This window comes from Dasypus novemcinctus, chromosome 29 (assembly GCF_030445035.2).
Source record: "Dasypus novemcinctus isolate mDasNov1 chromosome 29, mDasNov1.1.hap2, whole genome shotgun sequence".
NCBI lineage: Eukaryota > Metazoa > Chordata > Mammalia > Cingulata > Dasypodidae > Dasypus > Dasypus novemcinctus.
Genome location: NC_080701.1, coordinates 17,004,970 through 17,077,058, shown reverse-complemented (window position 1 = coordinate 17,077,058; position 72,089 = coordinate 17,004,970). Strand labels below are relative to the sequence as shown.

Genomic DNA, 72,089 nt, shown 5'->3' with positions numbered 1-72,089 from the left:
CCAGGGGGGCAGGTAGAATTGGTGATGAGGAGAGAGAAGATATGTCATAGTCTATGAGAAAAAGAAAGAAGAGAGAGTCCTGGGCAGCATTAGGGATCATTTACATATATAGGTGGGAAAGTGCCTTCATTTACCCATTCTAGGCATATCTCCTGAGCACTGACTACAGTCTAGATCCTGTATCACCCTGAAGATATAATGGCGAGCAAAATTAAGATGCAAGTTGTCCTCACGGAGTTTGTATCATAGTAGAAAGGACAAATAATATATCAGTAAATAACCAATAAACAGCTAAGTAACATTTTATGAACTAATAAATGTTATGCAGAAAATAAAGCAGGATAATGAGATAAAGTCTCTGGGGGATTGAGTGAAGATGATTGCAGATGGGGGTTCAGGGACAATGTCTCTAACATGGTTTTTTTTTTTTTTTTTTTCATTAAAGGATAGATCTGAATGAGCAGACACCTAAGGTAAGTTAACTACTAGCTGAAGAGTGTGAATTTAAGGGAAATAGCAAAGCATATAATGAGGGTAGTTATTAAAAAGAACTTGTCCCTGGCTCTACACAATCCTATTCCCAACTTGTCTCCAAACTTGCGATGTCCAGATCATTTCCAATATGACTGTCTTTAAAGGAGTCCTGACTCAGTGGGAAATGTACAATTTTAAATCCAGAAGAGGAAAGCACGGTGGTAAGGAAAACATAACATGACACAGAAGCTGTGTTAATTTTCCTCCTCCTCTTAGGGCATTGGGCCTCTTTCTGTTCGATTTCCTAACAGCTGGCAGGCTTTTGTTCTTTTACTCTTTAACTGTTTCTCTAGCACGAAGAGCTCCATTTGGCATCCAGGGCATATGATTGTGATAAGCAATGTCCCCATGACATTTCATTAAGCTGGCTGGTCTTTCTACATTTGCCATCAGTCTACTGGAGCCTTGTTAGAAGCATTTAATTGCATTATTGTTGAGGCTGTAGATGTACATTAAGAATCCCTTCTCACGTTAATTTCATTTTCATTTCTCCCAAGGTCTTCCTGCTGATTAGAATTTCAACACAGGCTTTCTCCTTCTACTTTCCCTACTTTATTTTGTCCCACTTCTTCCTTCCCTGTGATTTGGGGCAATGCTTTCGGCTGTAATAGGCCTTGCTTTTTTTGCTGATGTGATTTGTGGTTGCCTGACTGTCAAGAATCTTTATATTCTCATGGGAGTGTTGAGGTTGAGAAACCAAGGTGATAGCCATTATATAACTTTCTCAGAGCATTGATTTATCTCATCCTCTTTCATTGATTGAATAGACTTTTTGGCGATAGCATTTCAACATCAAAACAAAACAGTGGTTCTCTAAGTGTGCTTTTTCTATCTTTTAATTGATAGTTTTGGGATTTCATGTCCACAAAAAAATAAGAATAGCTGAATGCTTTAGGGTAAAGAAGATGAACTGATTATCAGTGTTTCTTTTGGGATTGATTATGTCTATGCTACTTCTAACAGCTGACTCGTTTTTTTTTTTTTCAGTACTTTACATGCAGGTGATATAGTTATTTACACGTTACAGATAAGTGGACTAAAGTATGGAGAAATTAAATAACTTGTTCAAGATGCTCAGTTATGGAATGGTAGAAAAGGATTCAACCCCATGTCTTCTGATTTTAAAGTTCAGAATCTTAAAGCAGCATATTTCCAAGGAAGGTCAGCTTTCTGCAGTCACTTCTCATTCATCACCATACTTATGGTCTATAAAGTTGCTGTGAATGCTGAAATTGTAGACACTGAGCCATTGCTTCTAGGAGAAATAGAGGGTTAAGTTCCTTTAAGACTCTTGCTGCAATAAAAACTCAGATTTTTCACCACTTTGCCTGTGTCTGCAACTGTGAAAGTGTCACTAGTATTGATTTGGGGGTTACAGATAGATTTTAGCAAGTAGGCGAATTCACAAATACGGAGTTCACAAATAGTGAGGATTGACTGTATTTTGCAGGAAGGGGTGCTCTTTCATCTGAAGTACATATGTCTCTCATCTCCTTTAGAAGACATTCCTTTGTGTTTTCTCATCTAGACACATAATTTCTTCATCTTAACTCAAAGAATTACAAAGAGACTTGTAGCAGTTTGATATTATTTATGAATACAAAAAAGCAAGATTGTTTATAAATTGGTCTGCTCTTCTGGGTGTGATCCCCTTTGATTGAATCAGATTCAGCTGAGATGTCTTTGATTAAATAATGTTAAGATTAGGGCTTTGATTCGACCATGTCAGTAACGTGTAACGCAAGTTAAGTCCCCACGCCCTTGGTGGGTTATATAAATGGGCACTCCCTCAAGAAGACACACAGAAGAAGATACAGAAAGAGAGAGAGCTCCATAGACACAGCAGAGAAGAGTACTTTGATCCTGCAGCATTGGGAAGAGAGATGAGCCATTTGCCTGATAGTTTGCAGCCTGCAGCTGAGAAAGCCCAGAAAGAAACAAGCCTTATGCCAGCCTGTAGCTAAGAAAGAGGAAGCCTGAACCCTCACAGAGACGGGCGACCATCTTGCTTCAACATGAGGCAACTGACTTTGGTGAGAAACCAACTTTGAGTTGGACTCTTTAGGGCCTTGTAAATAAGCTTTTACCCCAAATAAATATCCTTTATAAAACCCAACAGATTTCTGGTACTTTGTAGCAGCAACTCTGGCTGACTCTAAAACCGAACTTCTAATTTGAATTAGGCACAATTTCAGAGTATATCCAAACTGCCCTACTGCCAGCATTCTTGTTTCCATGTTGAGCATCTTGCCTGGGATTCCAGAATTGCCTAATTGTACTGCTTTCAGCCACACCCCTGCTACCTTTCACCAGCTCCCAACAAACTTTCTTAAACACAGTTCTGATGAGGCTACTCCTACTTCCACCCACTGCTGACTACCCTTCGTTAAAGGACATAGTTCATATTGCTTAGTAAACAAGAATTACAATCTTGGCCCAATCTACCACGACAACCCATCTCCTGACAATTCCTACCCCACTTTATATCATGCCCATGCTTAGTCACACCAGTCCACTCATTTCTCTTAAACACCCATGCGATCATTCATGCAGTTTCTGTCCCCAGGAATGCTTTATTTCTGTCTAGCAAAATCATGTGTGTCCTTTGAAACTCAGCTCATGAGGCATCTCTCCTGTGATGTATTTTGTGAGCTTTTCTGTGTTTTAGGCAGAACTAATGACTACAGGCTCTCCTGTCTGTTCATAACATTTTGTACATATAGTCAGTGAAGCAATTACCATCTTTTTATTGTTTACATTTCCACTTCTCACAACAGCAGGAATCATGTCTTCTGCACACAGTAGGTGCTCAAAATTTCTGACACATGAATAAATGTTTGAATAAACCCTATGTACCGCTGTACTACAAACTGGATAGACTAATCCAGCTGGCAACCTTTGTATAGAACACAATGGTAGCAATTACTGAGCTTGTGGTCTCACTAGATTGGGCTCATGCCTTTCTTTTAAAAAAATACTCTCTAGCTTTGATCTCAGAGTGATTACCAATGCCTTTTCTTCCCCCCAGGGTAAGGAAAATAACACATAATAAATTGTGGCAGAGTTCTTTGGGAAGGAAAGAACAGATGTCTTGACTCAGTGGTACAATGCCAATTGGGGAACCTTCTGTACCAAGGATTGCTAATACTCCGTCCTCATTTTCTTGCATCATCCTTGCTCTTCTTACAGCCTAGAGATTTTTCCCCCTTCCACTAAATGAGCCAGTTTCTCTCCCTTTCATTGCCTTTCTGAGCTTCGTGCCTACCTTTCCCCCACCACCACTGCTGTTTTGGCATTGGCCCCATCTCACTCTTTTCCTCTGTTGCAATTTAAATAACTTCCTGAGGTTTTACTAGGTTATTCTTCCAGAAGGTGGACCGGTGCCTGGGGGTATTGTGGAATACAAGCACCAAAAAGCACAGGCTAGTTATTGTCTATGGAAAGTAGTCACTGCACCACACACAGAGCACACTGAGTGGGAGAAAAGGAGAGGAAATTTTGATTATGTAGCTTGCATATTTTATTTAACTGCTCTTTCTACCTGTGTAAGTACAATATGTCAAGCAGCTTTAAAGGGAATGGATATTGTCCATCTCTGCACAGAAGGACTACATGTCAGCTTGAGCTCCTAGGATGGAGCATTCAGCTAGCCGAGTAGAAGCTGCACAGTGGGCCGCGCGTGGTTCCCTACATCTATAACCCTCAGGTCCCTGTGTAGAGCAGCCACACTCTTCACTAAATCTGCAAGTCAAAACAGTCAATGTCTGAAAAGCCTGAGCTGGAAAAAAAAAAAAAAGTCTTTATTGCACTGTGCAGATTCAAGGTAAAAATTTAGAATTAGTTAAGAGGGGATTCTCGGGGATGAGCCTCCCTGACACGGAGATATTATTAGCAAGTGCCAACTAGCACTGCGTCTGGAGAAAGACCTTGACCAAAAGTGGAAAATGGTAAATACGAATGAGGTTTTACAACTAAAAGACTTCAAAGTGAAGTTCATTCCAGAGGTTACACTTGTTCAAGTCTCAGCAGGATCTCACTGACTCCCACAGTAAACAGAGTCTCAATAGCGGAGCTCCTGAGGGCTCTAGAGACATCCAGACACTATAAGCAGGGCAGACAGCTCAGGAATTTGGCACCCTGTCAGTGGGCCTTACTTTGGAATTTATGCTTCCCAGTGTAACAGAGTTAGACTCATTTATATGTTCTCTATAACTGGCTCTTCTTCCCCTTTTACTTGAACCTATAATTAGCGCTATACTTGATAAATATACAAATCTTTGAATCATCCATGTGCCAGTTAAGCTCTGAATTTCAGCAGAGTTGCAGTACCTACTCACCAGTGCATTGGAGTCACACAGGACAATTAACAAGGAGATGATAATGACAATGACCATCCCAAGGAACAGAGTGTGTCTGCAGCTGCAAGCAAGATGGCTCCATCCATTGGTCAAATGGGATCAAAGCCCCTCTCAATTAGAAGCAGAGTGGGCATCACCATCCTCAAATCCTCAAGATTGGAAAATGAACAATGGACTAAAGTAGACATTATTATTCTACTGTAGACATTATTATTTTAGCAATGGAAGAACTCTTATCATTAATATAAAGGCAGTGGTCACCAGAGGTTCTGAGGGATGGGAGAGGGAAGAATAGGTGTAATATGGGTGCATTTTCAGGACACTGGAGTTGTCCTGCATGGCATTGCAGTGATGGATAGACGCTATTGTATATTTTGCCATAACCTACAAAATTGTGCAGGACAGAGTATAAACTTTAACATAAACTGTAATCCATAGTTAGTAGCAATGTTTCAATATGTGTTTATCAATTGTAACAAATGTACCACACTAAAGAGGGATGTTGCTGATGTGGGAAAGTGTAGGAGGGGGAAGAATGTGGGGCATATTTTTAATGTAACATTTATGTAATCTAAAGCTTCTTTAAAAATAAAAAAATATTAATTTAAAAAACTGTGATTTCTAGGCTCCCCTATCTCCCCTTTTCTGCCCCTCTTCCTATGCTCAAATATCCCATTTCCTCTTAGTCCTAAAATTTTCTAGACTTGATCACCAATGGTGCCACTGGGTCCTTGATGCCCTACCATGATTTAGCAAATAACACCCAGAAAGCCTGCTCAGAAGTCCCTGGATTCTAAAATTATTCAGTCTCTCTGAATATATTCCATGCAAACTCCTACTCCCTCTTTGGGACATATTATCTAGCGGTTTGGGTAAAACATTATTTTGAATTATAAAATTTGAAGATCCATATTCTGATTCAATGTATAAACCCTTCCAGGTGAATTACCATTTTTACCCAAGATTTTATTACTGAAAACAAAGATCTATCCAGAAGATATGGAAGAAATCCTTCCTGGTACCTGATGAAATTGCTTGTGTGAGCTGCTATTGATACATTAGATAAAGATATGTTAGTCCTAGCTTTTCAAAAAAGAATGGGTGGGAATCATCCATCTTCCATTTTGTTCACTTTGTCCACCAACCCTGCCTCAAACAAGCAAACAAACAAACAAATAAAATGGTATCTGCTTAACACAAGAAGCTGCTGATCTCTTATAAATCCTCCAAAGAAATATATTATCAGTGATATTATTAGACTTCTACTTTCTCCAAGGAAATGGGACCAAATCTCTGCACATTTGAATGTATATTCTTCTAGCCTGATCTAAATGGATTAAAATGCCAATACAATCCTTCTGGCATCAGTTTATGTGTCCTCTTACTTCAAAAAGTCTTGTTTTAGTAAATGAATATCTTGATGTTAATTGCTCTCCTTATCAATTACTGTATTTGAATTTAACTAGGGCCATCTGGCAATAAATCACAGTAATCCAAATCAAGACCTGCGTGGCACAAATTTCTGGCTTTGAGTTTTGGTCTTTCACATTTCGTCAAATATCCACACAAAGTGACACCCATTCTGCTGACATAAAAGGACAGAATGAGCCCCTGCCAAAAACATGAAAGAAGACCTGGCCCTGACAAATTCTTTATACTGCTGGTTCTTTCTAAGGCAAATGAAAATTGGAAAATGATCCTTCCTTACTGTAAGTCAGAGCCTCTGGTAACACGCTCCAGCTCTGCCACAGATAATTTAAACAACCATTGATGGTCATTTAAAGTCAACATGTGCTGACTCCTCTGCTCACTGTCTCATGTACAGAACAATCTAAATAATCAAAGAGAGTGTTTTCTGGTTCCTCAGTGCCTCAGAATATGTTACTATTTATTGCTTGATCCAAGTTATAGAAGCACCAAATTTCTAGGTCAAAAGAAACTTTATGGGCCAGTATCCCAGATCATATTGCATCTGCCAGAGACATCTTTTATACAAACTCCTACTAAGGGTCCCTCTGACCTCTGCCTTCCATGACTGTCAGAGGCAGCCCTTTGAGTCTCGACAGGGTAGAAGCCAGCCTGGCACTAATTCACCCCCCCACTGAGGCACTAATAATCAAGTGTGTAGATCAGTGCACCCTCCTTGCTTTTCAGAGAACCCATGACCCTTACTCTCTTTACTCTCCTAGCACAGTTGTAAGGACAGGGAGAAACTGCTAAAGAGAATCCATCTGTTGAGCTCATGGAGGGCAGATGTGGTGAAAGATGTAGTTGGCCATACCCTAAGAGTGAAGATCTACATTATGTATCTCCTCCAATTATGGGCACATAATCTTGTTACCTTTGAGGAGGAAGGGAAACTGATAATTTGCTCAGTGTCTATTACCTACCAGGTCATGTGTTAGGAGTTTTTACTGAATGTTTTACATCGTCTTGCTTCTTTTACTCCACATAAAAAATGTGCAGTGGATATGCAGAGACCCATTTTAATAGATGATAAGTCTCTAATAGTATATGCTGGCAAGTGGCAGCATGTGAAGTGAATCCAGGGCTGTCTGATTCCAAGTCCATGCTTTTTCTGTCACCTGATGTTTGCTGTGCCTGAGATTAAATGTGATGCTTGTAAACTACTGCTGTCATTTTCTTCTGTAAGATGCAAAACTACCAGTAAAGAGAAAACTATTTTAGAAGGCAGAACCAGCCCAGGTAACAGGGGATGGGGGGGACGAAAAAAAGTCAATCATTAGAGTGAGCATCAAAAAAGAGGAATTTGTTCTGAAATCTGCAGGATCCCAAGGCGTCTGGGTTGGGAAGCTGAGCCCCTTCAAGCCAGAGGGCCAGGTGAAGCCAAGGCGGAGAAGGGAGTGTTATCTATAGCCTTTATGCCAGCACTTTCAGTTTAGAATTTAGCAAGCCCCAAGCTATAGTACTCCTAACGCTATTCAGTGCAATTCCATGTGGCTTTATGTTTACCTTGGGTATCTTTGTATCTTTATACAATTTTAATTAATCCATTATGATCTATGGTGAGAGACATGCCAAGTAGCTGAATTACCGTTCTCCATTCCCGGCCATGGCTGTTGGCCGTTAAATAGTCTATCTTCTAATTATGGTGCAATCCTCATCTAGCCTAATGTTATGCCTTCTTCAATTGAGAGCACCACAGCAGCATGCACTTGCTCTTTTAATAGCACAGCTGTTTTCTTGGACCAGACCCAATGATGTGTGTGCTAAAGAGTAGAGAGGAGTCTTCAATCCTCAGCTTAGAAGTTCTGTTATAGCTGCAGTAGTCAAGATATTCTGCTTCCCCCCACAGCCCTTACAGCTGTAGGATTCTGATTCTAGTACGGGGTTGTCTCCTTTCAGCCAACGATGAACTCCACACATATAAAACTCTCTCGGGATCTCTTTGGGGAACAAACAACTGGAGCTAGAGAGCAGGCGGCTGCTTATATGACACAGACACTGTGGTAAAATGTTTCTATTCTTACTTGATGGCCATGAAGAGAGAGACCAGATGGCATCCACCCTGACTTCTTTGTCATTATCTCTTCCATTTGCCTCACTATCATTTTAGCCTGTCTTAAGTTTCATTTTAACCAGAGTTGCTCTGAGGAAATAAATACCAAATGATGAACCCCTGGGGGCTGAACAAGCAGGGATGGATGGCACTAAGGGTATATAAAGGACCAATAGCCATACAATAACTGAGACGTGCTAGGATTGTGCCAAACCACAAATCCCACCATACATGAAGGTGGTTGGTGAAGAAATTTTGCTGCAAAGCTTAAGAGACAGACCAAATGCCAATTGACATCAGTATCTCTCAAGAGTCTCTCATGATTTCATTAACGTTATTCAGAATTTCAAAATGTGTCCTACCTGTCAAAGACCAATCAGAGAAATATTATCCACTTGTTCAGATTCAAACCCAATCTTCCCTAAGGTTTTAACAGCCTCCTCCCAATCTCATCACTACCCACACCCAACTACTGAGGACTATTTCCCTAAGAAGTTTGTTTGCTGAAGGGTTCATTCTCTTTTACAGGCGGAGCTCCTTCCTCATTTTCTGTTTATTTCCATCACTTTCATAATATATAAGCATTGCAATATGCAGCTTAAGAATATATATGTACAGTCTTGTAAATGAAAGTTCATCATGGGTTATGTGATTGGACTGAATCTATCTGAGAGGAAATTGTCCCATGGTGAAAAAATGGACTGAGTGAAGTAAGTTAAAAATGTGAGTAGGGAGAAAACTAATTCGCATAGTGAATATAAGAAACAGCAAGTCGATTTTAAGACAGCTAGGATGAGTGGGCAGGACATAACCAGGTTTTAAAAATATTGTGTAACCTGCAGAACAGTTTAGAATTTAACTTACAAAATAAAGATATGCCATGGAAACCTTGGAACAGAAGTGTGACATGATCTGTTGTGTATGATATAGAAATCATATTGATGGCAGAAAGGAGGATCATGCTTAGAAGGAAGTAAAAGACAGTGCTACACTGAGGAACCCTTGGTCCAGCAAAGTGATGATGAAGGGCTGCTTTGCAATAGTAGCCATGCAGATGCAGAGGAGAAGATGAAATTTGACATTAGAGATAAACTTGACGTGATTTAGAACATGGGTGGTTGTGAAAGGTAAGAGAGCTTCAGCAATCCAGAATGTTTCTAAAGGCTCATGACTTAGATGATTGGTTCCAAGTTGAAAAGATAGCAAATCATAAAGGAAGAACTGTTTTAAGATAATATGAGGTATGAGAGGAAGAAAATTTCAATAGGTATAGCAGGACTGCATTGCATAACAACACTGGTTTTTTGAATAATACTACATATGCAAGAGTCTTGTAGGAAATTCTGATAAAAAAAATTGAATAAATGCTGCAGAGAAGAATGCAGGATGAGGACTCAAAGTTTCATGGATAAGAATTAATGAGATGGCTCTTAGTTAATTTTGCTGAAGTGTATGGATAGAAGCCTAGTTGTAGACTATAGACACCTGCTGAAGAAAGAATATGAGATGAGGCAAGGAAGAGTGACAAGAGAATGAAGAGGTAGCATGGAGGAGCAAACAGTTTTGAGGGTTCAGTTCCCACCTGGTTTTGGAGCAGAGATTTCCATACACAGATGTCCAGGCAAAAAGCCCTCTGTATTCTCATTGGCAAAGGAAGTTGCAGAGGAGGATGAAGCAGAGGGTCACTAGGAATAAAAGTCAGGTATTTTGGGGCACCAGGTAAGAAGATGGTTTGAATATAATAAGTGCTAGTCTTCAAGTTCTGCCCTTTGTCACTAATTCACCCATCTAAAGGTAGTGTGTATGTCAAGGTTCTAGTCTTTCTTGTAAAGATGTGACTGGCTGAGTGTACTGCTGTGGTTAATAAGTCTACAAAAGGAGGGATAGTAAACAAAATTAGAGTAAGGGCTTCCTTTCCAAAATCTAGCAGAAATCATATCCACCCATCTATTCAGTAGATGGATATAGGAACTTATTTAACTGGAAACAATTAAAATGAAAAGTGGATGTCTCTAATATCAATAAAATATTTGGAATGATACAAGTGTTTTTAATGGGAATACAGGTGGAAGGATTTATATCCAATGGATGTAAGTGTGCAAAGGTGGTGTGTGTGTGTTTGTATGTGTTGACATGCATATTTTTTCCTGGTTCTGTTTACTGAGAGGTCCAAAGAGCAAAGACATCCCAGTGCTAATAAGCACAGCAACAACAAGGTCTTGATTTCTGAATACCATTCTTCAAGTAAAGAAATCAAGTGTTGTTAGAAAAAGTACTATTCTTGGCTTAGACAAAGGGAGTCTAAGAAGAGACTGCAATAGTTTATGTAACCCAAAAGAAAGGAAATGCTAAAACAATTAAGGAGACATGTCAAACATGTCAAAGGGATACAGAAGCCAACTTGAAGGGGCTCTTAATGATCATATCTGAGACAATTCGAGCAATAAAATGATGATAGTTTATAATCCATATTATAAATAAGAATCCATATGTTCATAAAAATATATGTTTGAATAAATAAACAGGTTGGAGATCATGGAAAATTTTTCCTTTCAATAGAAACTGAATGCAAAAGGAATGACAGAAATTAAAAATTATTGTTTGTGAACATCACAATAAAAATTGTTTCAAGAAATAAAATAGATGCTAAAATTAGTTAGTAAAGGTATAATGAGAAATAGAATATTTACATACTCTCAGAGTATCTCCCCACAAAATATTTGTTGAATACAAAGTGAAAAAAAGGCAATTTTACTAGATGTTTTTACACCTTCCTCCAGATGATCAAAATGAATTTCACTTTAAATCAGTCAGATCAACATCATGTGTTTTCTGATATGACATAGTAAAAAGGATACAACACATCTGCAATATTCTTGCAAAAATGTATAACTAAATTTAATCATGAAAAAACATTAGGCAAATCTAAACTGAAAAACATTTTACACAATAACTAGTCCATTTTCTTTGAACCTTTTAAGGCCATGAAAGACAAAGGAAGCCTGGAGAATTCTGAAAGATGGAAAGAAACTAAGGAAACGACAACTAAAAGCAATGTAGGCTACAGGAATACATCTGGGCCTGAAAAGGGACATCATTGGAACAACTGGCAAAATTAAAGTGAGGTTATCAGATTTGTTAGTAATCTTGTACCAGCACTAATTTCTTTATTTTGATCATTTTACTATGATTATGGAAGATATTAACACTAGTGGATTCTGATAAAGGGTATACAAGAATTCATTGCACTAGTTTTGACCCTTTGAGTAAGACTAAAATTATTCCAAAATGAAAAAAGTAAAATATAAAGAATAAAATGTTTTATTTAAATATATTCTCCTTTTGCATCATGTGTTTAGTCTTCATTTCTCACCTGATATTATTTTTCTATTCTATTTATTTCCCAAGTTAAATCAATTCTCAATTTATTTCTTATATTTTTCCATTACCATCTTTAATTTTAATTTTTTTTTAACTGAAGTATTTTTTTCATATCCCAAAACACTTGCTTAATGATATGTATTGAGTTTGAAGTGCTGTGTTATGGTTTTCTTTTGCATCTTGACTATTTGGGAGAAGCATTCATCAACTTAATGTTTTGAGTCATGTTTTTTTTCTTCTTATAATACTTTTGTGGGCAGTTTTAATGTTTTGAAGTGTAGTAAAAGGCAGTTTGATTGATGAATAGCGTTTGGGAGATAGAAAGTGCTATTATAATCTTTTGGTTTTCTTTGGTCTCATAGGATCTGAAAATTTTTACTTTTGCTTATTTATCCCTTTCTCACATAGTGTCCAAAGAGAGGCTCCATTTTGTCCCATGCTTTTTCTCACAAACATTGCTTTCCCAGGGTCACTACTACTTGATCCTATTACCTTGTATTTCTCTTCCTTACAGTCACTGCTCTGATCAACCAAGGCCCTTTCCAGATACATTATCTCTTGCATGCATTTTTTTCCGGACATGACAAGTCTAGACAAAAGCTTACAATGGAACTCTCCTGGAAATTATTTTTGGGTATTTATTTTTATAAGTAATTTGAAATTTGAAGTGTTCTGTCTTCTACTTGTACTTAAGGTATGAGATTTTGTACTATTTGTTGTTCTTATTCATTTATTTACTTTGTTGGGGCAGAACAGACATTTTGGAGTGAGGTGACCACCATTGCCTCAACTATGAAACAGTTAATTTTAAACTTGTCTTCTCTTTCTAATATTATATAATTTTCAAACTATTATTTTCTCACAAGCATAAAAGCTATAAATTTCCCTCTACGCCTTGCTTCAGCTTTCTTCTATACATTTTTATATATTTTTACTCTTTATTGTAGTAATATATATATATACAATTCAAAATTTCCCATTTTAACCACTTTCAAGTATATAAGTTTCACTATAATTCAGCTTGAAATACTTTCTAAATTTCTTATAATCTTTTTGTCCATCCATGGGCTACTTAAAAGTGTATTATTTAGTTTCAATATACGTGGGAGATTTTCTAATATCTTAGTTCTCTTAATTTCTAAATTATTGTCACTCAAGTCTGTAAAGATATTCTGTAAGTCATCAATAACTTTGAAATTTATTGAGACATTTTATGAGCTAGCATATGGTGTATTTTGGATCCATATGAACTTGTAAAAACTGTGAGTTCTTTAATTGCTGAATATAGTATTTTATAAGAAAGAGTGAGTTATTTCTATGGATCTGTCTTTAAGTTTATTTTCTCCAATCTGCTGTTAAGAGCATCAGTAGATTTTTAACTTCATATTGTAATTGCAGATATAGGGGCTCCATTTGTTTATACTTTCTATTTTTTTAATAAAATTCTCTGTCAATATTTACCATTACAACTATGTTTCTCTTTACATCCTTGAAAAATATGTATAATAGTTGCATCATGGTCCTTGGCTGTTAAATTTGACGTCTGTTTTGTTTCTATTAATTCTGTTTTCGGAGGGGAGTTCCAATTCCCTGTTTCTTCACAGTGAGGCAGGTTAGTACAGTGAAAGGGGGAAGACGAATGACCTAGCAGACCACATGGATGAGAGGCAGCCTAGCCATGAGCCCGCCAGGAAACCTCCTGAGAAGAAGGCTGCCCGAAAGACCCTGCGAGACCCCAGACACGAGATCCTGTTTGACCCACAAGATCCTGTTGGGTCAAAGGAAAGCTCTGGATATCCTCAAAAGTCCTCACCATTGGCTACTGAGAACTGACAGGTGGGACAACCAATCAGAGCAGCAAACATCTGGCACTCCGCCCAACATTTTGAATGGGGAGAAGAAAAACTTTAAAAAGACCTGACCTGGGGCTCCACGTGCAAAACTCACCCTGCAGTATGCCTATGGTCCATGCCTCCGACCCTATACTTGACTCGTTTTCTTCCTTTTTAATAAACTCTTTACTCTCTTGCCTACCCTATGGTGTGTCCTTAAATTCTTTTATACGACATAAGCCAAGAATCTAGAAGCCCAGAAACCAGAGCCATCTGCTAACAACAGGTATATTAATTTTGAATTCTATGTGGACATCGTGAACGATGTCTTAAAGGGTGATTTGTGATTCTGCTGTCTTCTATCATAGGGTTATACATTTCCTTTTAGTGTGTAGTTAAATTACTAGTAATTCTTTGTGTGTAGGAATCGGCTTCATTTTATCCCTAGTCCTAGGTTATGGCCCTTATTCTGGGATGTATTTTTTATTCCCTAGGCATCACTATTCTGGTGCCCCTACGAAATGTCTCAGGTGGTTAGCGAGGTCTCTTAGATCTCTGGGCCAGAATTCTAAATTCACCAAGCCCTGTGCTCCATCTCACATTTTATCTCTGAGCCCTGCAGCAGCTGATTTCCAACAGGCCTCAAAGACTTTCCCTGCTTATGAAAGCCCAGCCATTGGCCAAGAACCTAAGGTGATTCTTCATGCAGACTCCAAAGCGGTGCCTTCCCAATCTGATACAGGCTCTGCAAATTCTAGCCACATCACCTCCAAGTGCAGAACTTAGAATTCTGCCTCCTCAGCTCAGGGAAACTACCATTCTTCATTGCCTCCACCCTTCAGGCTCCTTGATAGTGCACATGCCCCAGGGCAGAAAACTTGAAAAAAGCAGGGCTCGGCTCTGCACCGCCTGCAGTGCCTTTCAGGGAAACAGCTGCCTCATGAACTCTATTAGGAGGCATTCATTTAGTCTAGGACCCGGCTTTTCTAAGAGAATTTGGGTAAGTAATATCTTCTCCACATAATTACATATTTATCAAATGGGGGACAAATAGTCAAATGCTTTCTTATGGTGGAGATAAGAACAAGTGACATATTGCCACTCTGCTTTATCAAGAAATGTTTCATGGTAATATGCATAACGATAAAATATTGCCAAAATACATTGCTCTGCTTGGGTGGAATAGCACTTATTGTTCTATTTTTAAAGATGAAGAAACAGAATAGCTCCACATTATATTATAACATATTGACTGGCAAATAACAAAGTCTGAGCATTGAAACCATCCGCCTCTCTAACTCCAAAGTAAGTTATTTTTAATGTATCACAGTCAACTTAATAAGTCCTCAGTAGCTACTTATTTATATAAGAGGCTCAATTTACACCCAAGAATAGCTCAGATATTGAAAATATTTAAATTTAAAACACATTAAAGAATCTGAATATATAGGGAAATGGTATAAAATCTGTGCTTGGGAAGGTTTTCTAAGCTTAACATCAAAGGCTGCAATCATAAAGGAAAAGATCAATAGACTTCACTATATTTTTCTAATTAAAAAGGATCTTTTGTCAAGAATAGTTAAAACTTTGGATAAGAAACGATAAGCAAAAGGAAAACATGTTTGTAATATATATTAAGGTGCTACATAGAATTATTAAAAGATAATACCAGTAATAGAAAAATGGGCTACAATTTAAAGGGGAAATTCATAAAAACAGAAATATGTCTAGTCTATTTAAAAAAAGCAAACTCACCAGTGTTCAAGGAAATGAGCATTGATGCAAAAATAACTTATACTTTAAAATTAAGAGTTTGACAAAGATGAAGATATACTATAAGATTTTGTGTTTCCAAAAATATTGAGAAATGAGTAGTCTTTTATATTGCAGTTAAGGTTGTAAAATTACAATTTGTAAAACTTAACACAAGCTTTAAAAATGTGCAATCTTAGTTTCTTAGAAATTCCATTTCTAGAAATTAGCCCTATGTAAATTATTGTAGATATTCGCAACACTATAAAATAAGGACATGTGGGAAGTGGACTTGGCCCAGTGGTTAGGGCGTCCGTCTACCACATGGGAGGTCTGTGGTTCAAACCCCGGGCCTCCTTGACCCGTGTGGAGCTGGCCCATGCACAGTGCTGATGCGCGCAAGGAGTGCCCTGCCACGCAGAGGTGTCCCTGCGTAGGGGAGCCCATGTGCAAGGAGTGCACCCTGTAAGGAGAGCCACCCAGCTTGAAAGAAAGTGCAGCCTGCCCAAGAATGGCGCCACACACACGGAGAGCTGACACAACAAGATTACAAAACAAAAAGAAGCACAGATTCCCGGTGCCGCTGATAAGGATAGAAGCGATCACAGAAGAACACACAGCGAATAGACACAGAAAGCAGACAATGGCGGAGGGGGGGGGGGGGGCGGGGGGAGGCAGGGGAGAAGGGGAGAGAAATAAATAAAAATAAATAAATCTTAAAAAAAAATAAGGACTTGTTCTTCACAGTATAAATTACGGTGTCAAAAATTTGGAAGCCACCTAAATAACCAACAATTGGCATGAGTTAAATGTTTTGATATTAGAAAACATTATTAAAAATTATTAAAAATCATGCGGCAATCACAAAAACTCTGAAAGACTTTTACCATATGATGGGAAAAGAGTATTCATTTGGACTATCTTAATTTCTACAGTATCGAATATGTACCACCACTGTAAAAATATTATATGTGTGCACACAACAAACACAGAAATGTGTAAATTGAGATTCAGGCTAGTCATTTGTCTTTTGAAAATTTCTTTTAATCATTTTAGTGTCTGTACTTTACCTCTTAGATCACTTTTAAAACAACTTTTAGGACAGAATCCTTTATTTATTTATTTTTAATCTCTTCTCCCCTAGAGCTTATTGCTGGCATCTGCACTAGTGTCTCTAAGCAAAAGCTCAGTGAGTATGACCAACTATGAAAGAGAGCAGGCTAACTATTCCCGAAAGTGTGGAATATGTTAATGTGTACCTGTGCCAGGGTTTATAAATGATGGGGAGAAGCCCGGAAAAAAGAGGGATCCTTTTCAACTCCCCAAATATGATGCAAGGGGTTGAACTTTTCTGGAAACTTTCACTGCAGTCAGCTCTATGGGGAGACATCCCAAAGGAAGGAACCAACGGGGAAAAAACAGACCGTCCTCTAAAAATCAATCAGCTCGCTTCCAAGACCCAAAAGACACATGGGGACTGTTTGGCAAGGCTCAGTTTAAAGACACTCCACACGCTTCATGCCTGCTGTGCATTGAATAAAGCGGTGGCTGATGCTCTGAAATGCATCCCAGAACCTTGTGTTGGCAGCCACTTGCCAAGTAAATTCGAGAGGGAGCAGCTGCCTTGGAGCAACAACGTGGACGCCACCTCCCTGGATGACAAAGCAAGACCTGGAAGTCATGAATCCGCTTCTGTGAGCAGAAGGTTCCTCAGAAGAGGACGTACGGAGTCAGAAAATATTCACCAGTCGAGAAACGAGATAATTTCTCTCAGAGTTTCCTTTTTAACCCAGCACAATCTTTGGGGGCTGCCTCCATGGGGTCTGTAGATTGCCTGACAATATCTGAATTAGGCACAGAGAGAGTAAAACTCAGATGCTTTATTTTGCTTCTAGGCAAACATATGCCTATTTAAAACTTAGTTTCTTGTATGAATTCTTTTTAACGAATGTTATAAATCTGCTTACATTTAAAGGAGACTTAAGTTCCCAGTTGCTTTGCTTCACACCAGGATTTTGCCTCCTTCTGGGAAAGGGGAGCACTGTGCTTGCAGACTAACAGCCCTCCGCTGCGAAGGTCATTAGGATAAACATTATAACGTGCAGTGTTTTTCTGCATGAGCAATGAGAATTTCGTTTTTGTGCTGCAAATTGCACTCAAACTGCCCAGGTAATAGCTCCATCTCCTTGGCTCAAGTCCCAAAGGGGAAGAGTGTCCCTTCACCCAGAACAATTCCCAACCCCCGGGTGAATTTTGAGAATGGGTTTGCTATTCAGTGAATTATTCCCTTCTCTTGGGTACTTGGGGTGAGCTCTAGGAGGTTCATAAATTTTACCTCTTCTGATGGGCTACTTAATTCTCCAGCCACAGTGTGAGGAGCTGGAGATTTATGGGAAAGAAACTCTACTAGATGCTTTTCTGCAGAGTGGTCAGGGGCTTCATTTAAATTATTATAAGTTTAAAAATAGGGGAAGGAGTACTGTGACTAAAATTGCAAAGTCCTTTCTTCCATAGAAATCCCTGAAGAAATATCCTTGGATTTGTTTTTGTTTTTTTTTCAGGATTCTGAATCATAACTAGGTTTATGGGTAGCATGCTAGTTTGGGGCACATTTGGGGTCTAGGGTTGGCTGTGCATTTTCTAGAGCTTTCTTCCATCTTTCAGATTCAGGAATCTCATTGAAGAATCCCTTGGGCCTGGTGCTCCGTGCCTAAGAAGCTCCTGAGCCCTGGGGAATTTGGAAAAATATGAAAAAAGAAAGAAAACTGACGGCAGGCTCGAGGTGACTCTGACTATTTACTTGACCTGAAATTTAAGCTGTCCTTTTTCCAGCCTAATTGTAAAGGGTATACGAGTGGAGCCCACCTGTCTTTGCATAAACACACAGCCAGATAAACAAAACTGCTCAAGGAGAGGTCGTGACCACAGAGTCCTGCTTGGACAGCAACTATCAAATGAGAGGGGCTCAACATCTGCCAAACCTCTGGCTTGCTGGGAAGATGGCCCCTGCTGCCTTGTAACTGAAATGCATTGGCTCTTTTCATCGAGTTGGCAGGATCGCTGTAGCTTTGTGGCAGCTTGCTCCTTGAGTTTCTGTGAGAACAGCAGAGAGCTAGGCGCAACAAAGAAAACTGCTATGTTTGATTAATGCACAAGATACCGCGCTGTGGTTCTGCCAAAGCCTCATTTCAAGAGTCAGCGTTGTACATTTGCAGGGAGCAAATATTCAGTATGCTCTCCTCTTTGTAACTTGTCATACAAAAGAATCAACAAATTCTATGGCTGTCAGGAAGGCTGTAAGTGAAGATAATTGCTCTCCTTTGCACCTGCCTCAGCCCCTGCCATCATTGTGCAACAGAAAGCTCTAAATATTGTGATTTACTCTCATGGCAGTGTATCTTTTAAAAATGATTCCCTTTCATACTCACCCGAAGGCCTGGAAACTTCAACAGTGGCTAAGAAGTGGTTAAAGCATTGAAACTTAAGACCTTAGCATCATTGACATCATATCATTAACTATGGGTCCCTAAGAAAGATCCCTTGTTGAGGGGTTCACTTTAACATTATTATACTGAGTCAAACATGCTTATTCCTACCTAAGTTTTCTGCAATGGAGGAGCCAGATTGGACAGGTCCATGGAGTCCAGAGGGAGGATGGTGATACCACCACCAAGATCAAGGGAGTCTGGAGGGGGCACAGATGGGCCGCAGTGACCCATTTGGTTTTGTACGTAACATTTATGGATAAGAGAAATTACGTGGATAGTTAAGTTGGACTAGGTTTGGGGACTGCAGAACAGGTATAACCAAAAGACAAAGGGATGATGAATTCTAGAAAATTAAATATATAAGACAAATAGCTGAATATAGGAATTAGTGATTACTGGGCCTGGTTCATAGTTCATTAACCATGCTAAGAACCTTGGGGTTCTCCTCTCTGGCATTTCCTGGTGGATTTCAAGACCCTCCCAGGAGTTGCTGTTAGTATACTACGTTCCAACTCTGATGTTCAATTTATGTTTCTAGTACTACAAGCAACTCAGTAGATCTCTAGTTCCTTCCCAGTCCATACTTTCTAAATAGGAGATCAAATGGCTGTCTCTAGAGGTGAGTTACTCAAATATTTAGTTCCTGTACAGTTTAGTTGCTGATTTGGAACTGAAATATATATTTTTTTTAAATCCAAGGAAGAGGGGTTTTCCCTCTTGAATTTTTTTCTAAATTGGAGTTCTGGGAGTTTTCAATCTAAGTGTGATTGCTAATGAATAAATTTCAGTTATCTCAATTCCAATGTACCACTGAAATTGGCACTCTGCCTAAACAAATAACCATTCAAACCAATATCTCTAAGAAGAAAAAGAGATTTACTTGGTGAAACAAAGTGTGATGTATGTGCCTGGAATAATGGGGGGTCTTCTCTGTTCCAACTAGTTTTCTCACTCTCTTGCACTACACCCCCGTCCACAGTATTTGCTGGGTTCTGGGATCACAGCCTGCTAAGTACAAATTATCTCTTGATTGTGATACAGTGTCTGGTGGTTGATTAACTCCAGGGGGTATTGTGAAGATTGGCCTCTTTGGCCTCTACAGGTGGTAGAAGTTTGGATTCACACGTTCGCTGTGCTTTGTTCTTTGATTGCCTGATGGTAGTCATTAGGGCTTTCACCAAGCTCTCTCCACTAGCTAGAGGTTGGGATAAACTGCTACAATTCCAGCAGTTGAAATTACATTTTACAGAGGTACATGAGATAAATGCCATGTAAGAAACGCATACAGGACAAATGTCATAGGGTCAATATAAACTGAACAGTCATATGGCATGTACCTGCCACTCTCTTGGGATCAGGTACAAGCCAGATTATCTGATTGTAATAGTAAAGTGTAGGAGTGGTGTGTGCATGTGTGTGTGTTCCTAACAAAGGTCATTATACATATACTTTTCTTGCTGGTACAACTGGACAGTTCAGGAAGATTTTATGATGAATATGGAATTGGAATGTCATCTTGTAAAATGAGCAGGAATTATAAAGGTGGAGAAGAGAAGAGAGGAGAGGATAAAAGGAGAAAGTAGTGGAGGGTGAAAGAAATTTTAGGTGCTAGAAAATACAAAGTGTGCTGGAGATCCATAGAGTAAACTAGCCTAGCTGGCCTGGAATAGTCAGTGTGGAGTCTGAGGTTCACTACATGGGCTGGGGTCAGAAAGCAGAGGGCCCTGGATTCTTTTAAAAGTTCACCCTAAGGGGAAAGTTTTTGGACAGAGGACTGACGGAGCTGTGCCAAGAATGGTGGCATGTGATTGATTCAACCCTCTTCACCTGTGATTCAAAATATGTTTTCATCCTTAGAACTAGTTAAAGGTAAAATGTCATCTAAAACTCCAGCCATGGTATTAATGGCTGATGACAGTTCAATGAGTTGCTTCTTGTAGATAGCATAGTTTCTTTCTGCTGGGTATCCTTAGCAACTTAAAGGAATGAGGGAATGTGTGGGAATTAAATGCCATACAAAACCAGTGTGAGTGAAATGCGGGGGACTTAGAGGACCTATGGACAGAGCTCAAATATTATATCCTGCCATAACCTACTGAATGGACTGAGGAAGAGTGTAAACTACAATGTAAACTATAATCCATGCAGTGCAGCAGTACTCCAAAATGTATTCCCCAAATGCAGTGAATGTGCCACAATCAAAGAGGTTGTTGATGTGGGAGGAGTGGGGTATATGGGAAACTCATATTTTTTAATGTAACATTTTGTGTGATCCATGTATCTTTAAAAAACAAAATAGATCCCTATACTACTTAGTGGGTTAAAAGCCCTTTCTCTTGTGTCAGAAAAATGGTTTGTATATAATGTAACTGATTTATAAAATACAACAATATAATATTCTTTCTAGTCTCTTTTTCTAAGTCAATTTCCAGAAGTGAATTATATAGATCTAGTGCCCAATGGAAGGTAAGTAAGTGTATGGGCTAATATGTGCTAAAGAAAAACAATTACATGGATATCTGTGTCTAGAAAATATTAGGTTAAAGAAAAATAAACAGATCCTTAGTATGTTAAAATATTATATACTTTTACAAGGGAAAGTATAATATATAGATTTTTCCCATGCCTATTTAACCACAAAAATCTTCACCAACATCTGACTGGAATAGTGTTTCATAGAAGGTACAATGGGAATAATTGCATGATTCCATTTCTTGGTGTGTGTGTGTCCCCTACATCTTTGTGAGTGTTCTATTCTTTTGTCTAGCCAATCTATTAGAGAAGAAATTATTCTATATATAAGTGGATCCTATTCAGATGCAAAGTCTACCCTTAGGAATTAGCAAATTTTTATTAAATACATGTATCTGCATATTGCCTTGACTCTTTTTTATACCTCCTTCTGATTATTCCCTAATGTGATTTCAGGAAGGTAAGGAAGCTGCTCTTTCTGGAGAGTTGGTCCAGGATAGCACCAGTTTCAGTTCCAAATCATAGAACAAAATCTGAGGAATCACAGCAATAGGAAATGATTTGATTTCATAGTAATAAAATGTTATGGGAACAAAAGCTCACAGTTTTAATAAAATAAGCAAAATTAGAGTGAAAATCAAATGGTCTGAAGTAAGACTTTTTAAACTTTTCTTCAACCCCATAAATTCCTACCTGTAATTCCCATTCCACTTATAAGGTAGGTAGGTAGGTAGGTCAATAGGTAGGTAGGTAGGTAGATAGATAGATAGATAGATAGATAGATAGATAGATAGATAGATAGATAGATAGATATAGATGGATGATAGATTTCTTTTTGTACCAAAAAAGAATTCCATAATTACACAGTACAGAGGGAAACTCAGAGCTAAAAAAAAAGAAAAGAAAAAAAAAAAACATGCTACATCTGGTAAAAAGAGGAAACAGAAAAGAACACTTGATGATGTATAAACTGACCAACTATAGACTCTAATGAATATTGCAAGCTAAACAGCCCTTTACATACTTCCCTTTAGTTTCAGAATTGAAATCAGGCTGAACAGGGTGCTGTGGAAACGAGCCTGCTCCTGTGGATATGGTTCTTGCATCTGGATTTACCTCTTCATCTGGAGCAAGAACGAACAAACCAACCAACCACTTGATCACCATCCTCTGAGTAAGATCATTTGTGTTTTTTGGTTCTTTTTTTGTAGAATGGATCAAGAGTGCTGCCACTTCGTCCCTCCTTCCACTGCTACTTAACTGTAGATGCTTCACTCTCTCTATGACGAGCACCCATCCTCACCGCTCCAACCAAAGCCACTGGAAAATTGAAGAAGAATCTCTTTTTGGGGGGATGGGGGTGTTTATTCTAATTTGTGGAAGTATCTTGCAGAAACATATCCAGCATAGTGTGATTTTAGAAACTCTCTATTCTCCACCTCTTCCCTCCCAAATCGTACCCCTTGCCTACTTGCTGAAAAGCTAAATCATATCATTGACAGTCGATCCCTTCGATTTTATTTTATTTTTATCCCTACTAAAGCCTAATTATATTAAAAGCTAGAGGAGTTGAAAGGAATACTGCACAGTGAATGGGTGACACGTTCCAGCCCTGGCTGGACCACTATTTAACTGTGTAATCTGAAATACGTCACTTTCCTTTTCCAAATCTCAATAATTTCTCACCTGCTAAAAAAAAAAAAAGATTAGTTTTTTTGATTCCCAGTCTTGCAATTCTGAAGAAGATATTATATTTTAAGCTATTTGTAGCCACTTATGTTTTACTGTATAATAAATTTCAGGTTCTTTCTTTAGAGCAGATTTGGTGAAGCAGGAAGAATTACAATGTTGCATGCTTGATGGCACAATGGTGAATAAGGTATAAGTGACACAATTGGGAGAATTGGTGCACTAAACAAATTTACAGCATATTTATATTTAGTGCTGGTTGTGCACCTTATAGAATAATTAATATTTTAAAGTTCAGTTTAGTCTAAGTTTGATTGCAATGTCTTAGTCCTTTATGAAACTTGCCAATCTCACTGTACTTGGGGTCATGCATTGAGGTGGAAGTGGAAGGAATTTATTGTCAAAACTCAAATTTTAAATATCATATCATTGCTTTTGAAATGTTCTCTCAAGCCACTTAAAGAGAACATGCCAAGAAAAGTCGCATTTTATCTCTTTCCCCAAAAGAATTTCTTGGACATATGACTTTCTGTAATATTTCAGTTCTTTGTTTCTATATCTCTGACTATTATGGAACATTAAGATGATATAGCTCAAGCCCAAACCAATAAAAGTATCCTTTCCACAGTATTCCTGAAAGCGGGTCATTCCATGCTTGGTAGAAAACTCTTACTATATAATTGCTTCAGAGTCCTTGGAGTTAGCTCATTATTTTGCCAGATGGTCTATTCTAATTTGGGGTACATTTTAGCTACTAATTCTTCTTCTCATTGAATTGAGATTTGCTGCCCTATATTTTTTCAACATGTTTGTACATCTCACCTGCTATAACAAAATAATTATAAAACTGTCTCCTATTTCTGTCACTGTTCTCCCAATATGTAAAGTCATCTATCATATCTAACCTAAATTTTCTTTTCTAGACCTGCTCGGTCCAATATGGGAACCATATGCAGCTGTGATGGTCAGTTATAGGTGTCAATTTAGCTAGACTATAGTCTCCAGTTAGATAATCAAACATTAATCTAGGTATTGCTGTGAAGGTATTTTGTAGATGTGATTAACACCTGAAATCAGTTGACTTTCTTTAAGGAAATTATCCATGATAATATGAGTGGGCCTCACCCAATCAGTTGAAGGAATTTAGAATAGAACAGAGGTTTCACTGAAAATTGCACCTCTAGCTTCTTCCTGAGAGTTTCCAGCCAGACTTTCAATAGTGGATTAAGTGATAATCCCCAAATGATATGCCCATGCCCTAATCCCAAGAACCCTTATGTCTTAGTTTACTAAAGGCTGCCAATGCAATATTCCAGAAATGGGTTGGCTTTTACAATAGGAATTCATTAGAGTAAAAGCTTACAGTTCTGATGCTTTGAAAATGTCCAGATCAAGGCATCATCAGAGATGCTGTCTCACCAAATGTGGGCTGCTGGCGGTCCTGGACTCCTGCCATGTGGCAAACCACAATGGTGACACTGCTGGTCTCTGCCTTCTCCTCCAGACTCACTTTCTCCCTGAGCTCAGCTGTGGATTATCTAGTACCAGGCAGTACACAATGCCAATCCACTAGTCCACTCCTCTCTCCCCTCTCCTCTGGGTCTCATTGCTAGTTCTGCTTCAGATTGTTCTGTCTCTGCCTTTTCTCCCTCACAGGTGCCTCTCTGAGCTCCTGGTTTCCTCCTCTCCATCCTACAGCCTTTTTCTCTGCATCTGTAGCTCTTTATCCTTCTGTTTATAAGGGACTCCATTTAGAGGATTGAGACTCTCCCTGGGCTATGCCCTATGGGAGCAATCTAATAAAATGCCCTCAAATAATCTAATCAAAAGTTCACAATAGGTTCAATTTAAGAATGTAATTTTCTGGAGTCCACGTAAAAGAATCAAAACCAACATACCAGGAATGTGACTTTATTTGGAAAGTAGGACTTTACAGATGTAATTAAGGGAAGGTTCTTGAGATGAAATCATTCTCGGTTACTTGGGTGGGTCCAAAATCCAATCACCAATGCCTTTATAAGAGACAAAAGAGGAGAAACTCAGAGACAGGGGGAGGCAGACCATGCCAAGACAGAGGCACAAATTGGAGCAATACTGTCACAAACCAAGGAATGCCAGGAGCCACCCAAAGCTGGAGGAGATGAGCAAGGATCCTCCTGTAGAGAACTTGGAGGAAGTACAGCCTTGCCAATGCGTTGATTTTAAAATTCTAGTCTTCAGAACAGTGAGAAAAATGCATTTCTGTTGTTTTAAGACACTAACTTTGTGGTAATTTCTTGGGGAAACCTTAGGAAACTCTGTAATATAATTATTATATATAATATTATAGTATATTATATTATCAATATAATCTATCTATCCTTCTGTTTCTGTTCCTCCAGTGGAAACTTGACCAATACAGTGGTTAATTAAATGAATTAAAATTAATAAATTCAGTCACCACATTTCAGGTGCTCAGCAGCTACATGCGGCCATTGACTTCTATACTGGGCAGCACAGCAGTGAACTTTCCACCATGGCAGAAAGAAAGTGCTTTCTAGACCAAGCTTTTTCAGTTCTCTCAATTTCACATGCTGGCTTCATAGCTCACCACATTACTTTCCAGACTCACTAATATTTTAACATCCCTCTTAAAATGTTATACAGACAATTGGACATTATACTTCAAATGAAATCTGACTGTCTCAGGATATAGGAGAATTACTATCCCTTAAACTAGGTATCATTGAAAGACTTACCAGAGCTATCTAAATCTGAACAGACAGAACTTCATAGCTCCCTTCCCTACCCTCTGTGGAAAATTTTGTTCCACATTCCCCTCTTACTTCCCACTAAGTAATTTTATTTTAATCTAATTAGTGCAAAGCAGATGGAGGAGAGAGAACCTAAAGTGAGTAGCTGAATGGTTAAATATTTGCATTGAAAAGATCAAGATTTATTCATAAAAAATTAAAAATTATGATAACAGCAGTAGTAAGAAATGAAAGAGAATTAAGAGGTACATTGAGGAGGGTGAAGTAGAAAATAGAGGAGAGTAAGGTGAGGGGGAAGGAAGACACCCTTTTAAGCAGCTGAAGCCTCTAAGAAGGTTGGGAAGGGAGATGTAGGAAGGAAAGATGGTTTGAAGAGTGTTGTTTGCTTCAATAAATGAATCTCCTTTAATGTTAACCTAGATGTATGTAAGGAACGGACTTTACATCACTCTTAATTGTTCAGCTAATTTTTCATTTCTAAAATTTGCTTTTTAATGAAATATTGCCCCGTGCCTGAATTATAGAGGTCCAGAATTTATTAAGATATATTATATGCCTATTAATTTAGCCATCGATTTTAGTTAAATTTATTACAATTGCATCTCTGTTGGTTCATATTGAGTTTATAGTCAATAAGAACAGCTAAATGCTTTCAACATGAAATGTTATTAAGTCTGGTCACCCCCTCCTTTATTTACATGAATTATTGTTAATCTTAATATAGAAATTCACATTTATTTCTGTTAAGTTTGCCAATGTGGATTTTGTCCCATAGTCCTAATGTGTCAAGAAATTTTTATTATTTTCCCTGATAGCCTATATTTTGACTCTTTCTTTTCAATTAAAAGGTCTTTAGCTTGAAGTGACAGCTACCTGAATTAAATTCACTTAAACAAGGAAAATTATTGGTTTGTACCTCATGAAGGCAAAGGTAGAGTGAGCTTCAAAGGCCATTGACTCTGGGGTTTATCATTGTCATCGATGTTTCAGGTTCATCCTTTCTCTCCAATGTGCTGTCCACAGTTCACCATGAAGTATTATGTCTTCATGGTCACACAGCAGCTGCCAGGCACAATTAGAGCTACTGCTTCTATTTTAAGAGGACAAGAATAGCTTTCCATGGCTCTTGCTTAGTAACTAAGGACTTTTCTAGAAGCTTCCAGCAAACCTCTCCTCATGTCTCTTTACCAGATGACCATATTGATCCATGGATCAGGGACTTATTTTTGAACAATCACTGGCAAAAGAATAAAATATTCCTTGGACTGGTCACACCCGTGCCTGGAGGTAAAAGCAGAATCAGCTTCTTTGCATAAAATTGGGCTTATGTTGGGAAGAAAGAAGAAATGAATTGATGCTTATCAGTGATCAACAACTTCTATCACAATAGCCCTTTTGGTTTATATGATCTTGTATGATTTTGAATTTTGTTATTATCCAATTTTCTAATAAAAATGTTATAAGGTGATATCTAGGGACATTTCCAGAAATCGCTTTTCAATAGCCTAAGTGTTTAATTTAAAAATCACTTATAAATAGTTAATTCATTGGAATCCAGCATTTCTAAAGTGCAAGTTGTAAGGTGTGAGGTATGTTCTAATTTCTTGCTAATAAGAAAAGCTGAAATAGTTTTTGAGCGCCCTCTATGTGCCAAAGACCTTTCTAAGTACTGGAGATGTACAGTGAACACAATAGGCTAAAATTCCTCATGGAGCTTATCTTCCAATGGGAGAAACAGTCAATAAAATAATTAAGGTTTTTAGCAGGTCAGCTTATAACCAATATGGACAAAGAAAGGAAGCAAAAAGAGCAGGAGGGTGTGGTGGGTGGTTGCGATTTAAATAGAGTGGTTAGTGCAAAGGAAATGAGAAGGAAGCAACAACCTGAAGAGCCAAGGGAATAAGATATGAAGAAATATGAGCAAAGACGTTGCAGTCGGAAAGAACAATGAGGCAGAGGGAAGAGTCTGGAGAGAGGAGGCGTGAGTGGCTGGAGTCAGGGGAGAAGCGTGGAGGAGGAAGTCAGAGGGAGGGCAGACTGGGCAGGTAGCAGTCATGTCCGACTATGATAATATGAGTTCTTTCAATAACTTAGGCTTTTATTATGACAGATATGAGAAGCATTGGAGAGTTTCAAGCTGTGAAGTGAAATTAAATTATGACTTTAAGATAATTTTCTGGCTACTGTGTTTGAAAGTAAGTTTTGGCGGCAAACTTGGCCCAGTGGTTAAGGCGTCTGTCTACCACATAGGAGGTCCGCGGTTCAAACCCCGGGCCTTCTTGACCCGTGTGGAGCTGGCCCATGCGCAGTGCTGATGCGCGCAAGGAGTGCCCTGCCACGCAGGGGTGTCCCCCACGTAGGGGAGCCTCATGTGCAAGGAGTGCGCCCCCGAAGGAGAGCCGCCCAGCGCGAAAGAAAGTGTAGCCTGCCCAGGAATGGCACCACACACACGGAGAGCTGACACAACAAGATGACGCAACAAAAAGAAACACAGATTCCCGTGCCCTTGACAACAACAGAAGCGGACAAAGAATACACAGCAAATAGATACAGAGAACAGATAACTGGGGTGGGGGGGGGGAGAAAGAAAGAAATCTTAAAAAAAAAAAAAAAGAAAGTAAGTTTTAAGGCATTGAAGGCAAATGCTGGATATCACTTTTAAAGATACTTAGATTACATAAAGATACTTAGATTGCATGAAAAAATACAGGGGATTCCCACATGCCCCACTCTCCCCATCTCCCACCCTTTCCCACATTAACAACATCCCTCATCAGTGTGGTCCTTTCATTGCAATTGATGAACACATTTTGGAGTGTTGCCACACAGCATGGATTACAGTTTAATCACTTTGAAGACCATTTTGGAAAATCCAGGTGAGAAGTACTGTGGTTTGAAAGAGGGTGGTGATAGTAATGCCAGATTCTGGATCCATTTTGGAGGTGGTAATCACAGGATTTGCTCACTGATTCTGTGTTGAGTGTTAGGAAAAAGAGAAACCAGAGTTAAAAAATATTTTGGGCCCAGAACCTAGAATGATGAAGATGCTATTTGTCAAAATGAGAAAGACTGCATGCTGGGGGAAGTTCCAAAGTGTGGTTCTAGTACATTAAGCTTGAGATATTTATCAGACATCAAAATGGAAGTACCTACAATTTCAGGCCATTTTCAAGTCTGTAATTCAAAGGAGAGATCCATAGAGATACAAATTTGGGAGTCAACAGCATATAGATTGGATACAGGCACCAACTTTAGACAGAAAAGGGAAGTGGCCCAAACCTTGAGACCTGGAGGACTCATTTTTCAGAAGTTAGGGAAATGAAGAGGAATTGGCCAATGAGTATGAGGAGTCAATGGCATAAAAGGAAAACCAGAAGAAAGTGGTGTATTGGAAGCCAACTGAAGAAAGTTTTCCCAGGAGAAAGGAATGTTTAAGCTTGTGAAATAGTGCTAATAGGTCGGATTGTGGCTTGGTGCTCTGGTTAAAAGCAGGTTGTGCAGGATTTAGGGGCTGAAAGTATAAACTGGAGTATGTTTATGAGGAGAACGGAGGAGGAGAAAGTATAGGTAGTGAGTTTAGACAATTCATGTGGACAGTTTCACTAGAAGGGAAGCAGAGAAAAGGGGCAGTAACTGAAGGAGATGGGCAGAACAGAGTGCTGTGGTTGTCTTTCAAGATGAGAGAAAGAAAACGTGCTGTATACTAATGAAAAAGATGCAGAGGAGAGAATAAAAGATGAGGCAGTGGGGGAAGAATTATGGGCATTTTGTTGAGGTTCTTTAGTTAAAGAGATGGAATGGCATCTAGTGCACAGTTGTTCTAAATATGAAAAGCTAGCAAATGAGCCATCTAGAGACATCACAGTGAGATTATGAAACAGTAGCAGGTAAATGGCTTTGTCTTTGATGTATAGGGGCCATTCATAGATCAATAGTCATGAGAGGTTTTAATGGCATATTTTATCCCGTCGAAAAGTTAGTTTCATTCAAAAATATATTAACTTTAAAAATTGCACAAGATTGTACCATATTATGCATTCAGTAAAACATGTTTACATTATGTTAAAATTAATTTTTATTTTGGAGTTAAGAATGGCCTAATTTAAAAGAGATAAAGGGATGTTGGGTTCATTTTAAAAAGAAGAAGCCCCAATCAGGCTTCTGAGACTAGAGGATGTATTAGTGTAGTTAACACTTACAGTAGACTCGGTGTTTCTACTGCTGCATAACACATCACCATACACTTAAAGGCTTACAAAAATACAAATGTATTATATCACAGTTCGGCAGGTCAGGGGTCTTGATACAGGTTAGCTGTTGTCATCTACTTAGGGTCTCATCAGAATAAAAAGAAGGTGTCAGCTAGAGCTGCCATTCTGACATGAGGTTCAGGGTCCTGACAAATTAATTTCTTGGAAAATGTAGAACTGATGCCCCCATTTTCTTGCTAGCTATCAGCTGTGGACTCTTCTCAGCTACTTCCAAGCCAGTGGGAGCACATTTTTCTGATGCTTCACCTCCTTTAACAGCTTGCCTGGTTATGTCAAGCTCACCAAGGACTATTTCCTTTTTGATGAACTCAAGTCAGCTGCTGAGTAGTCTAGTCAGAGCAGTGATAGCCGTCATATTGAGTTTCTGCCCACACTCAAGTGGACGGGATTACAAGGGTATGTACCCTGTGGATGGGGATTGGGGGCTGTGGGGGCCCATCTTAAAATCTTGCCTACCAAAGAAAGTTTCTAAATGGAAACTGGTGAACTGCCCTCATCATTCTTGTTTTTGTTTGTTTGTTTACTTTGTTTGGAAAGGGGAATGAAGATAAAATGTTGAGAACAGTATTACATGTTGGACAAGTCCACAGTTATAGACAAGTATTGGAGAGAGAATTGGCTAATGATGGTCTGCATCAGTGTGAAAGAAGCAAATGCTCTTTTGTAAGCATCATTCTATTTTCAATCAAAATGCTGCAATGAGATGCAGTCGATACCATATTTCATTTTAATACTTGTGTTTTGGGGGTTTGGGCTTTCACACACCTACACCATTGGAGATTTAATAAGGTTTACATTTATATAGGTAATGTGCCAACATCTCTGAGACATGGGACAGAAGGACTGGTGCACAGAGTGGTATACAGGGAAAGAATCAGGCCACTGGTATCCAGAGAGTAAATCAGGAAATAAGAACCTAGCTAAAAGGTTGAGAGGTCTATCCAGAACATAGAGAAGATCTCAGGTCAGAAAGACGGTGGAAGTAAATGCCGTTATTTTCCATTGTGGGCTCAGAGAAGGCCAAGAGTTTGACATGTTATCTAACTGCACAACAACTACCACCACAAGAACAAAAATACTCCATGCATCTTAAAGCTGATCATACCTCAAGGTGGGTAAAATATTTCCTACCTGGACTCTAAAACAGTAAGACCTGTTCAATCATAGAATTACAAGAGAGCAAAAAAATGTTCAGGCCATGGAGACTGGGTCGTGCACATACATTTGTGAGAGCCAATTGTTGAATTTTCAGGAATTTTGCAAGTTGATTTTTAAACACAGTCATAATTAAAATTTAAGATATATAAACTTAAAATTAACATGTCAAAAGCGAAGTTAATAAATACTGGAGAAATCACTTCTTAATTATTTTACTGTTAGTAAATATTAGTAATAGTGCTTTTGAATGTATTTATGCCTATCCTATCTGTACAGTGGAAATACTATATTAAGGTGTATATCTCTTCTCAACTCTGTGTTCAGTAAGGTCACACTGGTGGCTTAAGTCTGGCCATGGAGTGTTTATGCCACAGAATCATCAAATGCAAATCAGGGAATGATTTAGTGCTGAAGTTGAAAGAGGTTTCGATTTGATTAATATAATTTATACATGATTGTGAAATAGTTTAACAGTACATCACAGAACAGATTTAATGACAATAAATTTATTAGGAAAGAGCTAGCAGATTGGGAGGCAACTTTGTTAAATCATGGTTGAATTGCCACTGTAGATTGAATTCAAATACAGAAATCTGGCAGTTATCAGCAAAAGCATTCTGTGGGAATCAATAGGCTGGATGGAATTTACAATAAATGGTATTTTGTATTTTTATTATTATTTGTAAATTGTAAGTTATACATCCATTATATTTGTAAAACTGATGATAAAATTTCTTTGTCCCTATCTTTCTCTCTCTCTCTCTCTTTCTATTTATATCTCCCCCACCTAGAGATCAGATTGCTAAACATTTACCAAGCCACCACTGAGCTCTAGTCCAAGTTTGTAACTCAATGTATGTGATAGGGGTGGAATCAGGTCCTGGAGCAGCCACTGGTTTGTGAGACATGAAAAATCATTTAACTTTATGGCTTCAGGTTTCCTTTCTATAAAATGAAGATCACCATTTCTGATGTATCTGCTTCATGGAATTACCTAGGGACATGTAAAACAATGGATGCTCTCTGGAAAATTTTAGTGGACAGAATAGCCTAAGTCCTTGCCCGGGTGGAGCTTATGTATCCATGTAATCAACGTAGACTCAGGGAGGGTGAGAACTGAAGGTCACCTCAGAGATCATCCCATCCAACGCTTCTCACTCTAGCAATAAGAGATGGCCAGACAATTGAACTGCTGAGTTGGTGCATCTGTATCATCATGGAGGTGTGAATATATGCAACATGGCATTTTCCCGTTTTTAACCTTAGTAACTTCCAGAAACAATATAATAATGTAATTAGGGTAAAATAGCATATTCCAGTACATTATGCAACATATAACCAAGAAATAGTAACCCTGTGTGTCATAGGCTGGACCATCCTTTGAGCCAAACGGAACATTTAAGGATTGACTCTTTCTTGAAGGTGTTTTCAAAATCTTTGGCATTAGAAGCATTTAATGTTTAAATTGTAAGAACTACCATGCACCTAAGATTTATTTGATTCAAAGTAAATATCTCTTCCTTAACTCCAATCTGAATACTAAAATCTCTTTCAATATTATGACTAACACAGAATGATTCAGTTTGTCTGATTCATATGATTTCTTCTTTTTTTGCTTTTGCCTTGTAAAAGTCTATACTCCCTTATAATTTTTCAAGTAAGTACTTGTTCTTACACATTCCTCTTAGTAAAAGTCTATATCAACCCGCTTATGTACTTGCATGGCTTTGTACATCTTATGTCCTGAATTTTGCTGCAAATTTTTTCAAACACTTAAGCTATGAGGTTATCCTATCTAAATGAAATACAGACACATGGATCCATACCTCAAAGAGACTGCATTATCTCCTGGTAAGAAGCATCAACTGATGGGTGACTTAAATGTGTGTGGATGTAAATGAAAGAACTGATGACATAAAAGAGCTTCCTACTTTTACATGCTCAATGTCAAGAGTTCTGCAAAGAACTGGCATGAGTTTCTTCTGGGGGCTTCCTTATGTTCAAAACAACATAAGGAAGACTGTTCTAGTAGGTAAAACTCTAGCTGTCTACAACCATAAATTCTCCTAGGTGCTTTTCGAGGTGATTTTCATAAGGTATCCCTGCTTTAACGAAGAATTGCTCCACACTCCCCAACCCAAAAAATTAAAAACTGCATCTAGTGTGATTTCCCACTTAATTTTTTAGCCAATTTGGAACTAAGCATCTAGTCATTGCTGGTAGCTGATTGCACTTCAGGCTTTCTTCTCCTTTAATGATTTCAGGTAATATGGAGGTTGAAGAGAATATGATTAATGACAGAGAATCATTTCAGCACTTCAGAGTTTATTAATCAAGTGTTTGATACACTGGGGCTCTAAATGGGATGCCAAATTGCAGGTGCTCGTGTGCCATTTCTAAATGAATCTTAACACATGTAAATCCACTGTATGTGAAGATGTAATTATAAAATGATGATAGGATGACTCAAGGCCAATTTAAGGCCTGCTCATTGGCTGTCAGAGTTTATTCCTGATTCGCTTAGACGTTACTAACCACTGGGACACAGGAAAAGAGCTACTCCATGCTTGAGTTCCTCTAAAGCTTCTCTTTCTGCTTTTGTTTTTCCCTGTTAACCTAAGTCACTGGGGAAAGCAGACACTTAAACCAACTCAATGCAAAACAAGCAGTGAGAGCAATTGAAAAAAAGTTAGGAGAATGTGAATATGATTAAATTGTTTGTCTTTTTTTTTTTTCAGATAGAACTGGCCTGGCCTTGCTCTTCTTAGTAAGAAAAAGTTAAAATCAGTGACAGTGCCATCATTCATATCCAAAGACTCCCCCAAAAAAGTTCTTCCCTGGGGATTTCTCCATATGTCTCCCAACCAAAATATTTTTAGTTTATTTGATTTGGTAGTGATCAGGGTATATATGCTCAAATCCCTTGTTATTTTATGACCTGAGAAAAAAGTAATTTTGAATTTCTGGTGACTTTCTCAGTTACGGGGAATAAAAAGTCATCTTTTAGGAAAGTGCACGTCTTCATGAGTTTTGCCTCACTTAACCTAGAGTCATTGCTGGCTTTACTTTAGGGGAACCCAGCTTAAAGACTGCTCCAAACTCAAAGCAAAATTCAAGTTTCATTCTTAGACTATCTTAAACCAATATATCTGCCAGGTTTCTGAAGTCAGCAGAATTTTATTCTCTTTTAATTTTGGGGGGAGGGTGCAATTTGTATGCAGAGATTTTTGACCAAAAAAAAAAAAAAAGTAAAATTAAAAATTCTGACCTAAACCTAGACCTGCAGTTTGTAATAAAAATGTCCTATTCCTTCATCTCCTCTGTAAAACTACATCATTAATGTCAACTGACTTTTTTCAAAAAAATTTATTTATTTATTTATTTCTCTCCGCTTCTCTCCCCCATCCCAGTTGTCTGTTCTCTGTGTCTATTTGCTGTGTCTTCTTTGTCCGCTTCTGTTGTTGTCAGCAGCACAGGAATCTATGTTTCTTTTTGTTGCGTCATCTTGTTGTGTCAGCTCTCCATGTGTGCAGCGCCATTCCTGGGCAGGCTGCACTTTCTTTCATGCTGGGCGGCTCTCCTTACGTGGCGCACTCCTTGCGCATGGGGCTCCCCTATGTGGGGGACACTCCTGCGTGGCATGGCACTCCTTGCACACTCAGCACTGCACGTGGCCCAGCTCCACACGGGTCAAGGAGGCCCGGGGTTTGAACCGCTGACCTCCCATGTGGTAGGCGGATGCCCTAACCACTGGGCCAAGTCTGCTTCCCTCAACTGACTTTTATGCCTCAATCATGAATAGCTTTCAAGTTGAAAATTAGATGTCATTGCAGCATGCTATACCTCTAGTTAGGAGAGAACTGGATATTTAGAAAATGCTTGCCTCTTTAACAGTCCATTATGCACTCTGGTCTCCTACTATGTACAGTGATAGGAAAAGTCTCAGGACTTCAGCATACGGACTTTCTGACTCTCAGGGTTCCAGTTCCATACGTAGATTGAGCGGGTCCAAACAGGTAACAACTTATTAAAGCAGAGGAAGAAAATCATTGGAATCAGTTGTTTCTTTCTCATTTAAAAAGAGCTTGCCTAGCTGTTAATGATCTTTCTCTGTAGAAGTCCCATTTTCTTGGGTCACCCAAGAAACGATGTTCTTCTCAAACTGTTATGAAAGGGACTTTCTTGGCAGATGACTGGCAAGAGCTCTTATATCTATGCAAATCTTTAAGCAAGAAAAGAACCAGGCTAATTCCTAAGTATTTGTCTTCTAGTTTCTATTGCATTATCAGACACAAAGGAAGTTGAACTTTTCCCCCCATAGTCTTCTCAATTCCTCACATAAACAGATGCTGATGACTCCATAAGTCCTTTAGAATATGATCTTCACCTTTTGCTATTGATTCCTAACTTCAAAAAACATCTCTACACATAAAAATGTGTGTATTACGTAGATATGTATTTAGATACATTCTGTGTATATATGTACATACATGTACTTATTCATAAGTGTATAAATACACTGCGAAATATGTAAATTAAAAATAAGTTGAAGTGGAAATTGAATAGAATGAGATTGAAGAGACACACATCGAAGTTGTCATTTTCTTCTGTGTATCACAGTGGTCCATCAAGCATGGCCCCCAGGTGACTTTGTTGCCCATGAGGAACACCAGGAAAATAGAACTGCCACAGAGAAAGATCACTTACAGCTAGGCAAGCTCTTTTCAAATTATAAATAAACAACTGCTTTCAGTGATTTTCATTTGCCTTATTAAGTCGTCACCTCTTTGACACTTCAACCTTCATATGGAATGGAAACCCTAAGAATCAATAACCCCATATTGCAGGGCTCAGCAGGATCTCTTGCTCTTACTGTCTGTCATGGAAGACTAGACAGCCCCAACGCGCTTAGCATTGGAAGCAGAGAGCGCCGCGAAAATGGGAGTAAGCCCAGGTCACTGAAAGAGAGACCTTCCTTTTGAGGACTGTCAGGGCTGTTAATTTAGGAATCTTTTGTTCTCTAAATTTCATTTCCTGAGTGGACTTTTCTTCCTAGTGATCTATTCTCACCTTTATTCCTCTCTTGACTAAACCTGCAAAGAAGATAACAAGTCTCTGATCTTGGAAACCAGAATCGTGCTTAGCCTCTGTCCATCTATATCATGAGGCTCAGGACTGTGCTTCCTTTTGGAGGAGTTTAACAATGCAAATGGCTCTTTAATTACTACTGAGCCCTTGGTGATGATGAAAAGGAGGATGTGCAACACGTGCCTGGGTTTTCCTGCTGAAGACTGTGTGTAGCTATTCCCTCAGGTCTGGAAAAATTGATTCTGAATAAAAAAGGGGCCCATGAATATTATTTCTCAGCTCCACAGGAACCATGGAGGTGGTGTCCTGGGATCTGCTATGTCATGGCTGAACTACTCAGTTGGAGGATTATTCAATCTCTTGATTCCTTTTCTCTATTACTTCCTCCCATTTGTCACTTATAGTTAATCCCATCACCAACACATGGCCAGGGGCTGGGAAAGAAAATTCTAATTAGAAAATATGACTGCTTTGCATTTCTTGGGCATGTTTATCCATAGGGTGTCCCAGAATGTGCAAAATTCTGTGCTAAATCATATGCTTAATTTGTCAAATAAAAATACTAAATAATATACATTTTTTAATATTTTAAAAGTCCGATGTATATTTAGTCTTCTTTAATAAAAATATAATGAAAAAAAAATAGTGCCATCCATAGATAAGAACTGAGCAAACCACTTTAACAGAGCTTTAACTTTGTGGGTTCTTCCAAATCAAATTTCAAAGGTTTAACGGAATTATCAGATACATTAGTTTGGTGAAAAGAGTTAAAGACAACACAACTGCTCTAAAGAAGAAAACTAAGGGGATGTGGTTACATAGGTGAGAGGAAGAGGGTAAAGAAAAGAAGAGAAAGAAAGATGCCTGAGCAAGAGGTAAAGAGGCTGAAGGTCTAGAAATGGCCAAGGGGCCTGCGTTTTAATCATAAAACCTTTTAAGGAATTTGCATTATTTGAAGTAAATCCCTCCATTTCACTGAAGTCATCAACAAAATTTGATACAAGTAAATTATCCTACATATTGTATTTTGATATGGAATTTCAGAGAAAGAGTATAAAGGTATTAAACTCACATTCTACTATGGAACTACTATGGCTAGTAATGGAAGAAACTGTAGCACTGATGTGGAGAAAGTGACCACGGTAATTGCTGAGGGCAGGGAGAGGGAAGAAGAGATGTGATGTGGGGGTATTTTCGGGACTTGGAGTTGTCCTAAATGATATTGCAGGGACAGATGCTGGACATTGTATATCCTGCCATAACCCACTGAATGGACAGGGGGAGAGTGTAAACTACAACACAGACTATTATCCATGTGGTGCAGCAGTGCTCCAAAATGTATTCACCAAATGCCATGAATGTGCCACAATGATGAAAGAGGTTGTTGATATGGGAGGAGTGGGGTGAGGGGGGTGGGGGGTATATGGGAACCTCATTTTTTAATGTAACACTAAAAATAAATAAATAAAGAGACCTTAGGGGGGAAAACATTCACATTAGGGAAAGACTGTGTGACAGTTCTCCAACTGAACAATTTCAGAATAAGTAGATCCTCAGAGCCAGGGATGACTCTGAAAATAGAAGTCTCTGAAGTTTTTCAGACTTCTTGGGAAGGATATTACATCTTCCAAAAATTTATGAAATAGGAGCTTGACACAATCTTTTCTATATCATAAAAGGCAAACTGATTCCAACGGATTTCTGGTTTACAAATATTTACCAATATTCATTTAAATCAAGGTGGACAGTATTCTATCTTGTCTCATGTTATCAGAAGAATGGTTTTCAATTCAGGACACTGTATTTTTAAGGCATCTATCCATAAGGCCTCCATATTAGAAAAAAGCAGACCAGTGAAAAGACTTGAAAACCATGTCATCAGAAGGAGAGTTATTGCAAAGATTAGATATTTTTTGCAATGTGCCAGAAGGATGAAAATAAGAAAAGTGGAAGAGATTTCTTTTCATTATGATGACAATTTTCTAGTCATCAAAGCTATCCACAGATGTAAAGAATGAGCCCAAGAGGCGGTGAGATAGTGGTCAATGGAGGTATTTAGACAAGGGTTAAAACAGAGAGTTTTGAGTTTTGCCTGAGTTTATGAGTAGTCTTATCTATCGAAACAAAATTGGCAGGTCAATACATAAAATTCATAAAGTTGAGCTATCTAATAAAGCCAGAGGAATCCCAGAACTCTGTGGGTTTATCCTCTATTTCACTCCATTCTTCCATCACTCTTATGCCCATACCATGGAGGCTCTGAGAGGGCTCTCTAACAAGCACAATTCAAAGACCACCAGATTAGTTTCTCATCAATCTTCTGATCTTCATGGGATTAATAAGTGGTCATGCCCCCTCCCTCTCCACCTTGATTTGCTTCACCAATGGTCTACATGTTGACAGCTTCCTACATCCAGTTGTGTATATTGACATGATCTAAATCTTTTCAAGCAGAATCCATTTACTTTACTCTACTTTACTCACACTTCTCTGGCCTCTTTCTCAAAATGATGTAAGTGATTCAAGTTAAACCTCTAGTATTTTGCTAAAAGGTATTTCAGAAAGATAATTACACCACACCTGTTTAAGTGACTTTAGAGTTTTCCAAGTGGGTTTATAATACCTTAATCATATAATGTACACAATAATTCTCTGAGGTAAAGATTAAGTTGCCCAAACCACTGACACAGAAATCCTGACATGTCATGGAATTCATAAGTCATTATACTACCACCTGAAAGCAGACCTGCATCTATTAATACTATAATACTGTAATATTAACTTCTGGTGAAGACTAAACACAGTCTCTATTCACATCCTTGGGCTGCCTCGCCCTAATTTTAACTGCCATTCTCACCTCTAGAAAGAATGAGGGCTGAATTCTCAAGTCCAGTGTAGGCTCAATCTTGGAACAAACAACTCTAAGCAACAGAAAGCAGAAAACTCATCCTTTTGAGCTGACTGAGCCAATGACATATCCCTAGCTAGGGGTAATTCCTCAAGCCATCTTTCTGTTTCAACATTGGAGATGGGTAGAACAAATGCTGTAGAGTTAACTAGTGTCCACTGAAGAAGACATTTGCTCATGTGAAAAATCACCTTCCTGAATGGGGCAGAGCAGTTTGAAACTCAGAGGTCCAACTGGAGCAAGCAGTTCCACCATTTCCTGATGACTCCTTTCCTGTCTACTGTGAACCCCATGGAAGAGACCTGAATGTATGGTGTGTCTTGCCAGGCATGACGACTTGGTAGAAACCACAATGGGCAGCTTTTTAGAGAGTTGTGTGCATTCTCTGGGGGAAGTCATAGCGGTCAGTTAGTGTGCAAAAGAAACTGAGGAAACTAGAGGATTAGATTTGTGAGAACTCAGAAATTCTTCCCATTCTTCTGTTTTTGAGCCAGAGTGAGGAATTTGAACAGATGGAAGTACACATCAATGCCATGCTGTTTATTCACACGTTCCTCTAAGCTAAGATGTGCATCCTGGGCACGTAGGTGAGTCCAGTTCATTTCTGTTCTTTTTTGATATCCTCATCTGCTGAAGAAGATCGCTGCTGACCTCACCTTCACTTCCATTTTCAGGTATTCAGAAGATTAATGTTTGTAAAAACGTGAGGGAGCTCATGCTGGGAAAACAGCCTTCTTAGAAGAACAGATCGTATTAGCTCTTGGCTGAAGTTTCCTCGTGTTTTCCAGAATTTGTAAAACTATTAAAAAATCCTTTTGCATTAATCTTGGATTCTCAAGCTCCTTATATGCTAGCTGCTCTGGGTGAATAGCATTCTCAATCTGATCTCTCAGTAATCCATAGAGTTGAGAGCTACATAACCCAATCTCAAACACTCAAAACGGCTGGCAGTGGGGGAGGTGTGCTGGTAACTCAACTTTTTTTTTTTTTTTAATTGACTTTGTAATAATATTACATTAAAAATATATATGTGAGGTCCCATTCAACCCCACCCCCCCACCCCCCTCTCCCCCACCCAACAACACTCGTTCCCATCATCATGACACATCCATTGGATTTGGTAAGTACATCTTTGGGCACCTCTGCACCTCATAGACAATGGTTCACATCATGGCCCATACTCTCCTCCATTCCATCCAGTGGGCCCTGTGAGGATTTACAATGTCCGGTGATTACCTCTGAAGCACCATCCAGGGCAGCTCCATGTCCCAAAGACGCCTCCACCTCTCATCTCTTCCTGCCTTTCCCCATACCCATCGTCCACCATGTCCACTTTTCCCAATCCAATGCCACCTCTTCTATGTGGACATTGGATTGGTTGAAGCACTTAGTCTTGTTCACTGACAGAATGCCAGCTCTGGAGTAGTATCTAAATAAACATTTACCAAATATATGGAGAACTAATGAAATGAAAATATACAGGCCACCATAGGGCAGTGTGATATTTCAGAAACAACACTGGATTGGAAGTGGAAATTCTGAATTCCAGTCCTTCTTTTGCCCTTAACTGAAATATGGACTGGTTTGGTCACTTAATGCTCTAATTTCAATCATTTGGGGGCTCTTTTCTTTCTTTCTTTCTTTCTTTCTTTCTTTCTTTCTTTCTTTCTTTCTTTCTTTCTCTTTCTTTCTTTCTTTCTTTCTTTCTCTTTCTTTCTTTCACAAACTGAGATTAGACTAAAAACAAAAACAAAAAAATTATAAATTTAACCATCTATGATTTGTAAATCATTTGCTTCTTTGTCAGTTAGGCTTATAGTGTCTCTTTCCAACGAAGCCTTGTAGGCTGCTGGGTAAAGTCAGGTTTCAGAAAGAATTGTGACATAGCCAAGAAGTGACCAGAATTCACCCTGGAGCTGTTGATATGTGTGGAGCAGCTTAATGAAATGACAGCCCTTGTTTTGTAAAGTGGCTAATGGACTTGACAAGAATCACAGTTTCCATGCAAGGACACTAGCAGTCCAAATAATGAGTCTTTAACTCACTCACCAGGACTGTCATATCCTCGAAATGCATTTGTTGAGAGCTGTATTGGGCCAAATGCTTAATAAATTGAATAATCTTTTCACTAAGTGCATTAGCAGTGCCCAGCTATGATCTTGCTGGATTGCATTAGTTGTGCTTAAGCAATTAGAAATAGGGCAATTGTTCCAAGTAAGTAGGGAGGCATAGAGAAACTAACACTAATTGGTTGCTTTTCTGGACTGGAATGGGGCAACCAACCTAACTGAGATACAAAGCCAATTGCAAAAGCCATTTTAGTGTAACAAATGAAGGTCTGAAAAACCAAACTCTTAATTAAGGGCAGGAGCATTAAAATAAAAGAAAAAACATGGCCATTTACCCTTAGTCCAATGATGCCTATCTCTTGCCTAGTAAATTGGCAATAAAATTTTGGGAAGAAGACCTTTCTAGAACTCTGAAGTATTAATGCAAGTCAAGAGCAGGAAGCATGAAGCCAAGCATTCCAATTGTCAGTGGCTTCCTGACTTGCTGGCTGATTCCCAGCATCAGGGATTACTGACTATGCAAGTTACTACTGACCTAAAGGTCAAGGACTTGAAAGTAAGCAAACATCAAGCAAGGAAGAATTAAATAAAAACTGGAATCAAGGCTCAGAGCAAAAGCTCTGCAATTTTAGGAACCCTGGATATCATTACTAGGCAAGACTACTTCAAGGTACGATATCGAAGTATATGCCTGTATTTATTGCCTATTTCTCTTTTCTTTATGTCCCTATTGTTACTGAACCACATATTGTTCTGCTGTTCTGTATTTCATCTTCTTGGCACCTGCAGATATGACATATTCCCCTGGGAGAAGGGTTACACTCCACAGTATCCTACTAACCTCCCAGACAACTGACTGTTCCTTCAACGTTTACCTGTTCTAACCTGATCATTCAGTTGCTTAAGAAGCAACAGTTGGGTTTGTGGTGGCAAAAGATTAATATCCAGATTTTAGTCTTGCTAGTTTGTGAGAAGTTAATATATTAACTCGACAAGAAATCATGAAGCCTTCATTTAAATAATATCACCTACATACTGAACTCTATAATAAGAGCAAAATTTGAAGCCCACTTTTGTCTGGAATCTTCCTTCTACCAACAATGAGACTGAAGCCCAAGGACCTGGCTATTCTGACCCTTTGGCACAATGTTATTTCCAATAATCCATACTGACACCTTACCAAGCTATAGTGTTAGAATATTAGACTACTGGAATATTAGATTTTTAGACTTCCTGGCAGGCTTGAGGGAAGGACACACATCTTGGTGCCCCTTACATCACTGCCTTTGCCTCTGCTTACCTGTGGGTAAGAACAACTCAGTTGCTAGAAGGAAGAAGGATAAAATATTTTCAACATTTATAAACTGTTACAAGCATAGTCTTCTTAAGGACCTAATATGTCTCAAGTCACACCAGATATTAAGCAATAAAGCAGCATGCTTGAAGGAAGGACCATGTTTTTGGGGATCAGCCAGCTCTGAGTTCAAATGTTGTCCTCACCATTTCCTTGGACCCCAATTTACCCTCCTGCCACCTCAATTTTCTTATCATTAAAGTAGAGCTAACATCAACATTTCAGTGCTATTTTGAGGATTGAAGATATCATATATACCTATGCATATACATATTTTTATATTTGACAAAGATTATATTTGTAAAAAGATTCCGGCATGCAGTAGTAGGTAGTCCAAAGTGCATGTGTTTATTTTTATTATTAAATTATGAAGAATGAGGAAAGTGCTTTCTTAGTTATTATGAAAGGAACTGCTGCTTCAAAGTTATCGAAATTCCAAACACCAAATTGCTCCCAGCAGAAGATGGGAGCTTTTTCCTAGTTCCATCGCACACTTGCACCATGAAAATAACTCAATAACTCTGTGAAAAGTTATCATAGCTGAACCTTCCCAAAAATGATATTGACACTTTGAATGGCACTAGATCCAAATCATATCCTTTCTACTACACACACACACACAAATTCAAAGTTCATTCGTAAGTACTGAGATACATAAACTAGAGGGACACAATGGCCCCCTCTTCCCCGACCACCTGAAAGGGTGACCTTAGTAGACCTCATTCCAGTGGAACCTGCTAGAATGATTCTCCCAGAAGCTGCTCCCCCTTCCTCTCCCAGCTGCATGGCCAGGAGATCGCTTTGCTGCCATTAGCATCTGGATGTTTTCCTGGACAGACCCTCAACAGATGTGGTTTACTTTCCATGTGTGCGAGACCAAAGGCTGTCAGAAAGCCCGTGCTTTCCTTTACTGTTTCTGTACTTTTTTCCCCACGACACACTCAAACAAGGTCCAAGTGAATCTACTGAAGGACCCGTGTAATTGGATGGAACAAAGGAGAAAAACTGTTCTTGCTTTCTGGGAATTGCCAAGTTCTGGGAAAGTTCCTTGCTGGGATGCCCTCTTGAGTGCACTCAGCTTCTCAACCTTGCTCTCTGCCCTAAGCAGCCCACCCCCTGCCCCAAACATTTCCTTCTTTTAAGCTGCGCTGTGACAGTTGATATCCAGCTTTTGGTTGATTATTAAGGCAAGGTAACAAATGGGAGCAGGGGTTGGGGGCGGAATGTCAGGTTTCATGGGTTTTGTCGTAGCTCGTCCCTGACACTTCAAGCCTCAGGAATAGGGCAGAGAAGTCCTTTGTCATTTTACGTGGCACAGTTGAGTCTAGGTTTGACACCGAAATACTGAGTTCAACCCTCCTTTGAGATTTCTTCAGCTGTGTAGGCAAACATATTCTTCCTCGTACTGTTCCATGAAGGAACTACTAAGTAAAATGCAAATGCATGCAAACACCAACACGTGCAATTTCCCAGAATAAATAGTAATTATCAGTGGCAGTGAAGCCTACACCCAGGAAAGGGAAAATAATTTTTTTTTAATTGCCTCAAATGTTTCAAGGTGCCTCTTTCTATGCACAATGGCGTGAACATTTCATATAATTTTTACAGATAATTATTTCCTGCTTCCAAATTTTGCTTTTTTGGGACCCAGATGACTTATTTTTCTTAAAGCTCACTCGCATGGATAAAAATCTGGTGAAAGATTTGAAATTCTTGCTTGATATGATTATATTAAATTGTTTGCCATGGACGTGTCTCAATTTCTGCTGTGGATGGGGGTAGGGAGGATTTATTTTGCCTATAAAAGAACATTTAAAGAACTCAGTTTCCTTCTAGAAATCCACAGTTACATGGCCTTTTCTTCCTGGGTTGACACTCTTCTTATAGCCTCTTCACAAGAAAAATTGCCTTTTCCAGATCTCGTTTAAACTCAACCAGCTGAAGCCTAAACTAAAATACCTTCCCCTTTTATATGTTATTGATGTGCACATTGGAATAAGCTGGAACAAAGAATAAAACAAATAATCTTCGTTGTATAATGAGCTAAGCTTTTAGGCAAAGACTGAAAGGAATAAAGGGATTCCCTGGGTTCTTTAAAATCAGTCCCACAATATTTATCCTGGAGTTCAAATGCCTTCCAAATCCCCTTTGAGTGCTTTTTAATCCCTCCTAACATGGAGGAATTGTACATCTTCCATCGAAATTTGTCTGCTCGTAGCAGTAGATAACCTAAGTACTGAGTCTCAGCTATTAGCTAGGGGACAGGCGTCTGAGCAGGCAGTAAGAAGGGCGTGGAGAACATTTAACCTAATACTTATTCTTTCAAGTGGAAGCACTGATGTCTGCAGTTAACAAGATATATGGCCGTATTGAGCAAAGAGGAGAAAGCTTTCCAATTCACTTAACTGTCTATTTCCACAACATATATAATTGAATTACATATCTGATTAAATCAGAAAGTGGAAAAATCTTTGGGCATACAGCACCCTGTGCTTACTACCTTAACGTAAGCTCGCTTGCTACCTCACTGCCAGCTTTAATATGGCAATTAGTACCGGCAAAACTCTATTTGCTTATAGACCTAATTAGAGATCAAGAGAGTGGCTCACTTTTGATAATTGCATGGCCATGGCCCATCTATCAGCCATTGTTAAATTGTTGTTATATTAATGTAAAGCTTATAATCGCGGCTGTTCTAAATTGAATAAAATGTTCTTGCCAATTCTCTAATGCAATTAATTTACATAAAAGCCTCTGGAACCAAAATTAAAATGATATACATCTTTGCAAAGCTTCAGTTAAAACAAAGCTGACTAATAAGGAACTCGTACATCTTTTCCCCCTGCTTTTTATGTTTACTGGAGTTAATGGCCAAACAATCATTAAAATGTGCCTAAAACTAATTAAAATTGTTATGGTCATACCTCATTTGCTATGTGCTCTAATTTACTATTCAAGGCATTAATATTTTAAACTCCCTGTTCCAGAGTCCAGGGAGATTCTAAGCATTAGAACAAGAGGTCAGCAGTTCCCCTTCCTTGCAGTCATCGACATATAAATCATATTAATCGAGAGACACTTGATATTGACTAAGAAGAAATAATGATTTAGGTAATGTCCGTTTTTCTTCTGCTTCAACTAAATAAACAAAATAAAACACAGTCGCACATCATCAGAAGAGCTGTGCAAAGTTGCAAGCAAGGAAGGCCGTATAATAGATGCTGCATTTATAAGGACTCCAAGATAGAGAAACAAAAGTTTGCTAGACACTGGGTGCCAGCTACCTCAGCATTAAGATAACAGAAGCAGAGGTACTGGTTTGGGTACAGGCCTTCAAAAGGACAACATAAATGTGCAATTAATGTGATCATTTATAGCAGAGCCAGGGTAAAGAATTCGGTTCGCGCATCTGCCATTAAACGTCCTATCAATTATGTACTATGCTTTCTGCTAATTTTATGTTATTAGTCTAGTTATGTTGTTATTCAATTACTAATACTATCATTTGTTTAGAGACTACTCTGAGGCAGTGTCTCTTACATAATTTATCTAATTTCATCTACACAACAATACTATTCTGGTTGCCATTTTAATGTTTGATGAGGCATCAAAGCTCAGTGATAGAACTCACTCAAGGTTACATGCTGTAGATGATAAAGCAGGAAATTAAGCTCATGTATGTCTGTCTCCTTAGCCCATGATCTTTTTGCTAGAGCCTGCTCACTATTCTAAATAATTTTGATCCTTCAGGAGTTGATAGGTAGTGATTTCTTCCTCACTCATCTCCCACAGAGTTGGCCTCCACAGACTTTGTTCTTTCTCTTTATCTCTTACTTCCATGATGCAGACTCTGTAATGGCACCCTGGCTAGACAGAATACCAGTAGAAATCTGCTGGTATAGGACAGCTGCTGGAAACCTGAACCTGTTATGGGCAGGGTATGTGCTAAATCCTCAATTTCCCTTGAGGCAGATTTTACTTCTCAATGTGGCACAGGGAAACACTATTTTATCTAGAAAGATGGAGTGTAAAATGTGCATTTCTCTTGAACCCATTTCTGATTTTTGGCCTTGTGACTTCCACACTAAGTAGCACCATGAACGTGAACAGATCACTCCCTCATGGGGTCTATTATCGTCATCTGAGTGCTGAAGAGGACAATGAAAAAGCAGCCTTCCATATGGGGACCTCATATTTTTTGAATGTAACATTAAAAAAAAAAATAAAGAGAGAAAAAATAAATATACCCAGAAGGATGTGACAAGATAAAAAAAAAAAAAAACATTGTGAGGACATTTAATTTTGTTTTTAGTTTACTGAACATACCTTTTGTGAGCCCTGTCCTTACTATCTAAGTATGACATTAGCAATTTGAATTTGGCAATATAAGAAAATGGTAATAAATCCAAAACAATTGGAATCTGTTCCAAGAATACATTATTGGTTTTATATTTAAAATAAAATATATAATTCTCCACACACACTCAAAAAAAGCATCCTTCCAGCTCCACCTATGGTTTTATTTGGAAGAACTTGTGCCTAAAAATAACTATAACTTGTAGCTCCTAAAGTTGAAAAGATGAGTTATACATGTACTCTGGGATGTGGTTCAACAGAGACTAGGAGTCTGAAAAGTTCCAAACTAATATGTAGTCATATTTTCAGTTTTAAAATATATCTTTAAGACAGAATCGTTTTGTCAAAGAAAACATATCTGTTGTCTGTTTTCTATGTATGTGCCTGTATGTGGTATAGTCATAATAGTTTGAACAAGTATAAAGTAGAAATAATTGTGGAGAGAGGCTATGGATTTGAGGGGGTTATAGATGCTCCATTCTTGACTCCCCACTCTACCTTTACAATAAGAACTTCTGAAACATGCCAGGTTTCTGAGGACTACAGTTTATAAAAAACACTTCAATGGAAATGATACCTATGAAGTTTTAAAAAAAGAGGCATCGAAAGAAATATATTAAGCTACTCTGGAAGCGCTCTGTAAGTTTAGATTACACTAAATGAAAGATATTGAAAAAAAAGATTTTACAAGCGAGGAGAATTAAAAGCAAATGGTATGATACTATAACAAGAGAGCCAAACCTAAAGTGGATCAAGTCAGAAGAAAACATAATTGACTTTATATACAGTACCCAGAGCAGGAGTAAAATGGGAGAATTCACTGCTAATGGAAATGAAGACTTTTCTCAAATGTGATGGGTATAATTCAGGGAAGAAAGAAATTCCAGCTGTCTTAAACCTGTGATAGCAATCAAAATAAACTAAGAACTGCTCTGGCTGAAAAGACTTCAGAAAAATTACAATGCATGCTGTAATTTTTAACAGATGTGAAGGGTACATGTGATTTGGACTTGCAGGGATTTAGTGAAAGATTGAAAGATGTTCCAGGTAAAGAAAGAGGCTACCAAACCAAAGAGGGGAAGAAAAAGAGCAGAATGTGCATCTGGGAGCAGCATATCCTTGATTGTCTTGAGCAAAGGGTGAATAGATGTAGTTCAAAGTACATTTCTTCATTCAACAAATAATTAGTGGACTTGTGTGCCAGCATCTGTTGGTCATATAGGAGTGAACAAAATAGGCAGAAATCCTTTCCATCATGGAACTTACATTCTATTGAGGGAACAGACACCAAGTAAGATAAATTTTTAACAATATATATTATAGTGGAAATTTTTAAACAGAATACTAACACAAAAACCTAGGGGCATTACATATTGGGGTAAGGAGTTGAATAGAAGGCATCCCTGAGGAGGTGAATTCTGAATACAATATTGAGCTAGTTATGGGGATGTGTGAGTGAAAAGCATCCTTATGAGAGAAAAAAAGAGCCTGTGCAAAGGCCCTAAGGTGGAAGCATGTCAGGATCGAAAAGGGTAACGTGGGTGGACAGTGAATTAAGGGGAACTTAGAATGAGCTGAAGATAGCAAGGTAACTGGGACCAGTTGATGGAAAACCTTACAGAAAATAGAAAGTACATTGACTTCTACTCTAAGACAACTAAAAAGCCTTTGGAGGGTTGGAAGAAGTTTTTTTGTTTTTTGTTTTTTACCTGAAGAGGACCTTGATTCAATTTATATTTTTTAATTATTAATCTGTGTTGTGAAAGAATAGGAGGAAGCAGAAGGCAAGAACAGAAACACTAGATCAGTTATGAGGCTAAATCAAAACTCCAAGGAAGAGAAGAAAATAACATGAACCAAGATGGTAGTGGTAGGGGATGGATTTTAATGGATAATATTCTGGTTCTACGTTGTAGATGAAATCACAGGTTTTCATAACAGATTTCATGTGAGGTGTATGAGTATGAGAGAAAGAGAAATGTCAACTACAACATCAAGACTTTAAGCCTTGGCAATTGAAAGAAGGAATAGTATGATGGAAAGGCTGAGGGAGGAATTATTTGTTTCACATTATTTTGGGTTTTGATGGGAAAATATCAGGAGTTTAATTTTGGATGCATTGATTTTATGTGGATATTTAACATTCAAAGAGAGGTGTTAATTATGCAGTTGGATATAATGGCAGAAGTTCAGGGGAGAGGTTTAAACTTGAGATGGAAATACTCAATAGTATTTAAAGCCATGATACTACATGAGATCATTTAAAAGTAAGTGTAGGTGGGGAAGAGGAGAGGGCCAATGACCCAAACCAGGAGCTCTCTAACATTTGGGAGTTGAGGAATTGAAGAGACAACAGTGAAAATAACCTAAGAAAGAGAGGACAAAATAGTCTAAGAAAAATCAGGAGAGTATAAAATCCAAGAAGAGAAACTATTTCATGAAGGAGAAAGTCATCAACTATGGAAAATTCTTTCTGTTAGGCCAAATTAAATGGATATTGAAAAAAATGACGTTAGAATCAAGCAACACAGAAGCTATGACTTTCAGGGGAGCAGACTTGGAGGCATGACCTCAATGGAGTTTGTATAAGAGAGCATGTGAAGAGAAAATTGGAGACAATGAGTATTGATACTTTCAAGGAGGTTTTCTCTATACAGAAGAAATGGGACAGTAGCCGGAGGAGGAAGTGGGGTCCAAATGTATTTTACCGGTCTTTTATATTTTGTAAGGTGAAAGGATAAAAGCATTTAAATGGTGATACTAATCTTCCAATCAAGGTAAAAGAAGTGGATGATAAAACAAATTATGAAGATATTAAATATTGGGCTGATAAATTTGAATTTTGTTTCATAAGCAATGAAGAGCCACTGAAGTCGGAATAATATGTTCAAAATTGAACTTTAGGAAAATTAATATAAAGGCTAATTAAAGAAGAAATAAGACATGAACTTACCACTGTTAAAATGCAGACAAGAGGAATCAGGGCCTAAAACAGGGACAAAGTAGAAGGAATACAAAGAGAGAGGATTTAAATAATATTACAAGAGGAAAATCAATCATATATAACAATAAATTATATGGATTTGGAGTAAAAGAGAATGAGGAATTCAATTGAACTGAAAATTGTACTTAAATGTGATTAAGAAAATAATGGTAGTATTCACTGAGATGGAAAAATTGGAAGGGACTGTCTTGTACTGCAGGACATCTATGTGGAAATTTCTAACAGGTAGTGAAAAATAATCCCACAGTATTGGAAAACTTACAAAAATGCTTGGGTAGCAAAAGATGGTTAATAACCATGAAAGGACAATAAGTTAAATTAAAAATAAAAATACAGTGATTGCTTTGGGGCTCATTTCCCTTTAATGTGATTTGGAAAGCAATGAACAGTTAGCATGAGCAAACAGTTATGCAAGAATCCTTTTCTGTAAGGATAAAAAGGCTCTAATTGGGAACATAGGAGAACTTATATCTTGCCATTTTGATTCTAATAGCTATAGTTTGTGAAGAGTAATTAGCAATACCTGAATTCTTGAGAAATCACAAGTAATAGGTACGCATATTCACAAGCTATCACTACTCAAGTATATGATTCCTAATTGCCTTCATCTCGGCCCTACCATCCTCACCAGGCCTATGCTTCTTGCCTACCTTTAAGACTGTCCTTCCCAGAATTTGGTGTCAGTTCTTACTTTTCTGATATCTGACTTTCCAGCCTGTCTCATACTCTCACCCCGACTTTACACGTAGCCCTTCCTTTGCCCCAAACCTTTGCCCTCCTGCCCCAACTGGTTTTACACTTAGTTTCCCCAGCCCAGTATTGAAAGCTTGCATCTGCACTAACTTGACAGGCAACCTAGAGAAGGCATATTTCAAAAACTCAAGAAAAGTTTCTAATCCAGCTATCAAAAACTTTGATAGCCTCAAGTTCCAAGAAAAGGTGAGTTATGCTCATTATATATCCCTAGGCATGATTAGGTAAAAAGGAAAGGAGATGAAGAAGGAAGAAGACAGAAAAAAAACACAAAAAACATAGGTACAGAGAGAAGCAGAAAGAGTGTAAACTTATCCTAATCTGAACCCTTGTGCTATCACTCATGATATCCCAATCGCCACTCCAAAGGCTGGCACCAACCCACAATTAATTTTTCAATTGTGCATGGCGCAAATGTGAAAAATGTCAGTTTAGTGAATGTTTCGGTAATTCTAAAGTTGTTCAGTTTATAATTCTTTCATTTATTTTGAGAATGTATCTTTCTACTTTTGGTATAAAAATGTTCTATATACAATAAAACAAACTAAATGACACTGTTTATTTCTAATACTCTTCCTGGCAAAATTAAAAATCCATGAGTATGTGTGTGTGTATAAATAGGTTTTGTTTATATATTACTGCTCTGAGAAATCCAAAAATCTGGCAACTACTGTCATAAATTAATTTACTTCTGTACCAACATATCTCAATGGATAAATTCGGGAAAGGCATCTTTGGGCAGCTGAAAGATTAACCCATGAATATAGCCGTAATGGGTATATACTGTGGAGTCATTAATAGCTACCGTTTCCTTTATTTAAGAGGCGGGAAATAAACAGAAGCTAAATATCCTGAATAGGTAAAGAAGAAAGATTGTAAAACATCATAACAGTCATTTCCTCAGCTGCTCCAACACGCCTAAATTTGTGTACTAGCCTAGCCCAAAGTCCTTAACCTCATGGAAGGAGTATCACATGAATTTAGGCAATTGACTGTATTTTTCTTTTCTTATTTCTACGAACATACCTGTTCACATTTATAAGTGCCTTCGTCTTGTTCCAGTTGAACGTAAATGTTTCCTATTGCTGAAACAGTGCAGGCTTCACTGTCCCTTGAGTATAATTCTCCCCATTCTTTCTCCTCTCTCTACTTACTTCTTTAGGCAGGACTTCCAGGGAGCTAAATTGTGTTTGTCTAAGGGTGGCTGACCTCAGTTAACGAATCACAGGGCCTCCTAATGTTCCACTCATTTTCTTCCACTGCCTCTAAATCGTTATTCTGAGCAAATTTCGGTATGTCTTCCCTCTCTTGTAACAGCCTTATCCAAGAAAACGGCAGCTTCCGCATGCAAAGGGCCAGCCCTGCGGTTCAATCACGTGGATCAGCTTCTATTCTAGCTCAATCTCCCTTAGCTATAGAAACACGAATGAAGAAGAAATGCGCCCACGTCTCCTTAACATGCTCACTCTGACCTTTCACATTTTCACAAGAAGTCAACATTTGCAAAGGCAATAGAACAAAAGAAAAAAAGAAAAAGAGGGAGAAGAAAGAAAATATAATCCAGCATTTTCACGCTGCCAGAGAAGTATATTTACTCGGAGCAGTAGCTGACCTTTCTCAGGAAGGATATCTTTAGACAGGTGTGTTGCTGTTAATCATGAATTATCATTCTGCTCCTAGCTTCCGGGCCTGCTCTCCTCACAAAGGCCCTGTCTGTGTAAGAAAGCAAGAGACTCTGAGGTAGTGCAGTTACATAGGGACAGGCCAAATTCTCTTAGAATCATCGCATGTTAGCACTGAAAAAGCATTTAGAGGTCATTCAGGACCATGTATTGCAAATTTATTCATTTCGATAACAAAGATGGCTTGAGAAACTGTGTGTGTGTGTGTACGGTGGTGCAGGTCTGCCACATAATGTGTTAGCTAATGTGAATGGACCAAAGGAAAAACCTGTTTCTGCCCTCAAACAGTTCATCTTCTTGAATGACATATTTACCTGCTCCCCCCATTCTAAGAAAGTCCCTTGTGCCCTACTGAATGCATTATCTCATGTTTGAGCACCTCAGTATAGTATGAGGAAAAGGATTTCCAAATGTTTGAACCTCAAAACCTACTGCAAGCTTCAGATGAGCAGAAGCCATGTCTTATTCATTCATGGGTCCACCACTGGCCGGTCAAGCGCCATCAATAGGGCACTCATATTACTCATTAAATTTGTTTATCGTAAGCATAGACACAACCGTAACTTTATAGGTGGAATTGTGTATGGCAGTGGTGGGTGTGGGGAATATATACACTTACAGAGCATTGGTTTCCTGTTCCCAGTGATTCCATTGTTCATTGATTTGGAGGTTGATGGAAAGGTAAGAGCTGAATAGCTATCCAACCATAAGGAACAGTCTTTTCAAACTTGCTTGATCCTCATCTCGCAACTTTTAGCCAAATGAAAACCTATGGATTTGTGTAGCTTCTCAAGCCATACAGGAATTTGTACAAGGAGCACTTGTACAAATAATAATGTACAAGGAGCACTGTTATTTTCAGCTTAGAGATTAAAATGTTTTTCCCATACTTTCACGGCACTGACATACAAGCAGAGATTCTTAGGCTTCACAACAAAAATCATATATAAATAGGAACTCTTGTATAAAAGTGCCCATGGAATGTTACAGTATAGCAAAAACAACTGGCTGAAAGATCATCAGAGAATTGTCTAGAACCTAAACACGGAAAACTTTCATATACCAGAATTTCATTTAACTTTTAAGACATATTTTTGCATCAAAAAGGGTTTTGTAAAAGCATAGAAAATCATTTTATTTAAAAAACTCAGACAACTACAGCTTAGAGCATTTGTCAGGGTATTCACCACAACTCAAACTGGTTTGCAGGAAACACATATTGGTAATAGAGAAAAAGGAATAACTTACTAAAAATGGACAAATACAAAATACCAAAGTTTTTTTCAGCAGGGAAAAAAAGATCAAATTAGAAACTAAATCCCCAGATGACATTTTAATATTCAGACCTTATATCAGTCCTGTTTGCTTATTGTGTTAGAAATAAAAACAAACAGACAAGTCAGATGGGAACTCTGGGTGGTCAGGTATGAATAGAAGTACTTGAGCTCGGTGTGGTAGAATTTTGCTGTTTTGAGCCATGTCAGACTTATTTATCCTTCTTGATCGATAACATCCCACAATTAATATAGACATAATTCCCCCCATGAAGCCTTCAAGAATAAATACCTTTGATATTTCCATATTCCTGCTTCAGAAATGTTCTTACAACCTAAGTTAGTCCAGCGAAATGGAAATCCCAGTCTTCTTTGCTAAAATATCTTTGCTTCGGGATGCATTGAGGGAGCAGGTTCTCCCAAGGAGTCTATGGCAGCCATATTAAGACTTTCATAGAGGAAGCCAGATGAGATTCCTGGGAGCAGATTTAAAACAGAGAAAACAACAAAAACAGCTAAACATTTTCTGGTCGAATTTGTGGAGAAGTCATATTAAGCTTACCCTAAAACCAGACCTGACTCTGTAGTTTTTAAGTATGTGAGCCCATAAATATTCCTAACTATTACATCAGATGGAGATTTATTTTTTTATTCTTCCTGGTAATGTTACACTGAGCTATCACAGTCCAAAATCTGGCTTTCTTAAGTCCAAAACTCATTTTTATCCTTGTACCTAGAAATGATCAAATTCCTGGAGAATAACTGATGCTAAGTTAACCAAACAATAGAATTTTAAACTAGGATGACAATTAACTATTTTTCAATAAAGAATTGCCAATTCCCTTGGCAAACACGTTTTCACCCTGTACAAACATCTACATAATAATTAAGTTAACTCTAGGTGTGTGCATGGAGACTTGGAACTTGAAACAAAGGTAATCATTTCTATGACATCAATGAAGTATTTTCCAAAGTATTTGTATAGAATATGCCTTCTGGTGGTTACTGTATATTAAAATGACTGTTGAAGTCTAAATGTCTTAAGAAATCACAGTTTATGTAATTTAAAGCGCTTTTACTGCAGGACTTGTCAGAACTTTTATTAAGTTCCCATGCCTTATAAATACCAAGAAGAAGTTACAGGATTATGCAGATTCCACTTTCCTTTCTCTGTGGACCAGTCAAAGGATATATCCAGATAGGGTGATTCTTGTCCTGTCAGTTTCTCCTTTAAAATATAATCTGAGGGAGCGGATGTGGCTCAAGCATTTGCATGCCCACCTGCCAAATGGGAGGTCCTTAGTTCAGTTCCCGGTGCCTCCTAGAGAAGATGAGCAGACAGACAAGGGACCAATGGGGAGGGGGGTTTAAAAAATAAATATTAATAAAATAAATCTTAAAATATATACATACAATCTGAATCTAGTCACTGTCACCAGTTCTGCTACTAATACTATGAACTGGGTTACTGTCATCTTTTACCTGGACTATTACAATATCCTCCCAACTGGCCTCCCTCTTTCTCACCCTTGACCTCTAATCAATATTCTACACAATAGCCAAAGTGATACTTTTTTCAAAACTGAAGTCAGATCATGTTCCTCATCTACACATAACCATCCATAGTTTCCCATGACACATAAAACTTGAAGTTGTACCATGACCTAAAGACCCTGCACAGTCTGTCCTCCACCTCAGTGCCTTCCTCTCCCACCATCTCCTCCTGCTCATTCTATTCCAGCCACACGGGACTCTGGCTGCTCCTCACAAATGCCAGAACATGCTCCTTTAGGGAAGTTACCTTTGTCTGAAGACCTTTTGCCAAGGTGTCTACCTGGTCTCTTCTTTCAATCCATTCAGATCCTCCCTCAGATCTCTCTTTCCTAAAGAGCCCTATCAAAAATAGAATCTGCTATCACTCTCTATGCCCTTAACCTGATCTACTTTTCTCCAAAGCACTTTTCACTATCTGATGGTACGTATTTACTATTTTATTTATTTTCTATCACTTCCACTTAAAGGAAGTTCCTCGAGGGCAGTGACTTTGACGTGGTAAGAGCTATCCAACAGCACCTTTCACAGGATAAGCATAGAATAACTGTCGTTGAATAAATAAAAGGTCAAAATGCCCTCTTCTCAGAACAGCAGGAGAAATTCTGAAAAATTCTTCTTCTAGACGCCATGTTGACCATTCTTTTAGTCTAGTAACAAAATATAATAGCATATTTTTTTCATAATTTATTTTTCCTGAATATGACTATATTCTGTGCATGTTTTCCTTCATGAAACTACTTTTCCCTTAAAGGAATATTTCTTTCACAGGTGAATTTTAGGATGGGTCACTGTTCCAGAAACATAATCTCATTCATTATGTGTCCTTTTTAAAAATATCATTCCCTGAAAATAATTTTAACAAATATTGGTGTTTCTATGCAATAGCTCCATGCAGAGGCTGCACTGATTAACTGAAAACATTCTAAATCTTTTGTGTGCTTCAAATTCATGGGTAGTAGGTACCTTATCTAACACACAGCACTGTAATTAGGAACTGGTGTTTTTATGAGAAGAGCTGAGTCAAGCTCTACTTTGCATCTATTATTTAAACTCCTTAAGTCTTGGGTTTTTCGTTGATATTTTACCAATATAGCAAAAGGATCTTATGGTCTTGTTAGTAAGACTGAATGAAATAATGCATTTAAGTTTAGCACAGTTCTCAATTCATGATAAATGGTGAAAGGTATCATTACTAGTATCACTGTTGAGCCTGAGAATTATGCACCAATATTTAATCAGAGATTCTTGATGAATAAAGTCTATGCTGGTTTAATAGGCTTGTTTATATTCTATGAAGCAAAGCATTGATTCTACCGTAAATGAACTAATATACCCAAATCAACAAGACAAAACTGATAAAACAGACAAAAACTGACTGCACCAACTGTGCTCCCACAGAGTCTACATCCAAAATATGGTCTCAAAGCTAAACTTCTAAGTTGAGCTGATAATCAATTTTAGAGGCACTGAGAATATTCTTAGTTTCGGTTTTCAGTTGTAAAAAGCAAACAAAACAAAAGATGAAAAATAATATTGGAAATGACTCTCTGCCACTGGATAAGTTGTATTTTGCAAAATGTCTTCTCACAAAGATCGCCTTTGGGCAAAGTGGGTGAGAGTTAAAACTGCAGGGACAACAGAGAAAATGTGGCATGGGCATGGGAAGGGTGGCCATGGTGGCTGCTGGGTGCGGGGAATGGGAGGAAGAGATGAGATGGGGAGGCGTTTTCGGGACGTGGAGTTGTCCTGGGTGGTGCTTCACGGTCAATTAGGGGACATTGTAGATCCCCGCAGGGCCCACTGGATGGAACGTGGGAGAGTGTGGGCTATGATGTGGACCATTGACCATGAGATGCAGAGATGCCCAGAGATGTACTTACCAGGTGCAATGGATGTGTCATGATGATGGGAGAGAGTGTTGCTGTGGGGGGAGTGGGGGTGGGGGCGGTGGGGTTGAATGGGACCTCAAATTTTTTGAATGTAATATTTTTTAAAAATAAAAATAAATAAATAAATAAAAAACCAAAACAAAACAAAACAAAAAAAAACTGCAGGGACAGATTACCTAGGTTCAAGTCTGAGTCCAATAGCTCTTCATTGGTGTGATCATAAATAATTTCTTCACCTCTTTGTGTCCTAGTTCCTTCATCTATAAAATAGAAGAAATGATAATATCTATCTCATTAGGGTGTCTTGAAATATAACTAGTTATTCCTTACAAAGCACTCAGTATAAGTCCAGCAATAGCAAACACTCTATAAAGGTTAGCTATTATTAACCTTCACAACAATTATTTTAGATATTTACAGCATGACAGAAGAGGAAACTGACCCTAGAGAGAATACTTTGACCAAAATGACAGTACTAATTTTTGATGGTGCTGAGATTAGAATTCAAACTCCTAAACCAGTAATATTAATTCAGAAATATTCTCTTGTCCATCAACATAAATATATATATGTATTATGGAGAATCGATACTAACGTGCAGGTAATAAATTCCAGAGATGTACTTGTGTGCTATACTCATCATTAAAACACTTAATGAAAAACTTTCATGCTACCTGACAAATAAGCACTGCCCTGAGCCTTAGGGTTCTCTCTTTCAACCACCCCTCCCACCACCACCAATGCCCAGGCTGATCCAGTCTTTTCCTTGGAGCCCCCTGAAGCTCCCACATTTAGCAACTAATGGTGAAATGCCTAGAACAGGGGTCCTCAGGATGCTTCTTGCTGTCTCCTTCATTCTGATGGGTTGGTGCAAATGCAGCTCCTGTTTTTTGTATTTCTAAATATCACTACTAGTCGGGAAGCAGATGTGGCTCAACTAATAGAGTGTCCCCCTACCATATGGAGGGTCCAGGTTTCGATCCCCAGGGCCTTCTGACCCGTGTGGAGCTGGCCCACGTGTAGTGCTGCCGCACATAAGGAGTGCTGTGCCATGCAGGGGTGCCCCCGCGTAGGGGAGCCCCACTAGCAAGGAGTGCACCCCACAAGGAGAGTTGCCCCATGTGAAAAAGCGCAGCACACCCAGGAGTGGCACCAAACACATGGATAGCTGGTGCAGCAAGATGATGCAACAAAAAGGAGAGGCATTTCCTGGTGCCACCTGACAATGCAAGAGGATGCAGAAGAACACACAGCAAATGGACAGAGAGAGCAGACAATGGGGGGACGGGGCGGGGGGGAAGGGAGAGATAAATAAAATAAATCTTTAAAAAAAAATCTTTAAAAAATTAATAAATAAATATCACACTAGTTAATAAAGACCTCACTGGGGCATTTTGCATATCCAAGGAAGTCGTGCTTATTATCTCCAGGATACAATGAAAGATGCTGGACATAAAGATCAGCTCGCTTCATCTAGTCTAGACACTGAGCTGTATTCCCATTACCCAATTTGGAGCATCCCTGTAGGGCATCCCATTATTAATACCTAATTTTTCTATTACAGTACCAGTTATTTTTAAAGATCATCAAATGTATCAATGAATTTGAAATTGACTGAAAAATATTTTTTAAAAAGTACTCTACTGTTCTTTCACTATCATATATATGTTTCAATTTCCTTTTCTGTCAAAGTGTCCAGAAAAGCGTAGCTTGATGGTTGACAATTCAGTAAACAAATGACTGCCTGAAAGCAAAGGGGAGGGCAGGGTGGCTTCACGTCACAAACAGTGTGTTAATGTCACAGCGCTTAGCAGAGGCAGGTGCAGCGTGGGGAGGTACAGAGGTGGGGAGATCCAGCAGAGCACTTCCCTCCTTTCAGAGGCCAAGGCAGAGTTAGCGGTTTTAGAGTTTAATTCAATTGGGCTTGGTTTTGAGAACGGTCTCCTCTCCTCAGAAATCATTATGTGAAATTGTCTGAGTTAAAGTTCTAGGCAAGTCTTGATAGATGGACATAATTTACTCATTCTTTTTTAGTAGAGCATTCTTTATGTAGCCAGATGATTTTTTTTTTCCCTTTTCCGAAGCTCCAAATTTTGTTCTGGTTACTTATGTTCATAATTTTATTTCCCATTTTTACTTGTTCAGCAGTATGAGATCTTTGCCTCACTAAGGAATGGAGTAAAATATAGAAAAACATATTAGAGTAATGTGAAAAAATGCACATTTCTTGTAACTAAGAAATAGGTCACTTAAAATGTAATTCAGTGTGCAATATACTGGGAGCACTTTGGATTTCAGCTGTAATATGTGTACTTGCAGTTCATCTATACTCATTAAAGTTTATTTACCTCTAACTATCATTGCTTTAAAAATAATTATTCTACTTTAAGAGGAAAACATCATAAACATTTTGGAAACTGTCCTTTCTCATGATTTTAAAGGTATTAATGTTGAGTAGTAGTGTTTTAAGGAAGAGTAAGAAAACAGAAAAGAGATTAAAATGATTGGGAAGAGTGGAAAAGAAAAAGTGAATTTACATAAACTACTCACCTAAATATAGCTTTCAACAGCCTTCTCCTGTATTATATTTCTTCATTTGTACATAATAAAATGAATTTGTCTTTGTCTATGCTACAACACTAAAGCCACTAGCTCAAAGTAGAAGTGGTTGGGCTATTTCTATGTACATGTAACTCGTTTGATTAAATTTGTCAAATTAGCTATTTACTCTTGTATCGTATAGACAAAAACTCCATGGTTTTGAAAGATAGATGTGATTTTCATCATATCGTAGTGGTGCGTTAAGTCATTTAGCCAAGGAAAAATGCTAAAACTTATTTTATATACACCCGATTATCAGCCCTTCGCAGCAGAATCTGTTTTCCTCAATCCACATATGCTGTTTACAGTCCTTTGGGGAAATGATTAGTGGAACAAACAGGCTATATAGTGCCGAATGCACAATTCATTATCACCCAAGGCTGTCTTAAAATGACAAATATGAAAACACTAGAATGACCTCTTTAGAAAGAAAGCAGGTATTATTAGGTAACATGGTCAAACAACTAAATACGACACAACAAACTCTAATCGAACAGTTTCATTTCTTCTTAGTCATTTTAAATAAGAGCTAGGGAAGAACAACAGCCAGTGTTTGTAGCTGACACCCTAATATCCACAAATATCATGCTCCTAAATGCATGCTAAGCTTTTTCAGAGGCCAGTGTGTTTGCAAACTCACTTTCTTCCCGACTATGACTTCACAGAAGGGTGTGCAATTTTTTTTTTTTGGTACAGTGGAACTCTAAGTTAAAATTTTTTTTTCCAAAATGGGTCACAGTGTCACCTTTCTCAGATAACTTCTTTTTAAAAAGCAAATCTTATTCTGGAGTAATTCCTCCATATTTCCTTTCCTTCTTGAAAAAGTCGGAGAAAAAGCATGGATCTCTCCATCCACCTCAGCCATATCCATCTGTCTACCCGCTACAATTAATTTTCACACCACGCTGCATGAACCAGAAGGAAAGCCATTAGAACACCACCAAAATTGGAAGCCAAGGCCGCTCCAGCCCACAGCTGAACTTTAATATCAGAGCCTGCCGGCTAGTTGCCCAGGAATGCCACTTGCTCAAAATCCTTCCAGTCCAGCCATGCATGTGGCATTTCATCCTTCTCCCCATGCAGAACCATGCCATCTGCTCTGATGCACAGATATAAAGGGTGACATTTCCCTTTAAATTCCCTTTTTTTAAAATTTACTGGAACGGATACTCAACATGCAAAGAGCAAGAAGAGATTCGAGCTCTACCTAGGTCAGTTTTCTCCAATTTCTTGATATTTATTGTCTACTGGCTCTGCATTCGAGTGGCTGGTGAGTGAGTAATTTATGGGCTGGCATCTTTAGAAATAAGTTTGTAGCTATGTAATAAAAAGCTCTGAGCACTGGCACTCTAATAAACCAAGGGGTAACTGTGGAGTTGAATAAAAAATAATAATAATAAAGGAAGAGGAAAGAGTCATTAAATCTATGATACAGAGGTCTGATGGAGCTCTGTGAAGTCAATAACATCATAAACTTTTATACGGACTTCAGCATGGGAACATGGTATTATCTATGGCAAGTGACGACAGAAGAATTTAGAACTGATGCAGTTCAGATAACAGGAAAAGAGATGGGGAGGCATCACACTTTTGTATTTTCTGGATGGCAATGCATTAAAAATCACTCAGGTACTATGGCGGGGTAAAAGGAAAATACAGGAAATTCTGTTTTTAAAAATGGAGATTGGTCCTTCCTCTGTGTTCACAGGACATCTGTGAAAACCTTAAACAATAGATTTGGAGTCTTTATAAATAATGGAAAAATAAATTACAAGATACATATGTACGGTCACAGCAGCTCTTTGTAAGAATTCCCCAGCCAGAGGAAGCATATTTAGACAGGTGACAGACCTGGTGTTAAAAGTCCGAACAGCTCTGCTATGAGACTTTATATTTGATGTGAAACATAAGATAATTATTTGGCCTAATTATGGACCCTGGTACTGGGATATCTCGACAACTTTAGATTAAAGTAGATGCAATAAGCATGATACTCAACCCTCAATATTATCAGAATTAGCTTTCTTCATTTATAATTACTTGGCCAATTGTTTAAGCATACATAAATTATTTTGCAGTTAACTACTCCTGGAATTGACTAATACATAACAGACTTACGTTTAACAGATTTGTAATTACCTTCCTCCATGTGCTGTGCTCTTTTCCTAACTGTTAATTCCCGCCTTGACTTCATACCTCCAAATCTCCATCCAGCTCACTTACTCAAACTCAAAACTCCCCCTAAGGCTAGTGATGACCCCCCACCCCCCTTGGAAACATTAGCCCAGTCATGTAAGTTCTTATCAACTCCCTCTCTCTTCTCTTCTTCCACTCCCGGCCCTGACAAAATACCTAAACCCTTAAAATGATGCCCTGCTATCTCCACTTCCGGTGTGACTCATCTCATACAAGAATCTGGCCCGCTCACCTTGGCCTTCGCTTAATTTCCCTTATTCTTGCCATCTGTCATGGCCCTCCCACCTTTGCTACTCCTTGCCTGAATACTCTTCCTTTTCCTTTTCAAAACAAGGTGTTGTCATGGTGTTGTGGAGCAGAGAGATTCAATGATTGGGTATGGAAAGCCAGGACTCAGGAATAATTTTGGGAAGGAGAATTTATTAATGACCGGCCGGGCTTGGGAACTTTTCTGTTCAAAAACCCGAGCCCTGAATAGGGTTTTTGGGTTCCTTTTATACAGAGGATATAGGAGTGAGGAATCAAATGGTGCTTTGTTTAAGTACTAGATACGCTTGAATTAACACATATTTCCCACATTCCAGGGAAGCTTGAAATAACATATTTAGTTTACATTCTCCCTGAATATCCAGTCTATAGAACCTATATCACTTAACTGGCTGTCCAGGACTGGAGTGGTTGGCATGGTTACGAAAGGTGGGGCTGCACAGCCCCCACACATAGCCTGTGTCAATGGCACCAGTTACATCTTTCCGGAGCATTCATCACAGTTCCCAATATATATCAAGTCTTTAATTCCTGAAGAAGCATGTTCTTTTGAGCTAGTCTGGAAGCTTCCAAAAGCTGTGAGACACATATTTCCCCCACCATTGATCCCCAGCACTTAGCACTCTGCCTTGTACATATTAAGCACATAGCTAAAAAATGGGTTTCATGAATGAATGAAGAAGCCTCATCTCTGCTCTGGTTCTTTTGGGCTCTTAGTTCTCTACTGGTCTGTAAGTAGAAGGAAAGTTAGAAGACAGACTTGAGGTCAGGACTCACAAAATTAACTATTAATCCATGCATAAAATCCATATCGAACATTTTCCAAAAAGAGATTAACAAGACGGTTATCATCACTGTACTCAAAGAAATGTTATTATGTGGGTGACAGACAAAAACAAGTAAAGGAAAAAAATTGAAGTACACAAAATTATAGACTGCGGTAATTGCTAAAAAGGGAAATAAATAAGGGGTTGAGATAAAGAAGAAGAGGAACGGTCCTAAGGTGGTCAGGAAACTTCTCTGAAAAGAGCAACATGAGATGTCCATGAAGGAAAAGAAGTGAGCTATTCAGTTAATGAAGAGACCATCCTGGGCAGAGAACAGCACATTCAAAATCCATGCTTTAGGAAATGGTCTGGATTGTTCCAGAAACAGAAAACAGCTTAATGAGCCAAGGATAGCATAGCCAGGGAAGAGATTGGAGACAGTGTAGCAGATGTAAGGAGCTCAGATTTCTTTATAAATGCAATGGGCATCATTGAAAGGTTTTAAACAGTCAAGTGCTGTACTCTGATTTACATTCAAATAAGATTACTGTTGTTTTTTGTGTGAAGAATGGATTGCAGGGGCACAGACTTGGCCCAATGAATAGGGCGTCCGCCTACTACATGGGAGGTCTGCAGTTCAAACCCCGTGCCTCCTTGACTCTTGTGGAGCTGACCAATGCGCAGTGCTGATGCACACAAGGAATGCTGTGCCACACAGGGGTGTCCCCCATGTAGGGGAGCCCCACACACAAGGAGTGCGCCCCTTAAGGAGAGCCAACCAGCGCGAAAGAAAGTGCAACCTGCCCAAGAATGGCACCGCACACACAGAGAGCTGACACAGCAAGATGACACAACAAAAAGAGACGCAGATTCCTGGTGCCACTGATAAGGATAGAAGCAGTCACAGAAGAACATGCAACAAATGGATACAGAGAGTAGACAACTGGGGAGGGGGAGGAAAGGGAGAGAAAGAAAGAAAAAAATAAATGAATAAATAAAAAAGAATGGGTTGTAGCAGATGAGAGTAGAAGGGAATAGATCAGTGAGGAGGCTTGGGGGCTGGTAGATATAATGTGGTATGGAAAAGGAGGTGGCAGTGGAGATGGAAAGATATGTGCAGATTTGAAATGAGTTTTGAAGGTAGAAATAAAGGACTTGCTGGTGGCGGTGGGTGCTGAGGGAGACAAAGCAACCAAGGATGACTCTGTGTTTCTGGCTTGAACATCTGGGTAGATGATGGTGGCATTTCTTGAGATGGAAACCTGAATGGAGAGAAGATGGACGATGAAAAAAGATCAAGCAAGATAGGTAATAGTGAGAATTTAGGGGTCACCCTTCTTTAAACAAGACTTTTTGCTTTTATGTTCATAGATCTCTCTGCAAAGCTCTGTCAACCAAGAAATGACAAATTAAACTGCAAGACAACAAAATGCATTTATTTGGGGTCTTAGAACTGCAATTTGGAGAGCAGAGATTCACACAAATCGTCTCCTATCTTGCCATCTCCAGGCAAGGCAATTTTTTTTAAGAAAAAGAAGATTATACAAGCTGTTTGTGGTTGGTGGATAGTTGGGGTACTCTAATTCCCCTTCCAATTAGATCGTTGACTGAGTTCTACATCTTGTGGTTTGTTTGTGGTCTAATTGTCCTAGGAGTTGGTCGAAGGAACATTGTTGCATGAGGCTTGGCATATTTTGCCAGTTTGTGATACCTGGCTGAGACCTGTATAAGAGTACCTCCAGAATGACCCCCAACTCCATTTTCAGTCTCTTAGTAACTCTATCTTGTTTTATATCTTTTTCACAGCTCTCACTCTGCATTTTATATCCAGTTGGAATAATAGACTGTCTTTTATCCTATATAGCTAGGAAACAAGATAGTGCTTTTCTCAATAATATCTAGTATAGGATCTAGATTCAGCTAAACACTTTCAACTTATAAAATGAATGCCTGCCCCAAGTCTGTAAACATCTGCTGGAAACAATATCACTGTAACAGTTCCACTGGTGTGAGGAGTTCCTAGGAAAGTTAGCAGGGTAAAGGACTGGTGGTGTCTCCACTAATTAAAATAAAGTCCACTTAGCAAGGGGACAAGGAAGTGAACTACAGCTGATCAAAACATCTAGCCTAGGAGGGAGTCCAAAATGTTCTACAGGATGAACAGAGGCCAGTGACAGCATCAAGCCAATATAATTCAATTAAGGAAAATGGGCTCCCACTGCGAAACAGCACATGATGATAGATCACTGGTGCGAATTTTCAAAAGACAAAATCGATGCAAAACGAGAAGTCTTGAAACAGCATGCCCTATGTAAAAATGTCAGTAGAAGTCCCTTTCCAAAAGTGCAAAATGAAGACATCACCATCTCCACACTTGTTGCTCGCAACACAACAGGGAAGTCATGGGCAACAGCTGACCAGGATTCTACTTTCTGTTTGTTGTTTGTGTTTTTTTGTTGTTGTTTTTTTGTACACCAAAGCAGTAGGGAGTTCAGAAATAGGCCCTCACATCTATGGCCAATTAATTCACCCCCTTTAAAAAAATATATTTATTTTTTAAAGATACATAGACCACACAAAATGTTACACTAGAAAATATAAGAGGTTCCCATATACCCCACTCCCCGCACCCCCCACTCCTCCCACATCGACAACTTTTTTCATAAGTGTGGTATCTACTTTCTGTTTTACTAATGCTGACTCACTTTCTCCAGGCAACATAGAGGACTATGGGTAATTAACTGAATCCCAACCATGACATAACAAATTTTAGGCAGTAGTTACTCCTTTAAGACCAAGAGTTCTTGTTTTTTATGAGACATGGAACTCTTTTAAAAGTTGATAAACTAGAGACCCTCTCCTTGGAAAAAATGTGTATAGAATCACAGCCATTCATACACAATTACAGGGTGTTCACAGTACTGTTCCACCCCCGATCAGCCTCTCAGGAATTTAAGATACCAAGTTAGGGGCCCTCCTGTTTTATCGCCAATGAAAATGATCTGATAGTCAAACTCTGATTCGGGGCGGCAGGCCGGTAGCTATCCGTAGATGGTCTTTGTTGCGTCTGCAGCCAAAGCACGTCTTTCTCTCCCCCATCCTGTACAGTTGTACAGAACAAGTTGTTTTCTCAGGGCTCACTGAGCATCTGGGACCTCCAGTATTTCAGGAGTTTTGATGTTCTGCGAATGAAGGCCAGACTAAAAGCCACAGTGCTACCTTTTCCAAGGACAATACCAACTAACATCTACCATGTGGTTTTTATGTTCTTAACATCTTACATTTAAAGAAGCAAAGGAACTCTCCCAATGTTAACCATTTGCCTTTATTCTGAGAACATGGAAGCCACCAATTCCCGGTCTCCTTGTATCTAGATTGGGTCATGCTTCTGGTTATGTCTAGTGATATGTGAATGGAAATAAGGTTCACCTCATCCCCACCGTGCCCTTAAAATGCTCTGTGTGCCGTTTTATGGTTTTGCTATGACTCATCCATCATCCATTGTCTACAGCGGCCCTGCAGAGCTTGTGGGGGTTGGCAGGATCCACGAAATGGAAGGACGTTGCTTTAGTCACAACTGGAGTACAGCTACCCAAACAGAAGATCTATTCTTTTTTTTTCCCCTCTCTCTTCCCTCTCTCGCCCACCCCATTGTCTGCTCTCTGTGTGCATTTGCTGTGTGTTCTTCTGTGCCTGCTTGTATTCTTGTCAGCAGCACTGGGAATTTGTGTCCCTTTTTGTTGCATCATCTTGCTATGTCAGTTCTCCATGTGTGCAGTGCATCTCCTGGGCAGCCTGCACTTTTTTCACACTGGGCAGCTCTCCTTATGGGGCGCACTCCTTGTGCATGCAGCTCCCCTACGCGGGGGACACCCCTGCGTGGCATGGCACTTCTTGCGTGCATCAGTACTGCGCATGCGCCAGCTCATCACATGGGTCAGGAGGACCTGGGTTTGAACCCTGGACCTTCTATGTGGTAGGTGGATGCTCTATCCATGGAGTCAAATCTGCTTCCCAGAACACCTAAATAGGATTATATGAAGGCTAGAAATAACTTTACATCATTTCTGTTAAACTGCTGAAATTATAAGGTCCTTTGCTATAGCAGTGTGCATTAATCATCCCGAATAAGATCATGACTCACGATTACATGGAAGAGTGGGATTGAAAACCGAGGTATTCTTACTCTAAAACCATCAAGTTTAATCCCAACACTATACAGCTTCCAGTCTCAGTGCTGTAGAGAAGTCGGGTGTCTGCAGTTCTAAAGGCCAGGACACGAGAACTCTGAGAAGGAAGTTGATTTATTTTGACTGACTGGACTTGGAGGACTCTTGTCCTAATAAAAACCAAGCTCCAAATAGAATTTTGGGTTCCCTTTTATACAGAAAAGATATAAGGGTTGGGAGTTAAATGGTGCTTTTTTGAAAGAAAATGACTTTCCTTGTTAGTTAAGTGTTTGTCGAAGTACCAGATAGGTTTTGAATTAAAGTACTCCTCACATTTCAGGTGAGCTTGAATTAGCATATCCTCCACATTTCAGGTGAGCTTGAATTAAAATCCCCCCCCACACACATTCCGTCTGGATGCAACTTTGAATACACATTCAGTCTTTCATCCTTTCTGAACATTCAAAAACTGTAGGGTCTATATTACTTATTTGGATTTCTAGAGACTAGGTACACTAGGATACAATTTTGAATTTATGCACAGGCTATATTATCAGTACTTAGCATTAGACTTTCAAAAAAGATACAGTAACTGATAAAATTGCTTGAGAGCCACACCTTTTCGTGGAGAACTGAAAAGGAGGCTACCCAGGGAAATTTGTGAGTAGAATAAAAAAACAAAAGACCTGGGCCATGTGTCTTAGAAGTGAAAGAACGGAGAAGTTTCTGCGGTTGCTGGTCCAGGCGCTGTCTTGATCACAGTTCTTGTCCATCTCATGGACACCCCGAAAACTGTGAACAAAACATCTGAAAAGCTTGAAGAGGAATCCCAATCATTTCCACAGGATGGGTGTCTGCACCTTTCAGATAGAAAGAGCTTTCCATGGGAATTAAAACAATTATTGAAGGAAGATTGACAGAAATTGTTCTGCCAGCATGAGCGAAATCTGGAGCTGTGTTAATGAGAACTGGGACACAGGAAGACAGGGAAAGAAATAGTGATGATATATAAGAGAAATAAGAGACTCTCACTTCAAGTAGAATGTTATTAGGCTCTGGGTTCTTTCAGGAGTTAAAAAGTTAAAAATTTAAAAAAAGAAAAAAAAAGACTTTGCTTGAATAAAAGGAAAAAGGAAAAAATGAAGGAGCTGGGATCGAACTCTACTATGTATCCTGGGAAACAGAAAATGAACAGATGGTCATAAAAAAATGTGTAGATTTACAAATATGGAAAAAAATTAAAGAATTTTATGAGTAGAAAAGTGGATCAAGTTGGCTGTTCATACTGAGACATGTTAAAACAGAATGATACAAGAAGAGCAGTTGGCAGTGGAAAGAATAGTAGATAACCTTTTTGTTAATAGCTTAAATCTAGTTCCAGATGACTAAATGATTTCTGGTCTCCTCATTAAGTTCGTGGAATATATTGTTAGAATGATTTCTCTGCACTTGGTAAAAAAGGGAAATGGACAATGACACTGTATGTTCTTTGCTGACGAGGTGAAGCAATTTACACCAACAATGGATTCTATTCTTACTTTAGAGATTTGTAGACACATGGGAAGAAGAGACCTTCTGCCATTTCCCCTGCTCTGAGTTAGCCTTATAGAGCGAAGCAGTGGCATGTTATATTATTTATTCTCTTTTCCTAGGAATCTTGTGAAGCTGTAAGGCTGAAAGGACCAGAGAAAACTCACTAATAAAGATGATGCCTCTCTCCATTTTAACCTATTGGTTCAATACAATTTCCATCCAAATTAAACCATTGCTTTTGTTATTCATTTTGATAAGCTAGTTTTAAAATGTTCATGGAAACTGCATATAAATGTCATCTGGCTTCTCTCCAGAATATAAAAAGACCACCTACAGATCAATTTAAAAAAACAATAAAAAAACAGACAATGCAGTTGAAAACTGGGCAAGAGACTGGAACTGACATTCACAATAGTACATATACAAATTACTGAGACATCTTCTAAAAACTATTTAATTTCATCAATAATCACAAAAAAGCTCATTAAAACCAAAATGAGATAATATTAGGCATGCTCTTTGAGGGAGTATTGCTGAGGCTCTGGAGAACTGGGCCTCTCACATTCTGCTGGTGGGAGTGGAATTTACATATTCTCTTTGGAAAATATTTAGCATCATATGCCTGTGACCAGGACATCCATAAATCTCTGTTTATATAAGATAGAACCATTTTATACTTGTTATCCTGGCATAATGACCAATAGCACCCCCTTTCTCTCTAAAGTATCCTGGTTTGGATGAGAAATATGATAGTCATTCTACCCACAACCCAGCTATTTCACAATTAGGTATGTGCCCAATAGAAGTGTGTACAGGTGTTAAAAGACATGTACTGATGTGGGCTATGGGTGGGGTGCTGTTAGGCTCTTCATCTCTTTGTAGATAGCCTGAGCTGTTTGTGTCCTGACTTGTGGGTGTGCGATGGTGAGAGGCTGCAGCCCTGCCCTTGGTAACCATGGCAACAACTCCAGTCCCAGGAAACAGTTTATCAATGCAAACTCCATAAACTTTAAATAATCAGGCAAATGCAAATCAAATGTGCTAAAAACTTATCTAGAATGGATGAAGTCCATGCTAAAAGCTTACCTATGATGTGGAAGATATATGCTAATTCAGACCTATTGAGCACTGAAACGAAGAACCATTTGAAACTCAAAATTCTTGTTTGGGGCTCGGGTTTGAAACAGGAAACTCCTGAGTCTGGCCGGCCATCAATAAATCATTGTTTCTTTCTCAAAATCATACCTGAGTCCTGACCTTTCTATACGCAAATAATTGAACCTCTCTTGACTTCTGCAACAGTACAAGGATGTTAACAGCAGCACTATTCTCAATAGACAAATATTGGAAACATCCCTAATAGTCATCAGTGGTAGAATGATTAAATTACTGGTGGCAAATTATTCGATGGATTGTGATTCAGGAATCAAAATGAAGAAATTATAGCTGCATACACAATAGAGCTGTATAGTGATAACTTTAGAGTGATAATTTAATTACTTGTACAAGTATGTTTTATCCACTTCTCCATATGTTTACTAGTACTTCAATTTAAACATAAATTCTCATCCTGACTGGTTATATGATTTTTTCCTGCAAAGCAGTGGTCACTCCAGTTATGAACCAGAGGGAAAAAACATGCTGAAAATCCTCCCAGTTAGGTTACCCTGCATTCCCCTAAGGGTCTTCAGACCTATTAAATAAGCCCTGCAGTGGTAGGCAGGTTTTGCCTAAGCAGCAATTCTAATACAATATTAGAGGTTCTATATTGCGAAGGCTTGTGAAGCAATTGCATTCAACAAGAAAAAACATGTTGTAATCAGATAATGATATCTGTCAAGGGAGTTGAGGATGAGAGAGACAATGAGTGTCATGTATTGGTTTTCCCAGGAGAAAACCATTCTACAGTTCCTTAGCGTTGTAACAAAGGGCAAAAAAAAAAAAAAAAACCCACCCAAAAACATAATTACAATTAGGAAACTCACTTGGTTTGTGGAGGCAAAATGAAAGGTTTGCATGAGCTTTTATTAACTACTAAATGTGAGACTGAGAATAGAAATGAATTTGAGGAGAGAAGGAACGAAGATGCCAATGCTGGACTGAGCTCTTTCTGCTTGAGTTTAACACTAAATTTTGCAGTAAAAGATTAAAAAAAAGGAAAACTCTTATTTGTGCACTTTGTTTTTAGAGTAAGACTATGTTGATATGAATGTCAAAATAGCTTAAAGGGGAAAGATTTCTACTGCCCCATACATATAGATGATACCATCTGTTGTTAAAGTTTAATAGTAAACTTAGCATTACAGATAACTAGGTATTCTGTAAAATACTTCCACCTAAGAAAAAAAATATATTCTGTACTTGACAAATCTCTGAAGCGATCTCACAAGAAGTAGAGGAGTTTTCTCCAAAGATATTCCCCACTGTTTAAATAAAATTTGATCTGGGACTATGGCATCAAGGGTCACAAGTCTAGAAGGGTAGTCTTACTTATTCGGTGGATGCTGATAGCAGCACAGCCATCATGATAAAAACCTTTGTTCCTGCTGCACATGCGGTAACTTGACCTTGACACATATGGGATAAACCCAACTCTTTTAAGTGGATGAAGTAATTCCTGGTGGATGGTATAACCTGGGTATCAGAAAAAGCAACAATGGTACCTACCTGGAAGAAATGTTTTTCATTCTGGGGATATATTTTAAGATCAAACAATTCATTTACAACCGAAGATCACCAAGCAAATAAGGAAGTGACCGCTATGAATGAGAGTCAGTAAAAACAACAAAGAGCAGATGATGGCCCCCCAAGAAATCGATATTACTCTATACAGCAGTGTTCTCAGTCATAGAAACATACCCTAGAATGTTCAAGCCCACCCTAGAATCTCTGCTAGTGATGGCTGAATGTGGATTTTTTTTTCTTTTTTATGTTCTCCAGGCATTTCTAATATGCAGCTTTGGTGGAGAAACATTTCAATATAGACAACATGATACATTATCTAAGGAATATCTTTCCTGAAGACTGAAGAAGAAAGAATAACTCCTGATTTTCATTCCTATCATACACACTAGTAATCTGGTTCAATTTATCTCTGAGACTAAGAGTTTCAATCACCTTGCACATGGGCTTTACTGACACAGGGGTTTGTTCACATGGAAATATAACTGATTAACCCACTCCCAGCAATTAATTTCTGGGTTTCTAAAATATTTATAACACGTGTATTTCTTGGTGTTATAGATAATATAATATTTGCCCTAAAGGAATTTATATTCCAAATAGCCTCAAAAAACTCCAGGGAAGAATTTTCATTATATATTAGAATTACAAAGTATTGTGTGTTTTTTTTCCCAAATAGCTTAAGGCCAGTTACCCTATTCCCTTACTTGGTAAGAGAATGGACAACCATCTTGG

At 38.6% G+C, this 72,089-nt stretch overlaps 1 long non-coding RNA gene across 1 annotated transcript; it reads right to left on the bottom strand.

Annotated features, from left to right (window-relative positions):
* Positions 1-24,921: 24,921 nt before the first annotated feature.
* Positions 24,922-52,148, bottom strand: LOC139437811 (uncharacterized). The gene is made up of 3 exons (XR_011647730.1): positions 51,767-52,148; positions 49,937-49,969; positions 24,922-25,038 (listed from the first exon to the last, which is right to left on the bottom strand). It is a non-coding gene; the product is annotated as an uncharacterized lncRNA (long non-coding RNA).
* Between the last annotated feature and the right edge of the window lie 19,941 nt (positions 52,149-72,089).